The sequence below is a fragment of the Peromyscus californicus genome, unplaced genomic scaffold, assembly GCF_007827085.1.
Source record: "Peromyscus californicus insignis strain IS unplaced genomic scaffold, ASM782708v3 Scaffold_6__1_contigs__length_162567912, whole genome shotgun sequence".
In the NCBI taxonomy this organism is placed as follows: Eukaryota; Metazoa; Chordata; class Mammalia; order Rodentia; family Cricetidae; genus Peromyscus; species Peromyscus californicus.
This window is the reverse complement of record NW_026294584.1, coordinates 27,786,733-27,858,821: the sequence shown is the minus strand read 5'-3', so window position 1 is coordinate 27,858,821 and position 72,089 is coordinate 27,786,733. Positions and strand designations below refer to the sequence as shown.

At 38.5% G+C, this 72,089-nt stretch overlaps 2 protein-coding genes, 1 long non-coding RNA gene and 1 pseudogene across 7 annotated transcripts; 3 read left to right on the top strand and 1 right to left on the bottom strand.

The window, feature by feature from the left end:
• The first annotated feature begins 14,420 nt into the window (after positions 1–14,420).
• On the top strand, positions 14,421–19,813 carry Gpr85 (G protein-coupled receptor 85). Of its 4 annotated transcripts, none has more exons than XM_052719342.1 (3): positions 14,421–14,686; positions 15,119–15,739; positions 17,202–19,813. In XM_052719342.1, the coding sequence occupies exon 3, from the start codon at positions 17,371–17,373 to the stop codon at positions 18,481–18,483; it is 1,113 nt and encodes a 370-aa protein (XP_052575302.1). In that variant the 5' UTR covers positions 14,421–14,686; positions 15,119–15,739; positions 17,202–17,370; the 3' UTR covers positions 18,484–19,813. The 4 variants fall into 4 exon arrangements, with proteins under 4 accessions (XP_052575302.1, XP_052575304.1, XP_052575303.1 ...); XM_052719344.1 differs by lacking the exon at positions 14,421–14,686 and adding an exon at positions 14,747–14,912; XM_052719343.1 differs by lacking the exon at positions 14,421–14,686 and having other exon boundaries at positions 14,921–15,739.
• A 1,178-nt stretch (positions 19,814–20,991) lies between these two features.
• Positions 20,992–46,272, bottom strand: LOC128098348 (uncharacterized). Of its 2 annotated transcripts, none has more exons than XR_008214216.1 (2): positions 46,111–46,272; positions 20,992–25,818 (listed from the first exon to the last, which is right to left on the bottom strand). It is a non-coding gene; the product is annotated as an uncharacterized LOC128098348 (long non-coding RNA). The 2 variants fall into 2 exon arrangements; XR_008214217.1 differs by lacking the exon at positions 46,111–46,272 and adding an exon at positions 37,890–38,378.
• Positions 38,686–40,134, top strand: LOC128098347 (speckle-type POZ protein-like). Its single transcript, XM_052719346.1, has one exon. It carries the CDS (start codon positions 39,367–39,369, stop codon positions 39,991–39,993), a length of 627 nt encoding a protein of 208 aa, XP_052575306.1. The 5' UTR covers positions 38,686–39,366; the 3' UTR covers positions 39,994–40,134.
• A 4,292-nt stretch (positions 46,273–50,564) lies between the features above and the next one.
• LOC128098723 (small nuclear ribonucleoprotein E-like) lies at positions 50,565–50,844 on the top strand (annotated as a pseudogene).
• The last annotated feature ends 21,245 nt before the right edge of the window (positions 50,845–72,089 follow it).

Below are 72,089 nucleotides of genomic sequence, written 5' to 3'. Positions count from 1 at the left end.
TCCTCTCTCCCAGTATTCATGCATTCTGCTCTTCATTAATTTAGCTGCGTTAAAGAACTAATGGTAGAATACCATGATTTTAAACACATCAAAAACCAAGCTTTCCAGGTACTTACTGGAGGTTGACAATGATAGCCACAGCTACTACAAAGCATGGTACATTTATGCCACAAAAAGTACACGAGCACTTTTGAAGTACTGATAAGCAAGTAGTTATAAAAAAAGTGAATAAAATCAGTTTCTTCATTTTTCTATTACAAGGAACAAGTAACCTAAAAGTCATTCAGATGGGCTTTATCTAATTAATTTCTTTATGGGTTTCTCATGTAGTTTACTCTGTTGATTACCTTCTTGGAGCATTATGTTCTTTTTGTCTTTTTTAGAACAACATTCTCTTATTCATTTACATAATGAATATCTACTAAGAAACTGTGCAGTGCCAGATAAGCACACACTTGGGCAAGACTGATATTAAACAAGCAGATAAACACATATTAGTTGGTGATAGTGTTGCTAATAAAACAATATAACTAAACAGAAAGGGATTGGTGAGCAGTGATAGTGTTTTACAGAGAGTGCTCAGGGAGAGCATCTGATTAGGAGATACATAAGCAGACATATAAAGGAAGTAAAGATCTGAGTTACGTGGTCTGCTGAAGGATGAGTATGCACAAGCACCCTAAACTCCTTTTCTTACACTGTCTCCCTTGTAGATAATTTCTCATTATCACCTCTCCGATAGCATGGTCCTAAGGGTCTACTATGAGCAGACAACACATAGCCAACCCTGGCTCTCCAAGTTCAAGTTTTATACTAGCTGCTATTTATAGATTATCTCATGTGACTGGGTGATTGTTAATTCATGCTCAATTGCTAAAATTGAACTCATCTGTCAACACCGAAAGTCTTTTCTGATTTCTTCATGTGGGTGTGTGTGACCATCAATCTCCTAGCTAACCAACCTTGAACTTATTCTAATCCCATATCCAGGCTATGATTCTGACCTGCATTGATCCTTTCTCTCTATAGTTCTTTCCATTGGTTCCTTGTTCTATCATTGTAGTAGAGCTCATCCCTGGACATCTGTTCATAAGCTCCAACATTTTAAAATGATAAAAGCCTCTGGCTTTGATCTAGCAAGGGGGAAAGGGTGAGCCCTAAGTCAGTGCATCGTGACTGCGTCAATCTACACCCAGGCTCTATAGGATGCCTTGTGAGCTGCCAGGTTAAACAAAAGAAGATGAACAGAGAGTGGTGTCAGCCCCTAACTCCAGTCTTACTTCACACACAGCTCCTCTACTCCCACTTGTTTTTTTTATTGGATTTCTAAGCATAATAAGTATAAAAAAAATGTGCAGCCACCTAAAAAAATTCAAAACCATGACAGTGAAGCCTGTCAGGTACTTCTTCCTTCAAAATTAAAGCCTTGTGAACTAAAGAAATACAATTATGAAAATAGTACTAGAGAGAATTACTAGTTTAGGCTTCTGCTTATATGCATCTTTAGTAGATTCTGGCTCTGGCAACCTGAAGGTTTGAAATGAATTTGGCTTAACAATGAAAAGTCAGTTCAGGCTTTAGGTTTTCCAGAAGGTAATAGGAATCTATAAGAGTTCAGTGTCTCAGAAAGGAAATCAAAAATTGTCTCTAAAACAACACCTCCTGAAGTTAGAAGACCTCAGCTTTTTCCCAAACTGAAGCCATCATGTTAATGAGCTTTCCACAGCCCATATATATTTAAAAAGAGAATGTATGAATAGGGGGATTTTCTAGGCTCCTGTATCCCATGAAATTTGATTATTATTATTATTTTTACTTATATTTTATCCAACTTTTCAAAAATAAATAAGTAATGGTGTTTATTTACTTTTGAAAAACAGCCAGTGTGGGCTTCTTGGTGTGGAAAGTGCACTACATCAGACTGAGTTGTGGTTACTCAGGTCTCTCAGCTGCTGAGAAAGTGATACAGGAAGACGGTCTCAGAGCCAGCAGGCTAGCTGAAACCTCACCTATGTCTCAGGTCTTGGCAACTGATTGTTTTTGTCTTTAACTCTGTTCACCTGCTTGACTTTGATGCACCTAATTAACTCTAAGACAATAGAAATTTGTTTCTAGAAGCCTCATTATTCTCATATGTGCACTTGATGGTGTAGAGCTGTCTTGAACATTGGGAATACTGAGATGATCCATGTTAGATGGTTACCAACACCCATGCTGATGAAGCCAATGAAAAGTTTTTAAGAGTGGGTTCATGACTCTGAAAAGTCTCTCGATGGCCAAGATCAGAGGTATGGACTTTTTAAAGGCAAAAATCACAAAGGCCATGATGTACATCAAAGTTAGATAAGGTCAGAGCAACCTTGAGATGTTCTTTCCTAGAAGCTTATAATAATCATTTTAGACATATCATGCCAATCATGTTTTATAGTTATTTTAGTTTACTTTAATTATTTTGGTTAATACATCTGAATCATAGTTGAGTCCATAGAAATCTCAAATGTATTGCCAAGGCTGACATGACCATTGTGGGGAGAAGGGAGTGAACTGTGTAAGCAACACAAAATGCAGTAAGAACAGGACGGCATTAACTTAGTCATTGCAATATGAATTAAGATGAGTTATACATGTTGTAAAAGCCATGCTAACCCGGGAGGTGGTGGCGCACACCTTTAATCCCAGCACTCTGGAGGCAGAGGCTGGTGGACCTCTGTGAGTTTGAGGTCAGCCTGGGCTACAAAGTGAGTTCCAGGAAAGGTGCAAAGCTACACATAGATACCCTGTCAAGAAAAAAAACAGAAAAGAAAAAGAAAAAAAAGCCATGCTAAATTTTGAAGACTTAATAAAAAAAACCTCTAATACTTTTGTATTAATTATAAAGGCATGCTAACACTTTGGATATAATTGTTTAAATAAAATATATTATTAAAATTGGTTTTACCTCTTTATTCTATTTTTTTTATTTTAGCTGTTAGAAAAGTTTAAATTACACATATGCTTCACGTTGAGTATCCAGGGTCATTACTGGTTGACTATCAAGTCAATATGGCATACTTGAAGTACATAAGATGTAGTTGGGGAAAAAAACAAACTCGAATCAAGTTTCTGGTTCTTACCACTTCTCTAGATAAATAATTCATCACAATGGAAACTTTTTCTATTGTCTTTGAAAACTTCTGTGAGCATCAGCTAAAATGGGTTTCCTCATAATAAAATGAAATTATGAAAAGAACAAAACATGTTACATTAAAAACAATCCTTAACTACAGATGTTCCTGAATGCTACTAAGTCCACTATAATCTGAACACATTGTAAGTACAAACGTGCGTACAGTTGACATAGCAAAAGCAACACCGTACATCGCTGAGTGTTTGCCCTTTGCTCTCACGCTCAATGACTGATGCAGCTGTGTCTCTCTGGTGCTTCCCAGTGTGTCCAGAGAGAGATGCCCAGGAAAAGACCACACTTCGAAGTATGATTTCCAGTGAATGCACAGATCTCTCCCACCATTTGCAAATGAATGACAAGTCAAACCAATGAAAGTCAGACTCTTCTGTACTCACTACTCATCCCTCTCAACTTGTTTTTTATTATAATGAATGGAGAATGATAATCATAAGGGTAGAATACAATGAAATGGTGCATTTAAAATTAATTTACAAGTCACAAAATTAGGCAATTAACAAGTGTCAATAACAATGATAAAGTCAGACCAGAATAAACATGAGTTCAATTTTCCCACCTCTTAACCCTGAACATGAGTAGGCATGTCTGTTGGTACATGTTTCTTTTTATCCCATTATAAACTGTGCTCAAAGTGAAGGTTTAGAAAAATGTCAAAGCAGCTCACATTAATGCCAGCCTCACTCTTAAACCTATGTCTGTTCACTCACTAAGCATTTAGCTTGGGTTCTCAACATTCTGGACACCGCATAGTTCTAGTGTTAACTTAGAACACTCTATAATGTACTTTAGAAATATCTGGACATACTATAAGAAAAAGAATTTAGCCATGATATCTAGTATAAGTACTGAGTAAAAATAGGCTATTATTTTTATTTAAAAGTTAGTTTTATTTTAAAATGGCTGAAGATTATGAGAAATGGGTGGAAAAGAAAGTAACTTAATTAGTTTGTATTAATTAATTTTTTGCATTTATTTTACATCCTAACTACAGTTTCCCTTCCCTCCTCTCCTCCTGTTCTCTCTCCCCCACTTCCCTTATTCCCCTTCCCATCCACTCCTCTTCCATCTCTATTCAGAAAGGGCCAGGTCTCCCATGGGCTTGAAGAAAGCATGGCACATCAAGTTGAGGCAGAACCAAGCTCTTTCCTTTGCATCAAGGTTGGGTGAGGCAACATGGGGATTAGGTTCCCAAAAGCCAGTTCAAATGACAGACACAGGCCCTGATCCCACTGCTAGGAGCTCCACAAACAGACTAAGCTACACAACTGTCACACACATGCAGAGGGCCTAGGTCAGTCCTATGCAGTCTCCCTAGTTGTCTGGTCAGTGTCTGTGAGCTCCCATGAGCCCAGTTCAGCTGTCTCTGTGGGTTCTCCTGTCATGACCTTGAGTCCTTGGGCTCATACAATCTCTCCTTCCTCTCTTCAAGCTCAGCTCATTGCCTGGCTGTGGATCTCTGAATCTGCTTCCATCAGTTAATGGATGAAGGCTCTCTGATGACAATTAGGATAGCCATCAATCTGATTACAGGGGATGGCCAGTTCAGGCACCCTCTCCACCCTTGTAAAACACTAATGACATATGTTGGAGAGGTTGTGGAGTAAGGGGAACACTCCTCCACTGCTGGTGAGAGTGCAAACTTGTATAGCCACTTTGGAAATTGAAATGGAGGTTTCTCAGAAAGTTAGGAATCAATCTACCTCAGGACCCAGCTATAAAAATCTTGGTAATATACCCAAAGGATGCTTAATCATACCATGAGGATATTTTCTCAACTTTGTTCATAGCAGCTTATAATCAGAACCTGGAACTAGTCTAGATGCCCCTCAACCAAAGAATGGATAAAGAAAATGTGGTACATTTATTCAATAGAGTATTACTTGGCTGCTGCAAACAATGGCATCATGAAATTCGCAGGCAAATGGATGGAACTAGAAAAAAAAAAATCATCCTCAGTGTGTAGCTGGAGTTTTCCTGCCTGGCCCACAGTCAGGACAAATCTCTCTCACCCACCAGTCCCACAGCCACTCAGACCCGACCAAGCAAACACAGAGACTTATATTGGTTACAAACTGTATGGCCATGGCAGGCTTCTTGCTAACTGTTCTTACAGCTTAAATTAATCCATTTTTATTAATCTATACCTTGCCACATGGCTCGTGGCTTACTGACCAATCAGCAACACATTTGACATACAGACCATCCCACAGCATCAGTGAGGTAACCCAGACCCAGAAAGACAAACATGGTATGCACTCACTTAGAAGTGAATATTAGGTGTAAAGGATAACCAGGCTATAACCCACAGCCCCAGAGAGGCTAGGTAACAAGGAGGACCCAAAGAGGGACACATGGATTTCTCTGGGAAGGGGAAATAGAAGGGATCTCCTGGATAAACTAGGGTCAGGGGCTGGGAGGATATGGAAAGATACGGGATCAGATTGGGTGGTTTGGGGGCAGGACAGAGGGGGAGAGTAATGAAAGAGAGGTCTTGATGTGAGGGGGGGTTGTTTTGGGGCTAGGGAGAAACTTGATTCCAGGGAAATTCCCAGGATTCCATAAGCATGACCCCAACTAAGTAATTTAATTCTTAATTTTGATGAATTTTAAAAAATGGAAACATTGCATCATTTATGGCACTAATCATTTCTTAGTGACTACCTACCATATGGCAGGCACTATTCTAGGCACCAAGGAAATAAAGACAATCAGCACAGAGATCTTACTCTTGGGAACTATACTGTATCAAAATTTTTCAAAAAACAACTTAAATGCCCAGCATATGTATTCTTACATACATTTGAGGGTGATCATGTGATGCATCCTTATAGGTTGATATTTTATAAAACATCATTTTGAATATATCTTTGTGATAGAACACTCAATCCATCTATCCATCAAATGCCAATTTATCCGTGTTCTTTTGTAGTACAGTAATAAGACTCATCATGAAACCCCAGCAAGCACCTCTCACCTATGTGGTGCCAGATGGCAGGAAAACCAAACCATTTATAGAGTGGATTATAAGCAGGCCACACACAAAAGTGCTGTCTCTGCAGGATTCCTGGTCTCTCAACCAAGTGCCAAGGATTTATGTTCTTAATTCCCATTAGAATTTACAGGAATTAACAGTGCATGAATGTGAAGAAACACATCCTTAACTGGAAATTAAAGTCTCATGCTCCAAGGTTTTGCTTGAATTTTACAGGTATTTTTCATAAGAGTGCTATATAATAAAATTTTAGAATTGTTTAAATTGCAAGCATGGAGCAGATTAGGCAATTTGATAATTTGGTTTAAGGGCAACTGAGCGTTGTAAAAGCTTAACAAACAAATGCTTCCTGGACTAAGTCAATATGTGAACAAGTCCCTAAACGAAGCATTAGTCAATGTTTTGAGTGCAAAAGAAGTCACTGTGTTTAGAGGGCTTTATGTAATGCTAAGCAATATATACATGTTGCTTGAATTCTAAATTGCTCTTGTAATAAAAACAGAGAGCCAGAATATTGGGGTAAATGCTGAATGATCAGAGAAACAAAGGGACAAGCCACAGCCACCACCTCTTACCTCATCAACTCCTCAGCCTGAAAAGGCTTTCTAGCTGAAAGGTCTCTAGCCAAAAGAGTTCCTCAGCTGAAAAGCCTTTAATTCCTGTCTCCTCATGCCTTATATACCTTACTCCACCCAGCCATCACTTCCTAGGATTAAAGGCGTGTGTGCTTCCCAGTACTAGGATTAAATGTGTGTGTCACCACTGTGTGGCTCTGTTTTCTCTCCTAGACTGAGTCAATCTCATGTAATCCAGGGTGGCTTTGAACTTGCAGAGACCCAGATGAATCTCTGCCTCCTGAGTGCTAGGATTAAAGATGAGTGCCACCACTGTCTAGCCTCTATGTTTAATCTAGTGACTTGTTCTGTTCTCTGATCTTCAGGTAAATTTTATTAGGGTACACAATATTGCTGTGGGATGGTCTGTATGTCAAATGTGTTGCTCTGGTTGGTCAATAAATAAAACACTGATTGGTCAGTGGCCAGGCAGGAAGTATAGGCAGGACTAACAGAGAGGAGAATTGAGAGAACAGGAAGGCAGAGGGAGACACTGCCAGCCGCTGCCATGACAAGCAGCATGTGAAGATGCCGGTAAGCCACGAGCCACATGGCAAGGTATAGATTTATAGAAATGGATTAATTTAAGATGTAAGAACTAGATAACTAGAAGCCTGAGCCATTAGGCCAAACAGTTTAAATAATATCAGCATCTGTGTGTTTATTTTATAAGTGGGCTGTCGGATTGCCGGGACTTGGCGGGACCCAGAGAGAAAACTCTCCAGCTACACAATATATCACCACACATATACCTACATCTAATGCAGTATATACTTGGATTAGTGAATGCCTACTTGAAAGGGAATTTTATATCCTGGGGTTGTTTTTAGTTCAATAATCTGTTACCTACTATAAATAAAATGGAAAAGCCCAATGTTCCCTCAAAAATAATATGCTGATTACAACAAATTGGTCCTTACAAAGACCCATGTCCGTATACCAGTGGAACAAAATGACAGTGATCCTGGATCTATACTACACAATCCCACAGTTGCTGGAGAAAATACCACCTAACTAGAACAGCCAGAATGTCCACATTCAGAATTCTCACAAGAGTACAAACTGTTTACCTGGATGTCTTACATTGATCCAGTCCTCTGGCTGCCCTAGATAACTGTTCAGACATCTAAATCCAAACTAGTTCTGAAATTGAGACAAGCAGAGCTCTGTTCTACTGTCATAATTGACACTGAAGTATATGAAGTCCATAGTAAAATATATATATATATATATATATATATATATATATATAAATGATATATATGTCATTCCCACCTCCATCTTTTATTATTTTACACCTTTTGTTAAAAATGTTCTTTTACCACATAATATATCCTGATTACAGTTTCCCCTCCCTCAGCACCTTCCATTTCCTCCCTACCTCTCCTTCCATCCAGATCCACTCCCTTTCTGTCCCTATAGAAACAAACATGCTTCTAAGAGATAAAAATGAAATGTAACAAAACAATAAGATAAAACAAAAACCATCACATTGAAGTTGGACAAGGCAAACCCACAGAAGGAAAAGAGCCCAAAAGAAGGCACAAGAATAAGAGATACACTCATCCACACACTTGGAAATTTCATACTAAATATTAAACTGAAAACTATAAAATATATGCAGATGCTCTGCCCACCTCCCTCTTCTAAGCCTGGTTCAGTGACCCACCCCTCTACAGCACAGACATCAAAGAGACAATGACTAACTGTAGAAGTACAGATTCTAGAGTTCATGAACACAACACATAATGCATTTCAAATCTGTACATACAAGGCACATATTTTTTCATAATTTTCATGCATGTAATAAAATTCCTTAAACCCCATGGGAATGATTAACAACCCTTTGGCTACAGCCATGCCAGCAAACAGTTGTTGTAAATCACATACCAGCTGCCAATACAGGATGCTGTGATTCTAGACTAGATAAAGGAAAAAGGCAATCCCAAATAATACTATGCAGGGGAATTTATGTACCACACTTTTAGTCATTAGGGCCTTTACAAAGTGACCTGCTGCCCTGTTTTTAGTTGGGAACACTGCTCTATACTCCCTTGTTACAAAGATTATAATCTATCATTTGCCTTGGCCTTTGTTAGAACTAAGATGACTTAAAGAATGATTTGGCTGGCAGCTTTTTAATACTATATTTAATTAATAAAATGAATCAGCATTATTTTATATAAGAGTTTTGTTTGGCACTAATTTATGCCTGGTAAAGAAAGGAGAATACTTTCAAAAAGGAAAACAAAACACAGAAAATATTATCCTGCCATTTATCTAAGAGTCACATCATCCTTATACAGTCTTTATCCAAGTAGCTAAATAAGCAATTTCTATTTTAACCTCTTTTCCTTCTCATCCTGTGGATAATTATGAGAAATTCACCAACAAAACCATATAAGAAGTTATTATTAAAAGGAAGCCATTACAAAGTTAAGTTAGCAAAGTTTGTCTACAGAGAAAAAGCAAATCATGAACTGGACAGTGCTCAGAACCAGAGGAATTTCAGTAAAATCTACAGTAGGTACGCTATTTTATTTATAGACAGAAAAAAAATAAAAAGAAGCATGGCAAGCACATTTTTTGACTGTCTATGGATTAGGCACTTGCATGGTGTATTGGGGCATTTACCTCTTTGGATGTGGTCTGAGCAGTTGGCAGCCTGCGATTGGCTGAATCTCAGCTTCTGACCTTGGGTGAGACTTGACATCTCCTTAGAATAATATAGGCTTAGGTTTGCTTACATATTAAGGCAGGTTGCAGTTCGCTGTACTACAGAGATAGCATCATGTCACATTTAGTTAAACCGTGATGATCACTTAAATGTTTTATATTATCAAGCTTTTCACTTCTGTGCTGATTTATCAGATTGGATTTTTTATGTGTCCTCATTTGTTTGCTTGCTTTTTTTGATTCACTGTCATTAAAAGATTAATGATCATATATATAAAGGCAGAGAAGACTATAAATATATATATTTTTATAAAGACTATAAATATATTTATTACATATTAATATATATTTATAAGACTATATATATTTCTATATTTGATCACCAGTTTAGTGATTAAGGAACAAAGTATCTGCTCTTGTCTTATAATCTACATGAGACATTAGAAAATGGTATGAAATTACTAAGTTCTAATGCAAATAAGAAATCATGTAGATGCTTATGTAATGCTTATGTTAAGCAAAGTGAACTCCAAATCCAGAGTGAATCCTTGGCGAAGACAACTGTCTATCCAAAATACAAATAAGTATCCCAATTCCATTCAATTAAGAAAAATGTGCAGCCTCCTTGGAGCTTATGTAGATATCCATTTCCTCCTCCCATATCCCTACATACAGGACCTGAAAGCACCTTTTGTGTAGCAGGCTCATAAGCATCCATTCAACAAATGTGTACCACTTGCCTTCCCTGGGCCAGGTTCTTTTTGGGCACTGGGGAAGCAAAATGCCAACACATCAGAGTTTATAATTCCAGTGAAGCCTTGAGTGCTTGATGAATGAATGAAATTGTGTGCCCCTGAGACTTAGTCTCAATGAAGTCATTTTGATGCAAAATTAAGTAGATAATGTTAGTGAAATTAAATACAACCAATATTATAATATTTATAAATGGCTCTCATATATTTTCAATCCAAAAGAGACAACTGACCTTGTGTTATGAAGTTATAATTCTGTAAAGAGAAAACATAAATTTCAAAAATTTAAGAGAAATATAAAAGAAAGGGTAATCAGAAACTCAGAATGCAGGTCTGGGCAGTCAGTATGGAATTCTTAGATCTAAAGACACTATTCTTTACTTTCAGAACATTTTAATTATGCCCATTTGTCAAAAAGCTAAACACCACAGAAGCTTAAGCAATCATCACCTGCTTACATTACACTGAACTGGTACTCATAATAATGTCCTTAATGGACTACAAGATTGAAGTAACCTCTGAAAAATGAAACCAAAAAGTCCTTATACTTCTAGAGATTTTAAATCTATATTTCATTTTTATTCCCTCAGAATTTGTAATCTGTCTAAGATGTGTATGACTCTCTATTAACTTGACTATTAAATTGGCTTCTCATTTCTTAGTCATTTTACCAACAAGTGGGTTCCTCTTCCTGTCTTTCCTCTAGGCACCTGCCTCTCTCTCTCTCTCTCTCTCTCTCTCTCTCTCTCTCTCTCTCTCTCTCTCTCTCTCTCTCTCTCTCTCTCCTCTTTCTTCTTTTCTCTTTCTCCATTTTTGTTTTCCTAGATAAGATTAACTGCATCTAAAAAAGGAGGTGGGGTTGGAATATATAAATTAATGGAACAATTTTGAGTATAATAGTAGAACAAGGGCTTTTTCTTTAAGCTCTGAAGTTGTCCCAGGCATTAGTAAGGAACTTGGAACTTTCATTTGCTCTTCTCAGTCACATAATTTAAATAATGTACAGTTTAAAAGTTTTCAAGACTTCTTGAAGAAGACATGCTATATTCATTTAAATAACCGCCACTTTGTTCATAAAGTATCAGCAGAATTCATTAAAACCGATGTCACCAAGACAGTGCTGTGATTAACAGTACAATCGTTACTGAGTCTAACCTTAGCCACCTTTAAGACTGTGTCCTTGCCTGTCAATACATACAAACTTGTCTCTCATAAGTTGCTAACCTTACTACCAGACCCAATGGTATCTTCTCATTCACCATTGGTCTAAAGTTTTGAGTCACAATTTGTGGGGATGATGGCCACTCCTCATTGAAAGTCTTTATCCCAAGGTACCCCTGACATAAATGCTGCTCCTGTTTTTCCATTTCTCCAGCAATCCCCTTTTATGAACTAAGTGGAATGGGAATAAGAGACTCTCTTGACTGTTTCTAACTGGCAATGCCATCCATCGGTTTATGCTACTCTGCCATCACCCCTGGTACTTCCTAAATTAGGCCTTCACTTTTGACCACATAAAAGACTTCAATATTTGAAATACCCACCAACATTTCACATTCCATATGTCTAAAATAACTCATTATTTTCATTATTGGATGAACTCCTTCTTTCCATTTTTATCTTTGCCTCCCTCCGTGAACAGTTCTTTGGTCTCACAGTTATTCAACATGAGAGTTAACTCTTACTTTTCAAACTCCTTTTGCTTCCCTCTAAGCACTGGACAAGCACTGTGGTTCCTCAGATCTTGCCGACCCACCCCTTTGCTTCTAATCACTTCACCTCCTCTTCTGGTTTTCTTGAGAATGATGCAGCTGCCTGTAAACTTCTCCCACCACCTGATCGTTGGTTTTATTCAAGTTCTATCCATGTATCTCATAGAGAATCAGTCTGACAAAAGGTTTACTGGATGAATTAAATATGAGAATAAATCTTAAAGTTTTTCAGAGATGGAAATTTTCTACATAAAGGTCACAGAAAGTAAATTGCTGAGCTTTCAAAAGCCTGTGTCTTAACTGAGAAAGAAGATGCTAGCTCCACAATTAAAAGTGAGTTATAGTAGTACTTTGGACCCTGTTTTGTGGCAGAACAGAAAGGAAAATCTGACAAATGAACCTCTTAGCGATGTGGAAAGAAATATTCCAGATTCTTAATCTTTTTAAAACCTATTAAAATTCTGAAGAAATCTCATTCCTCATTTAAGATGTTCACAATTATGGTTATTCCAAACTCCTGAGGCACAATTTTAAAATCTGATGGTCATATTTTAGGTCTAAAGTCCACCATTTTACACTTCAAGTATATAAGTACAATACCCTAAAAACTTTTCACTAATTACATCACTCTGGAAAAGTTTGCTTCTTTGAAAAACATTATTAAAATATAAATGTATAAATTCTCTATCTATTAATTACTTATGACAGGTTAGCTCTTATTTCTCAATAGTCTATCAGAAAACATTTCTATGCAAAAACGGTCAATGGGAACCTTTCTTATCAATAAAGTTTTCAGAAATTGCTCGTTCAGAACTCCAAATTTACATGTTTTCTAAAGCTTTAATGACAAGTTATAAGCAGAAAAGGTGACATTTTAAATGAACAACTAGATATCATTTTTAGAATATTTTATTGCAGTCTATTGTTTTGTGAATTCAAATCTTGATAGACTTGCACATAAGCAATGCATAGAACAAAACCACTGCACCCATAATGAAGCTGAGCATCACAGAACAAAAACCTAAAATAGGTTAACTCCAAAAAGAAGTTAGTTTCCTTTTAAAATAAAATTGTCTGTATTGAGTATAATGACCAAATTGAGCAAATCGCCCCAGTCTTCCTAAACACAAATCAATATACGAAATGTAACATGTCAAATGCTGGGAACCTTTAAAGTCCTTCAAACCCAACGGTTAGGGTAGAAAACACTTCGCTGCATGTGCTTTGTCCTTTATTCTTAATCTGAAAATCAATTTTTCTAGGTTTGGTGATACAAGGAATCAGAAAAGAAATTAGCTGAGATCAAGTCACCCTACAGTGCGAACGTAAATCTGCGGCAATAGCCATATGTTTAAGAACTTGTTGATAATGTGAACTTTGTTCGTATTTGTTCAGCTTTTAAACTTTGTTCAGCTGTTAAACATATCTTTAAAATCCTTGTCTGTTGTTCCAAGATGCAAAACCCAGTGTTTTCTCCAGTAGTGTTAATGAACTAAATTGAAAATTATCTCATTAGTTCTTGAGCCCCCTTTCGAGGCAAGACAATGGCGTTCTCGTCTAACAGGCGGGGGTGGGGGGACTGAAGTAAGTGTAACTGTACTCAGTTTCAAAAGAAAAATAGCTCTACTATACCTGGACATCGCTGTGAAAGACTATTGTATATACATATCCTTTTCTATTATCTAGTTCAACCCTTGGGTCGCAGTCCTGAACTTTTGGACAGAGTGGATTATTGCTTTGTGCTCTAGCAGCGTGCCCTTCCCTTTCATTGACTTTTAAACTTTTTAATCTGGACAGCCTAACATCTGGTCAACAGTAGGTGTTCAGCAAACTTACTTGAATCACTTATTCCATTAAGTAATTTTTAATCTTTAAAAGTTCAATAAATCATCATTCTTTGCAAAATGCATTGAGATACAATTTAAGAAGTAGAAAATTATTTTGTAGTTTCATAAAAGCAGTTTGAGATTTCATTTAAAAGTTTTCCCCCATTATATAGTTTCAAGTTCTGCAGAACTGTGTTTTACAAAAACTGGGATGTCTTACTTGGGTGGAAATATCTTCAAGTTACTTCCAGTATTGTTACAGGATTGACTCTCCTAAGTAAAGGAAATGCCTAAAGCAAGTACCTTATGGATATCCAAAAGAGCACACACACACACACACACACACACACACACACACACACACACACACACGGGGGGGGGAGCTAATCATTATTTTTTTAATTGGCTAAGAAAATCTCCAATCAAAACAGGGCAATTTAACATTATTTCAGCATTACTAACATTGGTCTTTGTGTAACGACTGTGACATCATGACAGTGAAGTATTCATTTTTAAGCTTTAAACATTTTACCTCTATGTGTCCAATAGAAATACAATATGTAAATTAACCTATATTATCTGTATGCTGATTGGCTTGACTTCCCCTGAATGTCACAATCTCACCACCCAGCGATGAGGTATTTTACTGCTGTCTCGAGATCAAATTATTACTGTAGAGAGGTTTTTTTTTCTGTTTCATTAACAGATTATTATAAAGCAATAAGCTTGCAGCAAGACAAGCAGACGTTTTACCTTGGGAATTAATGAAAGCGTGCCTGCTAGCTTTTAAGGGGTGGAGAGTGGGTAGTTGTTTAAAATCTTACCCCACCCTCACAAAAACTCTTTGGAAATGGGAGAATCGGGACGTGGATGATTCTAGAGGCGTTCCTAATCACCAGGTGTCAGACAATGTGGTGTTTGTGGACTGGTGTAAGTTTTCGGTATTCATCATATTCCTGGTATTTTTTTTTTTTTATGTCTAATAACAAAGGAGAGGAAAGGGGGAACTCATACACACCACCGCTTTGACATCAGCAACCTATTGGTCAGCCCAGCTTGGAAGAGAACGGAGAGGCTTGTAGCTTGATGGGGTGGGATGTGAGGAACAGCCATGTAAAATCTCTGTTCTCCTGATCGGTTAGTCACGTTCGAGAAGGTAGAATGAGTGTAGATCGTTTTTGCACTTGTCTGAACTTAGCTTCTCCTTCCTTAAACGCAGATCTGCGTGCCTTCGCGAACAGATGACGACTAACAAAGACAGGGCTGCCCTAACCTGCTTTCCTTCTTCCCCCATTGACAAGATTTTTGACTGTGCTTAATTTTTTTTCTTTCTTTTTTCATTCTTTCTTTTTCTTTCCCCAGCTAACGTGCCAAACCAAAGACCAGCAGGGAAAATCATTTGAGAAGAATTCTGCAAGGCGCATCCAATGCTTAGCAGGACCACCCTGACAGAGAAAGGAAGACGATGTTTCGGGAAGGCGAGGGTTCGGGGCAGCTGGGGCGGAGGCGGCCGTCCGCGGCACGGTGGCTTCGTGCGCTGCCCTAGGGGAAGAGGATGGGCCTGAGGTCCGGGAAGAGCCTTCCCGAGCCCCCCACTTCCAATGCGGGGAGGGAAAAGTTCCGAAGCAGCCTCGAGGGAACAAAAGCCTGATTCGGGGCCGGCTGAACTGGACAGGACATTGAAGCAAGCCAGCCTGCTCCGGAGACAGGCAGGGGCTCCCGCTGGCTCGGCGGCGGAGGAGGCCGGAGGAGCAACCCTTGCCGCCGCCCTCGCCACCGCGCCGCCGCCGCGGCCCCTGCGTTACTGGGGGAGACGGTGCCGCTGCGACAGGGGAGGACGCGGCTGGAGCTGAAGGAGGCTCCAACGCGCAGGCGCCGCCGAGCCCTGCCTGGATGCTCAGTCAAGGCACTCAGGAAAAAAAAAAAATCAGCAATTTATAGAAAGAAGAAGCTATAGTCTGTCGGGATATCCAACACCAACAGGTAGGAGGATATACTCTCGGTTAAGTTTGGGGGAGGGGGTTTGCACCGTGTTGATGAAACTGCAGGTTCACCAGGATACAGCCCTCCCAGAGGGTTTTTTTTTTTTTCCTCTGACAAAAAACTGCATAATGGAAGTACATTCAGACAATGCATCTTCTGTAAGGCTTATTGAGAGTTCGGTTTCTGGAAAGCTTTGCAAAACTGAGGAATACCAGACTGCGAATCACCGGGAATCCTTCCCTTGCAGCACAGAAGCAATCTCTCCCCATCTTTGAGTATGTAATGCATCTCTCTCTCTCTCTCTCTCTCTCTCTCTCTCTCTCTCCTCTCTCTCTCTCTCTCTCTCTCTCTCTCTCTCTCTCTCTCTCTCTCTCTCTCCTCCCCCTCCCCCCATCCCCGTTATAAATCCAGGGGTGGTGGATTTCAGGTTTCGTAATGTTGCATGATGTGATCGGTATTTACCCAAGGATGCACCGGTTGGGAAATTAGCATCATCGGATGCAGTTCTGCTTGGGCTTCCATCAGCATATTCCAGGCAAGTGAGAAGTGGCAAAGAAACTCGCTTCGTGGGAATAACAGAGGAAGCTGATTTCCCTGGTGTGGCTCCCAGGCACCCAGGAGACAATGTGCATTTTGTTTGAAAATAAAGCCACTTGTGATTTGCAACAAAGATTATCAGTGTAAATGAGAAAGGCTTAATTGCCTAAGAAATACCGGTTCATGTTATATTCATTTGAATCCAGGCAGCCAAGGTTTACAAAAGGAAGTGCATTATCCCTCTGGGTGTGTTTCCCTGGCCAGTATTTACATTAACCATTTTTAATAATCATGTTGGCTTAAAAGCTACAAGATTTGCCAAAAAGGGGGGTGGGTGGGGTAGGGAGAGAAAGACAAAAGGTTAAACCACATCAAATCCTGGGACAGATTTCTATTCATTTTGAAGTCTGGTGTCGAAATCATGCCTCAAGATGAATCAACAAATACTCTCCTGCAGCATGAGCTGGGGCATTTGACTTAAAAGGTATATTTTGCAGAGGTTCTCTGGATGCAAATGAGCAGAGAAGCTTCCTTTTAAATACTGATGGTACTAAAAGAGCTCTAATAATTGTGGGTAGCCTCCTCTCTGTCTCCTATCGGTAACCTTGCAGATTCCATTGCAAAGCTAGTTACTAATTCTTGGGCTGGTGTATCTTACAACTGTGGGACAATTTATTCCCTTCCCTCATGAAGGTGCCCACATCTAACTAGATGGGGTCTAGAATAAGGACATCGTTAAGTTCACCTAGCTTAGGACACTAAAACAGCCAGTACCCTGACATCTCAAGCAAAGGACTGCTGGAGCAAACTGTAGTGTTTAAAATGGAAACTTTATTTGCTTCCTCATAAAGGGCCAGCTTTCTGCTTGCTTTGACATCATGGCTTGTTAACTTAAGAACTGATAGTTCTCTTTTTTCTCCTTCAGATATTCTGATGGCAAATCACACGGAAGGAAAGAGGAAGCATGAGCACAGATTGGATCAGATCTCTTTGTGGATTACATTTTCAGTAAAATGCATGGATCTAGCTTTTCCCTGTTCTTATATCTAGATCATGAGACTTGACTGAGGCTGTTTTTTATCCTCCATCCATCTATGGCGAACTATAGCCATGCAGCTGACAACATTGTGCAAAATCTTTCGCCTCTAACAGCCTTTCTGAAACTGACTTCCTTGGGTTTCATAATAGGAGTCAGCGTGGTGGGCAACCTCCTGATCTCCATTTTGCTAGTGAAAGATAAGACCTTGCACAGAGCTCCCTACTACTTCCTGCTGGATCTGTGCTGTTCAGACATCCTCAGATCTGCAATTTGTTTTCCATTTGTATTCAACTCTGTCAAAAACGGCTCTACCTGGACTTATGGGACTCTGACTTGCAAAGTGATTGCCTTTCTGGGGGTTTTGTCCTGTTTCCACACAGCTTTCATGCTCTTCTGCATCAGCGTCACCAGATACTTAGCTATCGCCCATCACCGCTTCTATACAAAGAGGTTGACCTTTTGGACGTGTTTGGCTGTGATCTGCATGGTCTGGACTCTGTCTGTGGCCATGGCCTTCCCCCCAGTTTTAGACGTGGGCACCTACTCGTTCATTAGGGAGGAGGATCAGTGCACCTTCCAACACCGCTCGTTCAGGGCTAACGACTCCCTTGGATTTATGCTGCTCCTCGCTCTCATCCTCCTAGCCACACAGCTTGTCTACCTCAAGCTGATATTTTTTGTCCACGATCGAAGGAAAATGAAGCCAGTCCAGTTTGTAGCAGCAGTCAGCCAGAACTGGACCTTTCATGGCCCTGGAGCCAGTGGCCAGGCAGCTGCCAATTGGCTAGCGGGATTTGGAAGGGGTCCCACACCACCCACCTTGCTGGGCATCAGGCAAAATGCAAATACCACAGGCAGAAGACGGCTGTTGGTCTTAGATGAGTTCAAAATGGAGAAACGAATCAGCAGAATGTTCTATATAATGACTTTTCTCTTCCTAACCTTGTGGGGCCCCTACCTGGTGGCCTGCTACTGGAGAGTTTTTGCAAGAGGGCCTGTAGTACCAGGGGGATTTCTAACGGCCGCTGTCTGGATGAGTTTTGCCCAAGCAGGAATCAATCCCTTTGTCTGCATTTTCTCCAACAGGGAGCTGAGGCGCTGTTTCAGCACAACCCTTCTTTACTGCAGAAAATCCAGGTTACCAAGGGAACCTTACTGTGTTATATGAGGGAGCATCTGTAAATCTTTAGCCTTGTGAAACACTAACCCTCTCTGCTAAGCAATTGTGGCCTGTAGCCATGTCTTGAGAAGAAGAGCAAGGATGGAATCAGCAGCTGTAAGGATTTGGGCAACGTTCTGCAGTCTTTGCAATAGTTCACCTATAATCCTATTTTCAGTCTCAGAGTGATCCTGCTGACGGCCGTCGAAGGTTTGTAATTAAGAAAGGACAGAGAACCACTGCCCTACGTTTCTTTCTGTGGTTGAACACTAGATAATGAGAGTAGCAGGTGCTAAGTGTCAGTGCTAAATGCTGTGTATATCATTACATATGAAAAAACTTAAAAAACAACTAGCATTGGACATTTGAATAAATTAAGTTGACATGAGGTAAATGTGTTGATAAAAGCTAATTTTAGAAGTTTGAAGACTTTAAAACATTTCATACTATTTTTGTTTTGCAAAGACTTCACTACTGGGGGACTTAACAGTACTGTAATCCTCTAAAGATGTGCCATGAATTATTGGGGTACAACACTTTAAACACGCCTTGTACGTTTGGGGGAGCATTCCAAAGCAGTATATCAGTTCCAATTAGAGTTTACCTTTTTGTATTAATATATTGCTATTTCTAAATGCCACTTTCCTTCCTTACCAGTGAAATTGCTAGCATTGAACTACTGTATTATGTGTTTTCTGTTCATTCAGTAAAAAAGTTTCCAGTTCATTTCTATTTTACAAATGCTAGATATCTGTCTGGGAGGCAACATGAATGGTATCAACTGACCACAGATGAGCAGTTCTAATGATGCAGAATAAACACGTGTTGCCTTAAAGGGTTATCTAGTATCCTTCATATTCTTTAGCAGTGGAGAAAATAGTCAAGAGGCATTGAATCAGTGACTGGCCCTGGCTGTTCATCAGGAAGTGCATGGAAGAGCATTGAGTACTTTTCCATTTTTCCTCACATGGTTTGGAAATTAAGATGCACATCACTTGGATAAAGAGATTTTCTTCTGAGGTGTGCTGCCCATTCTAGGGTGTTCTAAGAAGCAGACAGTTGCTGTATGTTTATATTGTAAGTCAGCTGTCAAGTGGAACCCACAGCCTTAGGATGACACCCGGCACAATTTGTGAAGTGTTTATTCTGTGGAAGGCACAGTCTTGTTTATACTTTCTGCACATTCAGTGTATTGGTCGTTTAAATTATTTCAGTTTTAACTTGTGAAAGCTTATAATATGATTTCTGGTATTTTAGAAATACATTAGATTCTGTGAGTCTCATTCTTTAAGATACAGATGTGTGAACTTCAATATAAAGTTGCATTTGCCAAAATTTATCTGTGTAGCCTGTTAATTTTCGTGGAATAAATTTTACATTTTTGGCATATAATTTTCTTTAATACTGCAAACAAGCACAAACTAGAAAAATTAGCTTTATTATGGATTTTTTTTATTTTTTTGTAGCTACCATATTCTGAAACTGGAAATATATGACTGACAGCATAAAGCTGACTTAATATTTCTAAAGCATTTTTTGGGTAACTTTTCAAATCCATCCCTTTATTTATTCTTATATGGCAGTAGTATTTATAAACAAATACATGCCTAATTATTTGGTTTGGAATTTTAATATAATTATTACACTTTAGTGTCCAATAGAATTTGAGTTCTAAATCTATTACTTGCCAAATGGTTTGCAGAAATAGTACGACAAAGCCAGAGAAAGCTGTTATTAGTTCTATTGGCTTTCCATTGTTTTGTTTCTGGAAGTATTTTTGTTTGTTTGTTTTGCATTTGTATTTGTATTTGAAAAGTAAGGTTAAGAACTGAGTGAAACAATTTCTTATTGATATAATACTTCTATAAACAGAATTTTTAATGTAAATAGAAAAAACAAAAAACTGAAATTTTTAATGGTCTATGCAACTCTTCAGTTTTGCTCAAGCCATGATTAGTGAGCATTCTAACCTCATTTCTACACCAAAGCTAATTTGATCTGAAACAAAGTTTAATGCACAGGAGTGAGGTGGATCTAGCAATAAAAGCTCCTTGTTCATACTAAAACCATTACCTAAAACACAATAAAGACAGTGTTACCAAAACATGGTCTCCTAACATGTTTCCATCTCAAAATTTACAGGAAAGACATGACGTTGGTTATTTTCATGGAAAACTTTGCTGCAAGTTTCAAATATCAATCAGAAATTTCAGCAATGGTCTTGAGGCCAGAGAACATAGGTTTCACTAATCCATACTTTTATTATTTAGATAAGTAAATAGATGTGGATTAAGAGTGTGTGTGGGGGGGTTAGGAATGAGTTTGCCTGACTCCACCTAGCTACTTGGACTAACAACTCAGTTTGTATAAATGACTGGTCCCACTTAACTCTAGTGACTGTCACTGTTGGTCAGCTTGGCATTTGCAGGTGAAGGAAGCGGTGAATCAGACACAGCCTTGGTTATCAACCGGGTTTGTAAGTGAATACGTTATAGTAGTAATCATACAAAATAAAAGTCATTTCCATTGTCTTTATGAGCAAAACACATTATCTATTTTGGCAACCATTTCAATAGTCAGTAAAGAACAGTTGGTAATTAATTCCACTTGAAATTTTTACTAATCTTCGTTCCATAAAAATACATCCTCAATGGAGAGTCCAGTTTCCCATTGAGAAAGACTCACCATCAATAAATAATGGGTTCCTCTTGGACTAATTACACTATGGAGCTGAACAGTCTTTACATTGTTTTCCATCATAGTGGTAGTGTTTTTCAGTGGATATGCCTGTACTCGTCATCTGGTTCCTTTTATACACAGTGGATTTATATGCTTGTGACTGTGGAATCTCATGCAGATATTAACTAAGGCAGACTGAGGTGAGTAGCTTGCCTGGTTTTCTACATGGGCTTGATTTGAATAACAAAATTGATTACAGTTGAAAAACATTAATTGTAAATAGGAAAATCAATTGACTATCTTCTCCAGATGTTGGCTAATTGAATTTCAACACCATCATGCTCTATAGAATTAACTGATTGTCGTTGTTAACTCTTGGATGTGGCCACTTTCCCAATCATCAACATTTCTATGGATGCTTACCTGAGTAGCTTGCTCATTTATTCATTTGTTCAGTAAATTCATCCTAGGTTCTGGTTTCACGCTGTGGGGACTGAAGAACACATGACAGAAGGAGCTCCTCTTGAGCTTAGTCAAGTGAGAAAGAATCAACAGATATGGAATAACAACGGCGAGTTGTGGGTGCTAAGACAATAAATACTCCTAGGGTGAGGTCGGAATTAATGATTACAAATTAAGTTTGCTTCTACCGTCTCTCTAATGCCTTATCTCCTGGTTTGCCTTGGAATCTTTTATATATCATACACCCTCAACTATGGGGCAGTTTTTGCTACATTCTAAGGAAAGTGTCAGGACCCTCACCATGCTGTGTTTTCAAAATAGTTCCCATGTTATAAACAGTTTGTATAAAGTCACAGAGAAACCTACATGTCAAGTGTCTCCTCACCCCCACTGTGTCCTAATTGTTTACTTCCACAAGAGGTAATTCAATTCCTTCAAGAGACTTAGAGGTGAGTCTCTTCTGCTAGAGTCATGCTTCTCTCAAAGTGTCATGAAAATGTCTTGGTAAAGTACAATCAAATGACAGATTTGTCCCTGTGCATCTTAGTGATTATTGTCAGGGGCTCTTTCCTGGTGCCAACAAAAATAGAAATAATATATGAAATGAGGTGGATCTTTATTATTAAAGTGATCCACCCCTTTAAGATGTCTACTGCTCCTTATTGGGGTAAAAATACAACTCCTGAGTGCTCTATAGTTGAAAAGTATGTTTGACCTCCAGCAGTTGTTTCTATTAAAAGTACAATGAAATATATTCATAATTATGCATATATACACCTTTCAGCTAAGTCATTTAACTGCTGAACTGTGCTGCACCTGGGATTACTGCTGGGAAGTTGTAGATAGAACCCAAACTCCACTCCTTACTTCTCCACACTCAACATTAGACAAATTTGAGTTTTTATTCTATCTTATTCCATGGGTAGCATAGACTATAACTTGTTTACACTCAAAATTCCAACTTACATCAATTCCATACTCAGAAGAAAAATGGGTGCTAAATAATGACATGTTTCAAACACTGGCTAGTGATACTAAAGTCAAGATAAATTCTCTGAGTGTGTGAATTATTTAATATTCCCAAGTTTTGTGATTTTGTTTTTTCATGACAAAAAATACATTATTTTTTTCTTTGGTGATAGAATTTATGAATATTTTGAATAGAAATTATGAGTTATTATCTGTTCACTAATGAAATTTTATTGTCCTATTCAATTATAGACATGCCATTGATTTTGTGCCTTTTCTAGACCTTCAGAAACTTTATTTACCTCGCATTAAAGAATTGCTCAATATTGAGATGAAATTAAGCCTGCATGGTGCTTAAAATGAAGACACCATTTGTAAATGGCAAGTGAGTTAAAAGAATAGTTTTTTTAAAAAAAGAGGAGAAACATAGTGGAGATTTGGGGTTAGCCAGACTGACAAATAGTTTGCCTTATGATGCAATGTGACAGATTCCAAAAATAACTAGTAAAACCGAAAGCCTTTAACTTTATAAAAACGTTACATAAGTAAAGCTTTGTTTTTAAACAAGGGAAGGAGCTTTTGCATCATCTCCTTTTGCCAAGAGGATCTTGTCCATTAGCTGTCCAAACCCTTTGGGTTAAAAGGCTTTTAAAGTCAGTTTCCTCTCCCCAAGTCAGGAAGTTGATTAAGCAGCAGATCCTCTGATGCTCCAGAGGAAACCCGGGAGAATGTGTTTCCCTAAAGTGGCTGTACAAACAGACCTCTAGGAAGCCACAGGTCAGTTGGAGGTTGAAGGGTTCACACCCGGCCTTCACAGCCAGCTGCCAGCTCCTTCTCATGCCTAAGGACACAGTGTGGAAAATATTAGATTCTTGTCACTAATATTAAAGCTGATATTGTCATTCAGGACATGTTTTATGAGATTTTTGGATAGATAGTAAACTATTGAAGCATTTAACTTACATGGGTACTCAAGATCACAAGACGAGGGAGTAAGGTATCCATTATACCTTGGGCAAGGGATTGTACTACCAAAGATGTTAAAGATGGATTAAGAACTGGGCTTGAACTAGCCACAGCTAATCATTTGCTTCTTTTTACAGACTTAAGAAAAGAAAAAACAATTAGATAGATGAAGTAGAGTTTGTTCCTTTGTCTTCCATCAAAAAAAAAAATGCTGAACTTAATGTTGATTTTCTCCCATGAAAATGACTTTCCTATCCTTTTTACTAAACATTTGTTTACTGAAACCTAACTTTAATGTGATAACAATTCATTATGCCTGCATTTAAGGTTAGATTCTGCCTTAACAACAGAAATAGGATTACAGTGGTGTACGAATTCTAGAGCTGTTGAGAAGTTTCAGTGAGCGCATCCCTGTGAGGCCCTGGCAGAGAGTCTAACATTTTCAATAAACTTTACTCTGTGCTGCAAAGAAGCTCATCATCTCGCACTGAAGACATCAACAGGGTATGAGACAATGTGATAAATGCTGTAAGGGAGACAGGTGAGCTAAGTGTTAAAACAACACAGAGGAGCAATTAGCTCCGTGAAGGTGGAGAAGAGGGGTGAGAGAGAAGTGGCAAGTGAGCAGGCCCTGCAGGGTAATTTTGATGTCATTGGCTTGACAAAGCTAATAAAGCTATTCAGATAGAGGCATAACAAGATGGGCAAAAGAAAAAGACATGTGAAAACCCCTGATGGGTTCAACAGAAAACTAATCAAAGGGGTTTACGTGGTGTAGCTGGAGCTGAGGGAGAACCAGCATGGTGGAGTAGCTAAAAAGCAAAACATTTGAAAGTTTAAGCCCTGATTCTGTCTCTTCCTAGCTCTACAGTCTTAAAGACGTTAGCCAATATTTTTGAGTCTCAATATGTTTATCTGTAAATTGGGGGGAAAACTTACAACTACTAGTTTTAAAATTTTGCTTTGAAAATTATATGAAATAATAAGAATTTGTAACAATACGTCCAGGAATATTCTAAACATGTTTCTGGTATTAACTCATTTGACAATCAAAACTAGATGCTATTAATACTTATAATCTGTAAATTTAGAAGCTGCAGCAGAGAATTAAGTCACCTGCACAAGTTAGTAAAGACAAGGGTGGTTGTCAAGCACATCATGGAAAGTCCAGTCCAGCTAAACATTCATTTGTGCAATATCCAGCCTAGCTAAACATTCATTCATTCATGCAATATCTAGCCCAGCTAAACATTCATTCATTCATGCAATATCCAGCCCAGCTAAACATTCATTTGTGCAATATCCAGCCCAGCTAAACATTCATTCATTCGTGCATTATCCAGCCTCACTGAATACTCATAAATGGTGACTGTGGTTGTCATTTCTACTGCTGATGTTGCTGGTGTTAAGAGCATCATTGTCAAAGGTTAGAAACTAAGTAAACAGAAGGAGCACAGCAGAGACAGAGCTCCAGGCCTTTGGAATTCAGCTCCACCTTGCTTGCCTGCCTGCCTTTCCCACAGAGACTCTGAAAGAAACAGAGGACTAGGTTACTAAAACCCATCTCTGCTTTCATGTAGGATCCTGCTACTGCAGAAAGGAGAATCTATCAGGTTATTTTTTTTCAGATGACTTTACAGAAGGACACTGCTCAGATTTGAAAAGTGGGTTACACAATTCACACCAGGTGGACAGTTTTGCCTAGATCTGGCTATTTTTCTGTACTATACAAGTTTTGTGACATTCTCAAAAGGGAAGATTTAATACAGTGGACTGTTGTAGGCTGCATAAAAACTTTTCGTCAGTCTATCCAATCTCTCTTAAAGGTCTACCTTCCAGGAACACCATTCCCAGTCCCCATGTCAACTAAAGATATTTCTTTTTCTACCCTCAAATCTTTCACAGCTTCCATGCCAGTGTTTAGACCTCTATTTAGTAAGGGGATCATTCATAGAGAGTATGGTAGAATTACTTTGTAATATTGTTTATATGGTATTCATGAAGCTAGGTAATTCTCATACATTTTTATCTACTGACTTCATGTGGCCAATGGCTTACATGTCTAGTCGTCCATTACTGACTCTTAATATGTTGATTTGCCAATTTTCCTGGTTTCCATTAACAGTCGTGCTTCATCCTTTCCACTTGTTCTCTTTAGCAGTAATTGTCAAGGTGAGTCCATCCTCCAAAGTGATAGGTGCCATCTTCTCCCTGTTTCCACAAACTGACTTCTGTGGCTTCCGGAAACACTGCTGTTATTTCATCATCCTGTGTATTGGGGAAAAAATTGGTCAGAATGAGTATTAGGAGCTGGTCCACCGGTCAGTTACAAGCTATGATCAATTTTCTTGACCTCTTAGTTCTCTCACTGTATAATGAAATTCCTCTGGCTTGGAAAAATCTATAGTTTATCTATCTGGGTCATGGATATTTCCAGGATATTAATGTCACGGTTATTCCTATCCAACAGAACTTCTCACAACTGGCAGTGGTCCCCTGAGAGTCACTTCCTTTGTACAATATTTGAACTATCCAGGTCCCTACCTAAGCAGCTGAAGGCCCGAGCTGATCCCAGCTTATTGATATCAACACTAGCTAATATCTATATATAGCACATTAATACACTCACTCGGCTTTTGCTTTATTCATGTGCTAACTTCATAACAGCACTTTTAATTTTAATCAGACAGATCTGATGCTCTGCTTCCATTGCAAATGACCAAATTATGGATATTTGTGCCCTGTTATTCCTTTTTATGGTTTGTCTTCAATTATAAATAATTCATGCATTTCTTTTACAGGGAGCCAACCCTGCTTCAATTTCTATTCCAATATATGAGGAATAAAATCTAGGGAGATATTTTAATACTTCCACAGTTTGTGATTTCAGAACCGCCCACCTTTGAACAGACACTTCATTAGCACCTACTGTGTACTGAAAGTTGTGCAAAGTACTTAATAAATCTTTTCATTAAATCTGGTATTGGCTTGGGTTTTAGTCTTCAGATTTGTGAAATGAACATAGATCGACTTGTCTTGTGTATCTGTTTGCTGTGTCAAATGTGCATGAAGACCTTGCCTTTCAAATGTAGCCCAGTACAATGGTGATTTACAATGATTTTTCATCACATTCAAGGAATGGGTCAAAAGTCTAGAAATAATTGTGACTTTTTAAATTTACACTTCTTACTCGGATCAACAAAGTGACTTAATTATTATAAAACATCATTTTCTGTTGTTGAATCTTGTGAATTGTTTTTTACTTTTAAAAGGATGAAGTAGAAATGGTTCTTAGTTATATCATGGTAAGAATTTTAGGTACTGATTCGGTAGATTGAATGAGAAAATGTGTATGCACCCAAAGATTCACAATTCAAGAGAATAAATGTTTCTATTTTTACATGGTCCACATGCATTGGAAATTCTGCACAATTACTGCACCAATGCCTCTAGACATGATGCAACTCAGTTCCCTGATGCAGAAAGAAGCTGTGTTCTTCTCTGTGGTGCTGTTATTTGTTATGCCTGGAAGGTCTTGAGCATTTTCTGCAGTGCGTGAGTTCAAGTGCTTTGTATTTCCATTGTGAGCACAAAAAAACTGTCATTTTCAGAAACTACAAAAATAAGATATTTCCCATTGTAGTGAGTCTTGCTAAGGAAAATTTGCTCTGTGTTATCATCAGTTTCGGAGCTGAAGAGATGGCTCAGTGAGTAAGGCTGCTGGCTATGCAAGCGTGAGGACCTGAGTTCCGATCCCAGCAACCACATCAGCAGCTGGGCACAGCTGCAAAGGAATTTGTCATCCTAGCGCTGTTTGGGGGAGACATAGAAAGATCACTGGGGCTTGCAAACTGCTAGTCTCACCCCAGGCTCACTAAGAGAACCTATCTCAAAGGAATACAGTGGAGAGTGATAGATCCAGGTACTAACATCCTCCTCCATCATCTGCATATGCATGCATACATATGTGCACATATACCACATATACTACACACACCACCACCACTACCACACGAACAACAACAAAAACCTTATAAGATCAGTTTAAATTATATTTACACTACAGAATACTTTCCCAAATATTCAACTAATAATTATTCTACTTTGAACCAACAAAAATTCTATTTCCATTGATAACAATGATCAAGTGTAATGTGTTTATCATAAGATAAGCTAGATATCCAATTTTGTATCTTAGATATGTATCCATGGCAGAAAATAGGAAATATTCACCATTATTATCACAAATCAAGACGTAGTATGTGAGTAGTCACCAAGAAAAGACACAGAAAATGAAAATGTAAAAGAATGGCAGGGCTGGTCTAGTGATGAGAGCTAGTGATGCCATGAAGAAATTAAAATATTCACCAGTAGGGAAGCTTGAAACAGTTTCATGAGTAGTTTAGAATTTGACTTGCTGTTTAAAAGGACCTCCTTGTGTTTCATCTGTGCATGGGATCAAATCCAAAGCACATTTACTAAGAGCTTTTGGGAGATAGATGCCTTCTCATCTACCCAGATTCTTTGCTCATTTGTCATTTTTCCATTCGGTATCGCTCCCTTCCCTTCCTGCAACATACAGCCATATATTTTTCCCACTGAACTGTCCGGCTCAGTCCATAGATCCACTCTGATTTTAGCTGTCACTGATTTGGCCCACAGTTTTCTGAACACCTAGCTTATATGCCATCTGTGTTATATAATCAGATGGTGATCTTCGCCTCATTCAGATTTCCATAGAAATGAAATCTAAATTCATTTAGATGGATAAAAATTTAGAAAAATTGTAAGTTCACTTGCCTCATTTTGTACTTCAGTAATATCCCACCAAAAAACTTTAGCTTAGTATTTGGCAATAAATGATTAACAAGCAGACATCATTTACATATTAGGACAGAAAAGCAAATATATTATAATATTATATATTACTATATATAATAACTATATAATTATAATGATAATATAAATATATATATTAGAAATTGTGTCTACCTATTGTTATCTTAAAGAAGTATTTTATTTTTAATTATTCATGTATTATAATTATGTATGTGTGCATCTGTGCCAGACCTGAGCAGATGAGCACAGGTGGCCACTAAGGCTAGAAATCAGCACAAGCCCACATAGAGTTGGAGTTACAGGTGTTGGTGAGCTGCTGAACGCAGGTGCTGGAAACTGAACTTGAGTCCTCTGGAAAGGCAGCATATGCTCTTAACAGCTGAGCCAACTCGTCAGCACCCCCTATTGTGTTCTGAAAAAATAGCACTCACTTTGTTCTTGTCAAAATTAAGACAGTAACTCAAATATTATCTGCCAAAAAGGTAGACTCTGTGTGTGTGTGTGTGTGTGTGTGTGTGTGTGTGTGTGTGTGTGTGTGTGTGTTATGAATATGTGTGGCTGTATTATACAGGTGTGCTCATCTGGATACACTGACATGAAGACCAAATAACAACTTCAGGTGTCTTACTCTATCTCTCTCCAACATATTTTTGAGACAGGGTCTAGCACTGAACCTGAGCTTGCCATTTTGAGACTAAACTGGTCGGCCAATGAGTCCTCAGCATCCTCTTTTCTCCATCTCTACTCCAGCACTACTGGGTTAGAGATGCATGCTGCCACGACCAGCCTTTATCATGGGGTCCCAGGATCTGACTCAAGTCCATATGCTTTCATGGCAAGCTCTCCACCCACTGAGTCATTTCCCTAGGCCACAGCTGAAAGTTCAAGGGTGATGAAGTTTGAACTATTCCAAGCTTATTTTTCTCCCTTGTGGTTTTGGACAAATGACCTGAGTGGTCATAAAGGCTGTGTGATGATTTATAATAACCACAATTCTCATATAGTTGTGTAGACAGTATTTTAGTGTATTTTGGTTTAGTATATTAACATGGGACAACATTCTTATATGGGTATGTTATATTAATCAAGGATAGCTCTTTTATCTATGCTTCAAAAAGGATCTATATTATATTTTAATCAGTTATTCATCATGTGGTCAAAAATTAAGAATGAGTTAAACTATAGCCAAATTTTCTGAAAATTCACAATGTCATCTATTAGATTTTGGAGAACAAGACCAAAATATGAGTTAAAATTACTAAGCACAGACAAATAATGTCTCAACATCAGTATATTTTCCACAATGACTAAAGTATTATAAAATTAAGCCTACCATAGCCAGAAATTACACAGAGAGTGAAAAACCTTGGACTACTCAGCCCTAAATAGTATGTGTTCATCAAATCTCTCTCCTCAGAGCTCAGGCAACCCTACAGAAGAGGAGGTGGAAAGAGGGTGGGTGTAGAGTGGATCAGGGACACCAAAAAAAAAACCCAAAACCTCCTAAATCAACATGATTGAGGTTCATAAGAGACTGAGCAGGATGCACAGAACCTGCACAGGCCTGCACCAGATCTTCTGTGCACACATTATGGCTTCCAGTTTAAAGTTTTTATGGGATTCCTGAGTGTGCAAACGACTGAGTCTCTGATTCTTGTCCCTTCTCTTGGCTCTTTTTCTTTTGTCGGTTTGTCTTGTCCAACTTTGATGTGATAGTTTTTATTTTATCTTATTATACTTTATTTGCAATATTTTTAAAAACTGAATGAATGAATGAGTGAATGAATGATGAATGAATACTAGCCACTTGGGTAAAGGTTAACAATTGAACTGTCACTTACACCTTCTGATAGAGGATAATCAGTTTTCTCCAATAGAGGGACTGGAGAATAACCACTCTAGGAGAGGTCTCGTGTTCAGGAGTGATTGACCAACATATAATGGACTCCCCAGTTTTTTTTGTGTGTGTGCTTTTATTTGGTTACAGTGTGGTGTTTTGTTTTTCTTTCTGTCTTTCTTTTTATTATTTTTTTGGATGTGGTTTTATCTTGTTTTCTTGTATTGGGTTTTTGCTTCAGTTTTGAGAAAAAACATAAAGTTGGGTAGGTAAGGAGGGGGAGATGATCTGGAGGGGCTTGGAGGAGGGGACGAACATGACCAAAATATATTTAAATTTTGTTTTAAATAATGAAAACTAATTAAAGAAAAACCAATAAAATTGGCTCTAGAGTAACCTAAATTTTAATAGATGTTTCAAATATAGTGATTGGTAATACCTCTAAAATATTAAGAATGTGACCCTCTAATTCTATATTCCAGTTTTGTATGTCAAGAATGTTTATCCAACAATAGCTGAATTTTATATGTTCAAGTGCACTTTAAAATATTAGTTATTTTATTTAAATAGACTATAAGTAATGCTGTTCATACATGAAGGCATTATTATGTTATCATTGTAATGAACATAGTTATTATAAATTTAATTAATGGAGACAATTGGAGTGTCAGTTGAGTAGTCATGAGAAAGACATATAAACTCAGTTTTACAGAAAAATGAATGGGTTTATTGGTGATAAATAAAACTAGATGGCTGTATTTCTTAATCTTATAATTATTTTTTTAAATGGAAAATTTTAAACTGTGGAGATGTAAGCCTAATTTTACAACTGAAATTTATTTTTACACACAAACCAGTCAATGGATCTCTTGAAACTTAAATAATTTCAAGTGTCAGGGACAGTTACTGAATTTTTATTTTATTAATATATTAGTATTGAAAATATTGCCATTCTTTATTCAATGAGCTGAACTTAGCTGAGGTTTGTTTCTGACAGAAAGATCACACATTTTTTAAAAATCTATTTGTAAGTTTGTGTGTGTGCATCTATGTGTGTGTGTGTATGTGTGTGTGTGTGTGTGTGTGTGTGTGTGTGTGTGTGTCTGTCTGTCTGTCTGTCTGTCTGTCTGTCTGTTTCTGTCTGTCTGTGTGTGCATTTGTCTGTCTGTGTATCTATGTGTGGGGGTGTGTTTGCCTGTCTTTCTATGAGTGGATATGTGCACACATATGTAGGTGTAAGCAGAGGTCAAACGAGGGCATTGGATCCTCTGGAGCTGGAACTCCAAATGGTTGTGAGCCATCTGATGTGTGGGCTAGAGACTGAATGCAGGTCCTCTGCAAGAACAGTATAACCTCTTGAGCCATCTTCCCAGGCCCAAGGAGATTGCTTAATGTAAATCTGTTTCTATACATTCATTCATACAAATTTTAAGTAAAACCTACATATACATTACATGGCACTGTTTCACTATGTTCAGAACAAATGATAGATGAAACACAATATCTGATTCATATACAGCGTTTTTCATAAATATGGAAGTGCTTCATTACATAGTTTATTACCATAAAGAGCTAAATATCTCAGCTCCAAAGAGTAATTTTATCATTTAAAAAACATTGTTATTATTAAGGTTCTCACTCACTTTTATATTTTAGTCATTAAAAATTTATGAGGAAGCTGGGTGGTGGTGACACACGCCTTTAATCCCAGCACTTGGGAGACAGAGACAGACAGATCTCTGTGAGTTGAGGCTAGCCTGGTCTACAGAGCAAGTTCAAGGACAGGCTCCAAATCTACACAGAGAAACCCTGACCCGAAAAAAAAAAATTATAAGGAAATCATTCCATAGACTCATATCTGAAACAATTGCTTCCTAAATCAAGAAAACAAGTATTCCAACCTATGAAAAAAAATTTGGCATCTTAGCTTCTGTAAATCAGGTGGGTCATGAAACAATATTCCCAAATAACAAGCATTTCTAGGGGGGATGGGAGCACTCACTCAGAAGCTTGTAGTAGTTTCTGTCAGTATGTGTGTTTAGTTTTCTTCAATGATTCAGTAAAGATGCTGTCCTGGACAGCTCGTCAAATATTCCCATGAATGTCAAGTTGGAACAGCATATATTCCATGTTAGGGCTGCATGATTTGGCCTATTCTCTCTTTAGTTGGAAGCAATTAAATTGTTGTTGACTTGGGTGACAGTGGTTTTTAAACTACAATGAAAGGTGACTGAAATTAAAGTCTGGCGTGAGTTTCCTTTATAACTTACAGACATCTACCCTGAAGCCCCCTTCTCAATGGATATTGGTAGTGTTGGACAAGCATGAAAGAGGGACAGATATGCAACTGGAGAGGATTGCTGGTAAAGTTCCTGAACACTCTTATGGCATCACATTATGGGTCTGCAAAGACTGGAAGAGATCTTATGGTGTCACTCCTAGTCAATTTCCAAATTAGTTTTAATTTTTGAAACTTTAACGAACCAAGATGTACATGGTACTAAAATAAAGCAGAAGATATGTGTAGACACCTGTTTGTTTTCCGTTCTTAGCCTTAGCTCTCCATCCTGTTGTTTACTCGCTGTCTTTCCATATAATGGTTAAAGGCTGTTTAGTCTGGCCCCATCTGGCCAATGCTAAACATATCAGCAATACTAAAATTTTCTTTTACATCAAGGAATATAACAATGTTTTGAACAATCGTGGCAAAAACCATGAGTTCTACACTCATTTTGTTTTCAAAGTGCTCCCATTTTACAAAAATTTATATTGTTTACACTTTGAATTTCTACTATTGCCTTTGAAATTTTACTGCACACTCAGTTTTAAAATTCAGATCCAATCATACTTATTTTCAAAGGAGAAATGCGAAAATACAACTTCCTCTTCCGTCCTCCTCATCACAGAGATGTGAATTCACTAGATACGTCTCACTTGTAAGAGACACACCCTAATATCATGTTTCCAAGACTAATGTTTTCAAGAGAGTTTTGCTATGCATCCCTGCCTATCCTGGTAATCACTGCATAGTTCATGCTGGTCTTGAACTGAAGGTAGTCCTCCTGCTTCAGCCTCCTGATTGCTGAGTTATAGGCATGGCCCACCCCAACTGACTATACTATTTCAGTGTAAGGAATTTAAGTATATCTAAACATTATAGGTGCCTACTGAGGCAACAAATCATGGCAACAAAAGCAAAATTATGCATGCACACTGCCCCAGGAGCTCAATAATAACCAAAGTAATGGGAGAGAAAATAAGACAGAGAACATGATTCCTGTTGATAAAATGAGTGGATGAATAATGTAAGCAGCTGTTTTAAGTCTGTAGAATTTAAGGGCATTTCTAGCGGACAAAGCTCTCCCAGGAATGAGTTCATAGGAAGGAGCAGTGTGAAAGGCTCTGAAGAGAATAGACCTAATCGTGTCTAAGCTTACAAGTCTGATGAATATTCCTACGCAATAATATCAAACAGATTGAATTCTTATTATAGCACATCATATTGTTTCAGGAAAATAAAAGAACTGCAAAGTCATTGATTAGAGTGAAATTTCAAAAGGAGCAAGAAAGATTTTTGGCCACCCTGAATGACTTCTCCAGAAGTATTTGTGTCATCAATTCTCAGACATTACCAATGGATGTAAGTCACTCCACTTTGAATGACTTCTCCAGAAGTATTTGTGTCATCAGTTCTTAGACATTACCAATGGATGTAAGTCACTCCACTTTGAATGACTTCTCCAGAAGTATTTGTGTTGTCAATTCTCAGACATCGCCAATGGATGTAAGTAACTCCAGTTTGCTTAGAGGAAACTTCAAGAACTGAGTCTAATAATAGGCATTGTACGATCCAGCATATGTGTGTATTGCATATGTTTTCACTTTTAAATGGATTAGAATGACATACTTTAAAAACATCTTTCTACATGCCACAGTATTTTAATCGAGATGCTGCTAACCTTAAGTGACCTAGCTAATGTCACCTAGTCATTCTCTGCCTCAGTTTTAACATTAAAGCAAAGGCTCCATTAAAAACTCTTCACAGACTGATACACATTCCACTAAACCATCCTTCCTTCTTTTCTTTCTTTTTCCTTTCTTTCTCTTCTCTCTTCCTTCCTTCCTTCCTTTCTTTCTCTCTTTTCAGGATCTTGCTATAGTTCAGACTGGCCTTGATCTCACAATCCTCCTGCCTCGGCTTTCTAAGTCCTTGTAGTTACAGGTATGTGACACCACATAGTTTTGATTCTGTATTTTAAATCTAAGATTATCAAGGTGAAGTTGTCAATTCTATTTATAACTATTTCTTTTTATTTTTTATTGAAAATATAGATTCTTCTCTCATACAATACATCCCAAACACAGTTTTCCCTTCCTCCACTCCTCCTAGTTCCCACCACCTCCCCTCTTCCCCCAGATTCACTCCCCCTATAACTACTTCATTTAACTATATTAAAAAAAAGATGGACTCATAATTAAAATATGTTCTGTTTTCATAAATGGTACCCAAATGGCTGAAAGAAGTAATGGAGATTTTAAATGCATATAAGGAATCTACCTTTCACAATAAGTCCTCATTTTGTGGAAAGGAACTTGAAAAAGCTTTAATCACTCACAGACACATATACATATGCCTTAAAATTGCACATGCTGGGAAATGACAGAAAAATAGATTTTTGATGATTGAAGAAAGATTGTGAGTCATATCATTTTTCCACTTTTAAGAAGATACTAGAGAGTGACTGAAATAGCACATTAGAAATCATAAAACAGATGTATCTGGATTCAGTTCTTGTGATGATGTGGGGAAAGGAAGCCAGTTACTATTTTACTTATGGTTATAAGAACAAAACAATAGTAGGAACCAACAACGTGCAGTGGAATGCCAAGAGAATTCTACAAAAGACTTAAAGCTCACAATCCCATATCTGCAACAATGCATAGTATTCTCAGTGTGTAGTCCAGCCCATGAGATAGCACCATTGCATGAAAGAGCCTGCTTGCGATGGACAAAAGTTAGCTACAGCTCAATTTACAAAGACCAGGTGACCACTTACAATTAAATGCTTGAAGAGCCGCCAGATTCTTCCCACATATATTTTATTTCCTTTTAATGGGACTGAAATTCCTGCTCTAGTAGAAGCAGTTAAATTGTGAGTTTCCCATACTAAAAATTTAATTCTGAAATCCTATGTCCCAACCAACCTTCTCCCAGACTTTAGAAAGGTATTTTTATCCATTTTCCTCAGCCTACTCCATAAACTTGGTAGCTTTTACTATTTTTTCTTTATTGTAATCAACATTTGAAGTTACTCATTTCTTTATTGCTTTAAATAAAGTGGAAAAATGTTCAATTCTTCATCTCTGTCCAGTTCTCCTGACACCTCACCTCTTCACAATTAAACACCTTCTCTCCTCCATACACAGTGACTCTGTTTCCTCCATCACTCACTTCCCATTTATTTACCTTAGTAAAAACTACTGAAGCTATTCCTTCCTTAACTTCTTCCAGATAACTTTGTGATAAATATGCATATGTCTACAACATCTACAATGATAGTTATGTCAAAGATGTGACACTTTTGTGTACTTTCCACTTACACAATGAATACAAGATTACCAAAAATGCCCCCTTGTTCCAAATGCAACAATAGATAAACTTTCTTAGGAATTTGTTTCTAAGCACTTAATGTGTGTATTAGCTCATCTTATTCTCATAGCAAACCTACAAATATAGATAATATCATCACCTTTACACAGGAGGCAAAACTAAGGTACATGGAGGTAAAATAATTTGTCCCAGCTGAAGATATAGCTCAGTTAATACAGTGATTGCCTAGCATGCATGAAGTCCTGGGTCTGAACCCCAGTACTGCATCATGGCGGTGCATCCTTGTAAACCCAGCATTCAAGACATCTGGGCAGGGAAAACAGATGTTCAAAGCCATCCTGGGCTACATAAATCCTCTTAAAAAATACTATAAAGTGAATCTCTTGTCTAAGAAAAAAAATTGTCTAAAGTAATGGAGTTCATGCATGTAGGGGTCAGTCTTTGACCTTAAGCAATCTCTGTTCAGGGTACAGGAGTGTGTCACAACGTAGTATTAGTCACTGAAGCTTCCTTGCTTGACGTCTTTTAGGATAATACTCTCAGTCTTTATACAACTGAGTTCATCACTTCTTCTGAAGCTTACTTCTCTTCCCAAGTTGTCTGAACACTGGTTTATTTCACATTTTTGTTGTCATCTCTGACCCTAACCTCCTGTTGACTGTCATGAGTCAAGATGAGTAATGAGACTTTCCACTGAATGTAAGCACTGTAAACTGCGGACTTCTCTTTTTCTGTTGCTCCTTGTTCCTTATGTAATGTAGCCCATGAAGACCATGACTGGAAAAAGTACAGAGACAACTAGCCAAGCTAGTGGAAACACATGAACAGTGGACCAATAGCTGAGGAGCCCCCATGGTACTGGACTAGGTCCTCTGGATAGGTGAGACAGTTGTTTAGCTTGAGCTGTTTAGGGGACCCCCAGGCAGTGGGACTGGGACCTGTCCCTAGTGCATGAGCCAGCTTTTTGGAACCTAGTGTCTATGGTGAGGCACTTTGTGCAGCCTTGGTGCAGGGAGGAGGGGATTGGACCTGCCTCAAGTGAATATTCCAGACTCTGCTGACTCCCCACAGGAGACCTTGCATTGGAGAAGGTGGGAATGGGAGGGTGGGTTGTGGGGGGAAGGTTGGGGGGTGGGAGGAGGGAGGATAGGGGAATCTGTGGTTGGTATGTAAAATGAATAGAAAATCTCTTAATAAAAAAATTATTTAAAAAAGATAATTCCATTCAGTTACATTGTGCATTAATGTAAAATCTTATCACTGAAACTTCTGAATTATACTTATTTTCAGGCTGTTAGTACAATGTATTTGGAGGAAAGACCTGATTGGAGCACAGCACTTTATCTGTTATTACATTGATATAATTATATTTTACACTTACAAAAAAAAAAAAAAACCACTAGGTCCCACTTAGCAAAATGAAATTAAGGTGAGACATGTGTTTTAAACAAACCAATAATCCTAGTAAAATAGCATAATCACTAAAAGTCTCCCCATCAAAGTAAGCCCAGGACCAGAGAGTTTGAGGGAAGCAGTATCTGCCACTCTGACCGCAAACCCACATGGAGAAGAGTCCCTGATGTTACTAGTTAGTCACCTGCCAAAGGTTCCTAAGAGGAAACAAAAATGTAGGCATCAAAACCAGTTAGTTGATGTATTCTGTATTGAGGGATGAACAGCCCTGGGGTCAGACTAGCAGGAAAGCTAGGCTGGGAATTGCTGAGTTGATTGAATCACTGAGATATCTTCATGTCTTCTAGGCTTAGTGAGTCTCTCCAGACGTGATGAAGTGGAGAGAGATGATAGATGTGGGGAGCATTTAACAGATCACATTCAAGGGGAACAGTCTCAAAACCCCTCCTTTCGTAACTGTTCAATATTTTCTGCACACTTTGGAAACCAGAATGTGGTCCCCCTTTTTAAAAATGGTTTGCTTATTTATTTAAAGTATTTTTTTTTCATTTTACATACCACCCACTGTCCTCACATCTCTCTTTGAAGGCCTGGCAGAGTAAGCTTGGAAGTTCAAAGTTTAAAGAGGACAGAACTCACCAGTGGAGGATGAAAATTATGAGGTATTAAGAAGTTGAAACTTGGCAGTAAGCATGACGGAATTGAGCAGCACTTAGGATCATCTCATAGCACATCATTCTGGAAATCTGGAAGAGTGTTTCCAAGGAAGATTATCTGAGGGAGGAGGGGAGAGACCTCTAATGAAAGTTGGTGGAGCCATCCTGGAGACTGTGAGTCTGGATGAATTAAAGGCAGGAAAAAAGACTGTCACTTTCAAAGGATCCTGCCTGGCTCTGCTTCTTACCCCCTGACCTCCATGTTGTGAACACTGAGACCCCTGACAGGGTAAGGAAAACACCTCTCCTGGATCATGTTAGTGGCAGGAATCAGCGTAAAACCCCTAGAAGAGTAAATAAAAGCTCTGTAGGAATGTACACAAACCCTTATTTTACAGAAGATAAACAAACCACAGAAAGCAAAATACACTTTTGGTGGTTATTCTTGATTCTCAACTTAACTAGACATGGAATTAACTAAAATCCTAATATGGAGGGCATAACTCTGAGAAATGTTTTGCTTAAGTTTAAGTAGGTAGATACACTTCAAATACAGATTTTGAAAGAAAAGAAAGAAAGAGAGAGAGAGAGAGAGAGAGAGAGAAAGGAAAAAAAAGAAAGAAAGAAAGAAAGAAAGAAAGAAAGAAAGAAAGAAAGAAAGAAAGAAAGAAAGAAAGAAAGAAAGAAAGAAAGAAAGAAAGAAAGATCTAATCCGGATCTCAGTGCCTGAAGACACACACCTTTAATCCAGATCTCAAGGCTGGAAGACACATCCTAAATTGGGCCACACCCTCTGCTGGAAGCCTATAAAAGGACATGGAAGAAGGAAGCTCTTGCTCTTTGCCTACTTGCCCTCACCTGGCGGCAAGTCCATTCTTTCCCTAGCATTAGAGAATTTTTCTTCGGATTTCAGCACATACTGAAGACCGGGGGACACGTCCAACCTCTTGGACTGAAGTGAAAAGAAAACAATTCCTAGTTCTTCCAGTTTAACCTTCAAACTACCCCCAGGAGAAATGTCAGGGGACCAGACAACCCAGAGATGGGACTACACACAAATCAGCGTCCAGAATTCCTTCTACAAGTGGACCATCAGCAACTTCCATTTCATTCTGGAGGGAATTCAGGAAAGCATTAGAAGCCCAACTTTCTCAATAGGAGCCAATGACAAATGGTGTTTGAGAGTACACCTGAATGGAGCTGATGAAGAAAGCATAGATTATCTGTCAGTTTACCTAGTGTTGCTTAGCTGTCCAAAGAGTCATGTTTGGGCAAAGTTCCAGTTCTGGATCCTAAGCGCCGAAGGAGAGACAATCCACGGTGTGTGGTATCCAAGAGTCTTTAGGTTCATGCCAGGTGTCGAACTGGGATTTAAAAAGCTCATTCTTAGAAATTTCCTCTTGTCCTTTGCGCCTTGGCCTCTCCCAAATGACGGGCTCACCCTCCTCTGCTAAGTAAGCATGATCCAGGACTCCTTCAGCATCTCTGATCAGAACAGAAAACAAGGGATCCAGGTTCCCAGGTGTACTTTGGCAGATGAGCTAGGAGAACTGTGGGCAAGTTCCCACTTCACAGACTGCTACCTGGTGGTAGCTGGACAGGAATTCCAGGCTCACAAGGCCATCTTAGCAGCTCGTTCTCCAGTTTTCAGAGCCATGTTTGAACATGACATGGAGGAGAGCAAAACGAATCGCGTTGAGATCCATGACCTGGAGCCGCAAGTCTTCAAGGCAATGATGGACTTCATTTACACCGGAACGGCACCAGACCTGGACAGCATGGCAGCTGCTGTGCTGGCAGCTGCTGACAAGTATGGCCTGGAGCATTTGAAGGTCATGTGTGAGGATGCCCTCTGCAGAGACTTCTCTGTGGAGAATGCTGCCCACACTCTCTTCCTGGCTGACCTCCACAATGCAGGACAACTGAAAACCCAGACACTGGATTTCATTACAGCTCATGCTTCTGAGGTCTCTGAGACCTCAAGCTGGAAGACAGTGGTGGGGTCATATCCCCAGTTGGTAGCTGAAGCATACCATTCCCTGGCTTCTGCTCACTGCCCTTTCCTGGAGGCCCCCTCAAAGGCCTAAATAAACCCTAGTACCTGGTCAGCTGTGACCTACATGTGTCTCCCAGAAACAGCAGCCAATGTTGTTACCAATGACACCTAGGTAGACTATGGGTTTTATGGAGAATTGACAGTGAATCTGGGGAAAGACATCATGGTGGATGAAACTAATACAGCTGTAAAAGGCAAGCTAGGGAGGGGGAGGTCTGGAACTCTACCCAACCCCTACCCTGTTGCTGTATTGGTTTGATTTTTGTCTAATGAGTTGGAAACTGGGATTCAGTTTAGTTGCCAGCCCCAAGCACGTTACAACGGGGTTTCTTTGGAGAAACCTCTCTGGATTGGACTGAGCAGAACATATGGTCAAGAGCTAAGCAAAAGAGAAAACCAACAAACATGTTGCTTACAAGAGAAGGGGAAGAGAATGAACACATTTTTTTCTCCTAACTCAGTGTGTGGGACTGGAGAGATGACTCAGTTGGCAGAAGCAATTGTTGCTCTTGCAGAGGACCCTTGTTCAGTCCTCCTCTTGTCTCCAAGGGCACATCCACCTCTGTAGACAATGCCTACCCAAATAAAAAATAAAATGAATAAAAATTTTAAAATAAAAAAAGAAAAGGTCCACAGCGTAGTGAAACTTACTTTAGGACTTTTCTATCTGAGGGATATTTTTTTTTTTGATATTTGATCTTTATCACATAAGAAATTTGCTTTCATTTTCTGATTTCTTATGTTCTTTATGTATATTTTGAATATTAGACCTTTTTCAGATGATTTTTTTTATTTACATGATTTCTTGTGTTTAATGTGTATATTTGGAATATTCAACCTTTATCAGATGAGAATTTTTGTTTATTTATCTGATTTCTTGTGTTTAATATGTATATTTTGGATATGAGACTTTTATCTGATGAAATAAGTATATTTTTGATATTAGATTTTTATCACATGAGAATTTTTCTTTTGTTTTCCAGATTTCTAGTGTTCAATATGCATATGTTGGATATTAGACAATTATCTGCTAAGAATTTTTGATTTATTTATCTGATTTCTTGTGTTCAATATGTATATTTTGGATCATAGGACAAACATGGTATGTACTCACTCATAGCAGGATACTAGACATGAAACAAGGATGACTTGTCTGCTACTCACATCACCAGGGAGGCTACCTGGAAAACAGGACCCCAAGAAAGACACAGGGATTGCCCAATGACAGAGAAATGGAATGAGATCTACATGAACAGCTTGGACATGAGTGGGGGCAATGAAAGGCGAGGGTTGAGGGAAAGAGAGCTTGGGGGGAGCGGGAGATCCCAGCTGGATCAACAACAGAGAGGGAGAACAAGGAATAGGAGACCATGGTAAATGAAGACCACATGAGAATAGGAAGAAGCAAAGTGCTAGAGAGGCCCACAGAAATCCACAAAGATACCCACACAACAGACTGCTGGCAATGGTCGAGAGACAGCCCGAACTGACCTACTCTGGTGATGGGATGGCCAAACACCCTAATTGTCGTGCTAGAAACCTCATCCAACTACTGAGGGATCTGGATGCAGAGATCCATGACTAGGCCCCGGGTGGATCTCTGGGAGTCCAATTAGCGAGAATGAGGAGGGTTTATATGAGCGAGAATTGTTGAGACCAAGATTGGATAAAGCACAGGGACAAATAGCCAAATGAATGGAAACACATGAACTATGAACCAATGGCTGAGGGGTCCCCACTGGATCAGGCCCTCCGAATGGGTGAGACAGTTGATTGGCTTGATCTGTTTGGGAGGCATCCAGGCAGTGGGACCAGATCTTGTGCTCATTGCATGAGTTGGCTGTTTGAAACCTGGGGCCTATGCAGGATTGTTTGGCTCGGCCTGGGAGGAGGGGACTAGACCTACCTGGACTGAGTCTACCAGGTTGACCTCAGTCTGTGGGGAAGGCTTTGCCCTGGAGGAGATGGGAATGGGGGGGGGAGTTTGGGGGGAAGGTGAGGGGGACGGGAGGGGGGGAGAACAAGGGAATCCGTGGCTGATATGTAGAACTGAATTGTATTGCAAAATAAATTAAAATTTAAAAAAATACATTTAGTTAAACTCTGACCTCGATGGATGCTAACAGATGGAGATGGGTGCATCAGCTCTGTAAACAAGAGTTAGTAGATGTATTTACTGGGAAGTCTTCATTATGGCGATGTATTATAGATTAATTACATTAAAAAAAAATAAAACATACAAACCTGAGGGATATTTTTTAAGAATGGAATAAATTCACACATGAACTGTTTGGGTCATGCTCTTTATTCTTTTGCTCCAGCTCTAATTCTCTTTACAGCTCTAATTCTTCCTAAATTCTAATTCTTTCTAAGTTCTAATTCTTTCTAGTTCTCTTTTGTTCTACACACACACACACACACACACACACACACACACACACACACACACACATATACACACATACATATTTTATAGGAGGCTTTTTCAATCATAAGAAGAGATTCAAAGCTACCTCTGAAGCTCATAGCACATTCCTTGAGTAAACAATAAGGGTAGAGCCATTTATCATGGCAATGCAAGGTTTTAAGTTTCCTGGTATAAGACTGTGACCAGGCCAGTGGCACAGTCCCAATGAGATAAGGTGCAGAGAGATCTGCACAGAAAGTCAGGTCTTTATCAGTCCAATTTAGCAAGTGAAGAATTGGCATAATATCTTAGGTTGTTTTGTGCTAATAACCTTGGTTATACATCTGCAACTCTGTCCTTGTGCATATCTGTAAAGTTTTAGCTTATGATCCAATCACAGAGACACTCAGTCCAGTTTGAACTTGCACTGAGGTAAAAATGAACTAATTATGTGTAGTTTGTCTTAGACTGGGGAGAAATGGTTGTTTTCTTATGTTAGTCTGAGTTAAAGAAATACAGTAGGCTTCTAAGTGTCTAATAGTCTTTGTGGAATAATAGATCTTGTAGATGTATCCAACCTTCCCATCAAACAATAAACACAGAACCAATGCAAAGAAGAAAGCCAAGAGGTCAGAGCCAAGAGCCAAAACCTTACCCTTCCTCCTGCAGTGGTCCTACCTCTCCGAACCAGAGCTACCCCTGTGTTAAAGTCTTTATATAGAGTTCCTGTCCTGCCTTCTCATTGGTTGTAAACCCAACCACATGACCGCCTCCTCACAGCCTGTCTGTATAGGCCTCCAGGTTTTCCATGATTGGTATTAAGATTAAAGGCATGTGTATCCAATAATGGCTGTATCCCTGAACACACAGAGACTTACCCAGCTCTGCCTACTAAGTGCTGGAATTACAAGCATACGCTACCACTGCCCTGCTTTCCTATGGCTTGCTAATAGCTCTGACCCCCGGGCAACTTTATTTATTAACATACAAATAACATTTTAATACAAATAAAATATCACCATAAGATCTAGTTATAAAGCATATTCTAGTGCATTCTATTCATCAAAATTATACAGCTTAAGTAGAAATCATCTTCCTGACCATCCACAGCTATACATGTGCCCAGTAGATAGAACATATTCACTAGATAAACTACAAGCAGTGGGGAGAATACCCATAGCTGTTTTCAGGGAAGAAATATAGTGACACATGAGAAAAATTACAGATAGAAGCAACCAGTCATTTACAGTCAGTGACCCCACGGCCTTGCCAAGTGGGGCTCTCCATCAGAGAGTCATTTGTCTGGTGGGTCAACCTGCTGAACACGATTTGTCACCTGCTGTATACTCCATGACCTCCAACAATACTGTGAGGAGTTTTAGGCACTCAGTAAACGTTGGATAATGGGTTCTCCTCTGAGTTTGCCTTTTATGTATTTCACTTGCCTTTCAGCTGGCTTTTCCATGTCCCAGTCAGATTCCTGCCCTGCAACGCCTTGGCACATTCTGAGCATTACCTTCAAACAGTCAGGAGCTCCCATTGGGAGCTAGAAGCAGCCTTTTCTGTTTCCCAATTAAGCTCCAGCACATAGCACAAGCCTGCACAGCATCAATGTGTATTTACTGCACAAACTCATAAATGGACCCATGAAAGTCATTGCCAACTTCCTCCGTGTTCTGTCTCAAGCCATTTCACTGTTCGCCCAAATCACTGCAAACTCCTTCTAACTGGATGGACTGTGTCCCGTATTGCCCTCCTTCCACCTCATTATTTGTGCTTCGCCAAAATCGGCCTTATAAAACCAAACTTGACAATGTCTCTGTCCTGTCTAAAACCCTTGAACAACTCACTAATGGTCTTTGGATAAAATTGCTTCCCTGTTATAATTTATAAAGCCACTTGTAGTCTGGGTCCTATACACCTAACACCTGGCCTGTTCTCACTGGCTGTCCACTCTCCGACCACCCGCCATATTGCCTGTTACCATGAACAAGGCATGGCCTCTCTCATCAGAGTATGGTGCACTCCCTTCAGACTGGAATGCTGATTTTTCTTCTGTGCCTTTCTCTTGAATAAGACATTGTTCCTTCCCGGGAGCCATGCCTGAATCAGTCAGGTGTGCATCAGGTCCACAGCCTGTATTTTTCCACTGCCACAGAAATTATCACCACATGGCATTTTAATTGTCAATTTACTTTACTCTCTTCCATTCTAGGCTTTAATATTTATGAAGATTACTTATACCTGGTTCACTGATGACATCCATGAAGCCTCCTACAATGCCCAACACTTAGTAAGTTAAGTCCTTGTAATATATAGGTGGTATGAATAATATGCTCTAACTTTTTCATGTCTTTTCATAACAGTTTATCAAAGTAGTTCATTTTTTTATGTTGAATAGCACAAGAACCTGAACCTGAGACATGGAAAATATAACTTTAAGAGACTGTTAGAGTACAAGCAAAATGTTCTAGGTTGAAATTAGAGTGAATTATGTGTAATTGAGGAAGACAAGCTTAGAGAGTCTATGGTCATGAGACATGAGCCCAGTATTCACAGCAGAACAAGGGACCATGAGAGTTGTTAAGCAGGATGCTCCAGAGGTAGGCCTGGCTGTTAGTTCTGAGCGGAAGTCCAACACACAGAGGTCAAAAAAAGGACAGACATAGCTATTAATAGGTATTTGTGGTATGCATGAATAAATAAGTGGGTAGATGAATGAGTGAAGATTTCTTCCAGTTCCCTGGATAACACACTCAGCGTCCGGGAGGTTCATGAGACATCATAGCAAAGTCTCTTGCAGGAAAAGCATGGCACTGAAGAAACGAAGGAGGTGATAAAATACAGTGTGGACAGGTTTGTTGATTCCTCTCCTGAATTAAGACCTGATCTCTTATTTTACTAAGTCCTCCTCAAAACAGGTATTATTACAGATGAGAAAATTAAATCTCTGAAGAAAAATGACTTGATAGTGATGACTCCCACAAGGATCCAAATATTTTCCTTCTTGCCTCCCAAGCCCAAGCTCTTGTTCATATACTCCCCAGCCTCCCAATGTGATCTACATCATGTACCAGAGCTTGCTCTCTGACAGATCCTATGACTCTTAGAAATAGAATCCTTATAAAGAAGAGGTATTTTGGATAGTGTCAAATAGGAAATAAGAATTGAAGCTGAATTTTAAACCTAGGTCTTCTTGTTTTCAAAATTTCTTATCCTCTGTTGCTTATCCTGCTTTGTAAAATTTATCATCATCAGAAGAGAGGTCCAGGAATAGAGCCACATGACCATAACACGGTCCCCCATGTACTGAGCTAGAAAAGAGCTGAAGTCTAGTGTGTGTGTGTGTGTGTGTGTGTGTGTGTGTGTGTGTGTGTGTGTGTGTGTGTGTGTGTGTGTGTATGTGGCCATCTTTGACTAATGACTAATCCTAGAGCCTCATTGTTCTGGGATGAAGGATGTGAAGATAGAAAGGAAGAACAGGTGTAGGCAAACTGGATTTAACCTGTCCAGAGATCCACATGGTTTCAGTGATGTATAACTGAGAGCAAATCAAGTTAAACAGCAAGCTGAGAGAATGAGGGACTCCTACTAGAAGTAATGAGAGAGAAAGAGACAGAAGAAAAGTAGAGAAAGCAACATAAAATCAGCTTAACTACTCATGTCAATCAACTTTCCACAGCTATGAAAAAAATCCCTGAGCTAAACAGTTTAAAGAAGAAAATTGTTATTTTGACTCACAACTTCAGAGACTGGCATCCATGATGTATTGACTCTGAGTTTTCTGGGCCTTTATGAGGCAGAACATCATGTCAGGGAGCACCTGGTAGAGCAAATCTGTGCACCCTATGGCAGTCTGGAAACAGAGAGAAAAGAAATAGGCATGTGACAGATTACATTTCCCAAAGGGGCAACCTGTAGACCCCCTTCCTGGAGACAGGAGGACCTAGGTTCAAAATCCAGCTTCAGTTCTCATTTTCTCTTTGATATCAGGCAAAACATTTTTTCTTCCCAAGTCTAAATTTTCTGCTTCTCAATTTCTATAACTCCCAACAACCAATCAAGTTAGGAACTCATCAGTTGATTAATCCATTGATGAGGGAAGACCTCATGATCTAATAATTTCCTTAATGCTCCATCTATGAACATTGCTCCATTAGGGATAAACCATTAAACAAAGGGGCCACTGAGAAACATTTAAAATGAAAACAAAAACATGACTTAGTTTGTTCAGCAAAACCGCTAGCTATAAAAGCAGACAGTGGTGGTGGCACGTACCTTTAATCCCAGCACTCGGGAGGCAGAGCCAGGTGGATCTTTGTGAGTTCGAGGCCAACCTGGGCTACCAAGTGAGTTCCAGAAAAGGCACAAAGCTACAAAAAAAAAAGGCAGACACATTTCCATGCCTGCGTGTGCTTTCTTGTCTGCTCATCCTATGTCCTGTCATGTGGTCTTTCTGCTTTGTTCTGATGAGGCAAGATTTTCACCCATGTAATATTTAATGGACTTTCTTTACATTGACATGGACATGGCCATAGGCCACACAACTAGATGAAAGGGAGAATTTTTGACTTACAGGAAAAATATGGAATAATCTAGAAGAAATTAGTATGTTGTGATTGTGACAAGTTCTTTCTCAGCATGCTTTAATTGTTTTCTCCAATGTTTGTAATGCAATCAGATTATATTAAAAATAATGACTCTTAATTAAAAGATTTAATTTAGGCTGAAAATAGTTTTCATTTTTGATATGCTATCTGCCAAAGGGAAAAAAAATATACCTGGGAATACAAGTAGAGGATCTTCTAATGTTCGGTTTCAATTCAAAAGTACCAACAACTGGACAATGAAATGGCTCAGTGAGAAAGGCACTTGATTACTTGAGTTGAATCCCCAGAAACCGTGATAGAAAGAAAGAACCAACTCCAAAAAGTTGTCCTCTGATGTCTACACTGTCTGGCAAATATGATCCTGCATATACACACATGCATGCATGCACACACAATAATAATAATAATTAAATACAAATTTTAAATGTTAAAATTCCCTTTGGGAAAAAAGTGCCAGCAGACAGTAAATTGCTTTGCTTGTTTCACAAGTACCTACAATGGAAAAAATAAGTCAAGAGAGTGTTTGGATTTGTTTGTTTTAGGAGAGAAAGAATTTATTTCAACACATAATTTCAGGCTATAAAGTCCATTATTTTGTCAAAGTAACAGGAACTTGGAGCAGCTAATTATGTCCTATATACAGTCAAGAGCAGAGAGAAATAAATGCAGGCATACATAGTATTTAGATCATTTTCTACTATTACACAGTCCCAAAATCTCTGACTAGGGAATGATGCTGCCCATAGTGACAGAATCTTCCCATATCAATTAATGCTATTATTAAGGAAATGCCCAACACACATACCCACAGGCCAGCCTGATCTAAATAATATCTCATTCACCTTTTCTTCCCAGGTATTTCTACATTTTGTCAAGTTGACAGATAAAAGTAACCATCACAATCTGAATAACTTTTTTTTGGTTTCTGTTGTTTGAGAAACTCTTACATGCTTGTAGTACATTTTGATTGAATCTACTCCACATTCCCTCTCATCCATGTTTTCCCTATCACCTCCCACCATTTCTCCCTCACAGCTTTATACATTTTCTTTTAACTCACTGTGTCCACTTAGTATACCAATACAGAATAGTCTTATTGTCCTTTTTATTAAGATTTTTAACAATACAGTGTAATGATGACAGTGACAGTGATGGATTCAAAGTCAAGAATAAAGAGTAAGATTGGGGCCTGGAGTGTAGTCTAGTGTGTGGAGAGCTTGGCAAGAATGCATGAAGCCCAAAGTTCAATTCCCAGCATCACAAACCAGTTTGGTTGCACAAATCTGTAACCACAGAACTCAAAAGGTGAAGGCAAGATCAGAAGTTCAAGGCCATTCTCAGCTATACAGTGAGTTGGAGATCAGGCAGGGCCAAATAAGACCCTGTCTCAAACAATAAAAACAAAATAAATAAATAATATAGAAGTAGATATGAATTGAAGTTATAACCCTAAGTAGCCATGGGATTAGTAGTAACTCTCCCTACCTGTGAAAATAAGGTACTATAGGACAGAGGATTACTAGTATCCCCTTCAGTTCTGAGATGTAATGCTAAGTGAATTGATCCTAATAGATCTAATACGCAAAGCATCTGAGTACTGAAATCTTGATTTTTACCTTTGCTGAGCCTTAGTTACAGTAGCAATTTTTATCTCTGGAATTCTCAATGAGGAAAAGATTTTCACTTTTCCTTCCATCCCTAGTCCTTATCTGTTTTTCAAAACAGAGACTAAATGCTAGATTGCAAATGCAAGTCAAAAATCCCAGCAACACCTGACACAGCTCATGGAGCACCTGCTTCTCTCTTCTGTTCATCAAAATAAAAACCAACATCTCCCATGTCCATCTGGCACCACTCAAAGGTTGCCAACCTGGCGTCGCTCACGAGTACTAAATTCACTGACTCTTATCTAAAACAAATTTCATACTTACTGGTCATAAGCTCAGCATGAATGAAATCAGCAGATTTTACTGTAACTAGTTAGTGACACTTAATTCCAATAAGCAAACTTCAAATTCTGCAGAGCTAATTTTTTTTAATATGCTTTAAAACAAATTATGAAAATAACAATTTAAATTTTTGGACCAAGGTGAAATAATCCTAAGAGTATTCAAAGTTTATTTTTGAATGACTAGTAACTTGGAATATAATATAATGTTAAGTGATTATCAGAAAATAAAGCTTCAAAACGAAAACAGAATTTAGTATTCAATTGATTGCATAAAAATAAATTATGCAATATCAAATATATAAGATAATAGCCAATTACTCTTTGAAAAATATAAAAACTGAATATAGCTAGGTACATAGCCTTGAAAACCTTCATAATTAGAGACAATCAGGAAACAGAAACACTACATATTCATTCAAATACAAATAGTTCAAATGAGAACATACAATCAACCTAACGAGCTGGTGACATTTTTCTAGAACTATTTTAACCCAAAATAAAAATCTGTGCTCATTATTAAAACATTATCAAATTCCCATTTTGATTCTTTCCTTTAATATTTTTTGAAAAGTAACAGAAAAGAAAAGAAAACTCCCTAAATCTCTTGATGTGTCATAACAAATCTATGAAGCTAAAATCTAAACAGTCAACTGGGCAAAATAAATTCTTACCCTTTGCTGTTTCCCTTCTTGGTTCCTATAGGGTTTCATTTCAGGATTAATAGTTATACAAATATTATAAAGCTATATCACATTTCTTGGACAAGAACATGGCATTTTAATGGCAATTTTTATATTGATCCCTCTTAATTGTTAAAACAAAGGCTAAAAGCACCCCTGGACAAGGTATTATTATCTCATCACTCTGTTTGTCCAAGAGTTCATTTTGCTATGTCTGAATTCTTGAAGCACTTTAGGCAATTGAACAATGGTGTTAATGAGAAGCAAGTATGAACAATAAATACCTCTAGAAAAGTGGTAGAAATTTGGAGCAGACAGCAGAAACCTCATGGGATGAGATACCTGCTCAAGGTCTCAGGAGGCTAATCTTGAGCTCTAGATTCTGGCCTCAGCATCATCTCACCTCTAGAAGGTTCAAACTTTCGAAAACCTCTGTACTCTTAATCTTTTGCAGGGTTTGATCTGGCACCCAACCATTCACCTCTGCATGTACAATTCTTCCCTCCTAGACTGTCATTCACAACCTTAGCTTCTCTCTGCTTCTGAACCTACCTCAAGTGTGTTGATAGTTATTCTACCTAGATCGGTCTTTCTCAACACTGGCTGTCTGACTAAACACAAAAGGAAGTAGTCAGCTGAAAAGATGGCTCATTCCTTAAGTGCACTTGGTGCTCTTTTGGAGGACCTGATTTCAATTCCCAGCATCCTTATCAGAGAGCTCACAATAAACTGTAACTACAATTTCATGGGATCTGTCTCCTTCTCCTGACATCCACAGGCACTGCAACACATACACACACACACACACACACACACACACACACACACACACACACACACACACACGCACGCACATACATGCATAAAAAAATAAAATGAAGCTTTAAAATTCCAAATCTGGAAGTCTCTTTCTAAGGCAGCCTTCATGTTTATGTGGTCTTTGTGACGTCCACCATGTTGTACCACAGCCAGGACCAGAAGGTGTAGAAAATGATGGTGCAGCCCATCAACCCCGTCTTCAGATAACTTGCAAAATAGGTCTCAGATTCAGGTGTGGCTATATGAGCAAGTGAATATGTGGGCAGAGGGTTGTATTATTGGTTTTGATGAGTACATAAAACTTGTAGAAGATGGTACAGAGAAGATTCATTCTAAAACAAAGTCAAGGAAACAACTAGGTCAGATCAAGATAAAAGGAGATAATGTTACTCTGCTCCAAAGTGTTTCCAACTAGAAATGATAAAGCACTCAAGAAGTTGAAAAAGTACAGTGCTTTTAACCATGTCTTCTCCCGGGAGCACAGTCTGAAACATTTATTCATATTGTTTTAGTGGCCCTTATGTTATTCTCAGGTAACAATGAATGATGTGAGATTGTATTTTTAAAGAAAAATCCAAATCTGGGGTGAGAGCCAAGAACCTGTGTGTGTGTGTGTGTGTGTGTGTGTGTGTGTGTGTGTGTGTGTTCTAGCTTTTATACAAGGTAGATTTTTATTTTAATTATGAATTTCTAACTTGATTGCAAATTTGTTGTCAGTAACTGGGTTTCTGGTTTCTGACATTTCTGAAGGCTTTGCCTAGATCACTTGAAATGACTAGTTGCAGACTCTAGCCTGTCTTGGCTGAGGAAGTAAAGCAAACTCAAAGAGCAAATGACCTGTAGAAGTGTGTGGAACTCATGAAATAAAGACATGAAGAAAGAAACAGCAGGCACAAGAGAGGAGAAAAAATAGAGGAATAATCAAAAAGGAAGTATGCTTGTGCCAACAGGACAAAAACCATAAGTTCTTGTTTAAAGTGAAAAATAGTAAGAAATACTTGGAGGAGATAGGAAGGCATTTGCAAGTCACAGTGAAATAGATGGATAATGGGTAAGGAGGTGAAGCAACAGGATATGGCAGGTGTGGAAAGATGTGGAATTGAATGATGTTAAATTCTATAAAAAAAAGAAGAGGGAAGAGATACTGTGTGTCACAGACAGAAGGAACATTGTTCCAAGAAGGGAGCTGTGATGTTAGTAACTTTTTCTCAGTAAGTATTTGGAGACTTGACTACTCCTGGTGGGCCAACTGAGGCACTGAAATACAGCCATGGCAGAGGACCACAAACTGAGTGTAGTAGGCAGTAGAAATTTATGGTCTTTCAGTTCTAGAGTCATGGTACTAGTGGGTTAATTCCTCCTGAAGACTATGGAGAACTGGCCCCATGCTTTTGCCTGGTTTCTGAGGATTTACAGGCATCCTTGGAGTACTATGGTCTGTAAACACATCACTTCCCCTTTGCCTTCATTTTCACAGGGTGTTTTCTGGGAGGAGTAGGTGTGGGTGTGATTATGTCTCTGTATGTGTATGTGTGTGTACATATCTCTGTGTGTGCATGTTTCTAAATGTATTCATTTTGTAAGAATACCGGTCACATCAGGCAACCTGGTGTATTCTGTCATGAACTCATTTGAACTACATCCACAATAATGGTTTCTTCAAGTAAGGCTGCATTTTGAGGTACTGAGGCTAAGACTTCAAGACATACATTGAAGAAGGGACAGGATAAAATGCAAACCACAGCAGTTTAGCAAAACAGGAGGGAATTAGAGTTAAGTGGGGCAGTGTCCCTAGGCAGTGAGTTTCATCTTGATACCCTGTCATTTTCATGCATAGGTGGAAAGCAGATGAAGGTGAACATCTGTATGTGCTGCCTCATTCCATCAAAACTTTTGGGTAATTGATTGCAGTTTCTCCATTTTGTCTGGAGGCTTAGACATTCAAAGAGTCATAAATATACTCTATGAGCATATAACTATCTGGTAAAGTAACTGTATGCCCACCACTTACACACAGAATGCAGAAATAGGAATCATGCAAAGGGTGGCAACTTAGCAGTCACAATAATCCACACAACAAGCATTGCCAGTCTATACTAAATTCCTGTGACACTTCACTGTGCAACACTGAGGGAGGAGTCAGCCTGAGAGAACAATTAATATCAGGCTGATGAACCACAATTAAGACATGTCAAGATGCCAAATCTACTGTTGACAAATGGTCCCTCATTGACAGTGTTGCTCAAAGATGAAAAAAAAAATAAGGTCATCCCAGAAGAGCAGAATTCAGTCCCAGAGAAATCTTAGTTGAATAATGGCTTAGAAAATGGCTGACAACATTAAAAATGCCAACGTTGTTAGGAAAATACTCACCTTTATACTTTTGATTTTATGGAATTTCCCAAAATAATACTTAAAAACTTAATGATAGGGAGAATTGCTCTATAGCATTCCAAAAAAAATAATAATAATACTAAAGTGAAAATTACATAAAATGTCATGACCTTTGAAGCTATTGTTGCTGGGATGTGAAATATGGCATATTACTTTGAGTTTTTATTTTCATTGTGGAAATGACTACTCTTTTCTTATCTCTGCAGTAATTCAAGATTCCTATAAGAGAAGGGCTCTAAAATAGTCTCGTTCACCCTCTTCACCTGACTAGCTAGCACAGACCCACTTTCATGTCTGACCTGACTTCTACAAACCCCTTTGCCTTCAATGAAAGGATGTTTTCTTTCGCTTTTCTTTCTAAGTATTGACATTTTTGACTTTCAGGCATGATTGTGAAAATTCTTTAATTCCTGCTCTTTCAGACTGAGTCCTAAACATCTCCCAAGTTAAAAAAAAATCTTTTACATTTACCACTTTATCCTCTGCTCAAATGGGTAAGTCAGATTTTGTTGAATACATGAATGAAAACTTCCAGACTGAAAAACCCAGTGTTACAGAAAGTATACTCTTAATTGCTTGGCTAATATTGATAACCCAGGAAAGATAATAGTAAACATGTTATATTTTTCTAATGACCTACATTTGTCCATTTCTCATCATTCCCAGGCCTTACATTCCCTGAGGGAATGGAAGGTCCACAGTAGTCCTACAGAGGTTCCTTAGCATCTCACCATCCCTCAATCTGAGCCAAGAACTTCATGCAAACAGCCATGGCAGACTTTCCACACACAACCCCCAAAACATTGTGATCTCCCAGGAATGAGCAAAACAGGAGTAAATTTCTAGATCTTGGTGCCTAATAGGTTGCAGACAGGCTGTCCACTAGATCTAGAAAGCACACAATGTTTACTAACAGTTAACCTAATGGGAAACAAGCTTTTGTTCCCCTATTTAGAAGTATAAACTAAACAGATTCATGTCATTCATGTCTGGATAGGTATTGACTGACATGAATTGCCATTTTCTATAATTGAAGTGAATCATAAATTTACTGTGGAAGCATCCTACACTTCAGAATGAATTCACAGTGACTCTCAAAAGGTTAATATCCTATAAGTGCACAGATTTAAAATTCATTTGTAACATGCCCCCCCTCCCCCCGCAAGTCCCCACACAAAGTTTTTCTTATGCAACAAAATTTGGAAATTGAAGAAAATAATATTTTGGTTTGGAGAATATTTTAATTTTGTTTTGTTTTGCAGAACAATTTTTCCCAGTGATTTGTCCCTGAGAAGAAAACCAAATGTTTAAGGAAAATAATTCTTCTAGAATGAGCAGTCTGCATTAAATGGAGGCAAGGCTTCTGTAGTCCAAGCAAATTAATCTATGTGTGTTCATGTATGGGGTGTGCATATGCAGGTAGAATAATCTAATATGTAAAACTAAAATGTGCTAGCAACCCATATTAATGCCTTTGTATAATGAACACATGCTTGTTAAAATCATAAATCAGTTGATAAAGAATTTATAGGCTATGACAAAAATATCATTCATTATGTATAATTTTTTAATTGTCAAATGATGTTAGACATCTTGTAATAAAAATAGATAAAAATCCCACAGGTCATTAAGTATGAAAACAGAGATCATCAATCATGAAAAGAAAGTATATTTGAAAAATTGAGATTAAAAATAAGATAAGTGCTTAAAACAGATACAATTTTGGGGAGTCTGTGGACAATGTAAAAATAGCAATGTAATTGGTTATTTAGCTCTCCTTGTTAAAAACCTCATACCAGTTACATTGGAGAGCATCTTCTTTCTTACATATAGCTCTTGGGAGAGATTTCTCATGCTTTCTTATACAAGAGGGCTATCGAGAATAACAAAATGGTCTTTTCCAAGTGGTTTTGAAAATTACAAACATGGTTTTCACTGACTTTTCTTCAGATTTTACCTCGTATAAACTAAATACTAAACTGCAATTCACTTAAAGCATTTTCTAAGAGCAGATAAGCCAAAGCAGTCCAAATACTTCTGAGGGATCTAAGTTACTCCAAGAGATAGAACTAAAAGGACATGGGAAACTAGCATTTAAACTGTTTCCAACCAAAGGAAAATGTTAAAATGTCCTCAGAACTAGAAATGGAAAGCACTGAAACACAGTCACTCTAAAAAAGAAGGACCTGCAGATGCTCAAGACCCTACATCCCAGTCATGTCTTGTGGGAATTACAGAGGTCCTTTTGTTCATATGTAAGCACTAGGGGAACCAGGAATGTTAAAAAAAATAGGGTTATCCCTTCAAAAGAAGGGATATATAACCTGTTATCAGCCCAGGGACCTGAGAGGTGACATGGTTAATAGCCTGGTAAGCTTTGCACTATCTCTGTGGCTGAGGCCACACTGGATCCTTCCCCAGACCCTTATTGTGAGCTTGTCAATCTATAGAACCTATCTTTTTGGAAGGTGTCACATGTAGTCAATCTACAGAACCCATCTTTATGAAAGATGTCACATGTGCTTTACAAAGAGTTTCAATGTAGTTATGTATTGAGCTTTATTGTGCACACAGGATTGAGTATTTATCACAAGGAAATTTTTCACCAAATTTGCTGTGCTTAAAAACGCCTAAAGTAAACTACTTGGAGCCAGGCTCTCAAAGTTTGAACCAACACCTTCTACTTAGTTGTGTTGAACTGAACTCCGTCTTGCCTCCATGCTGGTCAGGGTGGCTGCAGAGACCCTCCACAGCCCCAGCATTTCTTTGCTTCACTCCACCATCCTGCCTTTCCTCGGCTCCAAGTGGGTGGCAGGGAGTAGACCTCCACAATCACTGCCCTAGAAATTTTGGTTAAGCTATCCTGTGACTATTTCTCAAAAAGAGGACCGCTATCCTTAGGCAAATTTTAAAAATGAAGTGGTCATTTAATCATAAGATCCTTGACAAAAGACTGTAGTCTACATACCCAAGAGAATAAACTCTCATGCATGGTAGGGAGTAGGATGTTCACTGCTTAGAAGTTGTTTTAATCCAGCTGGGATCTCCTGCTCCCCCAAGCTCTCTTTCCCTCAACCCTCGCCTTTCATTACCCCCACTCATGTCCAGGCTGTTCATGTAGATCTCATTCCATTTCTCTGTCATTGGGTGATCCCTGTGTCTTTCTTGGGGTCCTGTTTTCCAGGTAGCCTCCCTGGTGATGTGAGTAGCAGACAAGTCATCCTTGTTTCATGTCTAGTATCCTGCTATGAGTGAGTACATACCATGTTTGTCTTTCTGAGTCTGGGTTACCTCACTCAGGATGATTTTTTCTAGATCCATCCATTTGTCTGCAAACCTCATGATGCCATTGTTTTTCTCTGCTGAGTAGTATTCCATTGTGTATATGTACCACATTTTGTTTATCCATTCTTCAGTTGAAGGGCATCTGGGTTGTTTCCATGTTCTGGCTATTACAAACAATGCTGATATGAACATCACTGAACAAGTGCTCTTATGGTGTGGTTGAGCATTTCTTGGGTATATGCCCAAGAGTGGTATAGCTGGATCTTGGGGGAGATTGATTCCCAATTTTCTAAGAAAGCGCCATATTGATTTCCAAAGTGGTTGTACAAGCGTGCATTCCCACCAGCAGTGGAGGAGAGTTCCCCTAGCTCCACATCCTCTCCAGCATAAGGTGTCTTCAGTGTTTTTGATCTTAGCCATTCTGACAGGCGTAAGGTGGTATCTCAGAGTTGTTTTGATTTGCATTTCCCTGATGATTAGGGATGTTGAGCAGTTCCTTAAATGTCTTTCGGCCATTTGAGTTTCCTCTGTTGAGAATTCTCTGTTTAGTTCTATAGCCCATTTCTTAATTGGACTGTTGGGCATTTTGATGTCTAATTTCTTGAGTTCCCTATATTCAAGGAATAGGAGACCATGGTAAATAAAGACCACATGAGAATAGGAAGAAGCAAAGTGCTAGAGAGGCCCACAGAAATCCACAAAGATACCCACACAACAGACTGCTGGCAGAGGTCGAGAGACAGCCTGAACTGACCTACTCTGGTGATGGGATGGCCAAACACCCTAATTGTTGTGCTAGAAACCCCATCCAACTACTGTGGGATCTGGATGCAGAGATCCATGACTAGGCCCCGGGTGGATCTCTGGGAGTCCAATTAGCGAGAATGAGGAGGGTTTATATGAGCGAGAATTGTTGAGACCAAGGCTGGATAAAGCACAGGGACAAATAGCCAAATGAATGGAAACACATGAACTATGAACCAATGGCTGAGGGGTCCCCACTGGATCAGGCCCTCTGAATGGATGAGACAGTTGATTGGCTTGATCTGTTTGGGAGGCACCCAGGCAGTGGGACCAGATCTTGTGCTCATTGCATGAGTTGGCTGTTTGAAACCTGGGGCCTATGCAGGATTGTTTGGCTCGGCCTGGGAGGAGGGGACTAGACCTAGCTGGACTGAGTCTACCAGGTTGACCTCAGTCTGTGGGGAAGGCTTTGCCCTGGAGGAGATGGGAATGGGGGGGGGGGTGTTGAGGGGAAGGTGAGGGGGACGGGAGGGGGGAGAACAAGGGAATCCGTGGCTGATATGTAGAACTGAATTGTATTGCAAAATAAATTAATAAAAAAAAAAAAAAAAAAGAAAAAAAAAAAAAAAAAAAAAAAAAAAAAAAAAAGAAGTTGTTTTAAATAGGATGCTAAACATAAGTGTGTTTCTGTGGAGTCCCCCTAATGGAGCAAAATAGATCAAAGCAGTGTTCTTGTTAGAGGTCATACTCAAATTTCTTTTCATTCTAGTCTTCAAAGAATAAAAATTAAGCTATTTCTAATGTCATAACACATTTTCAATTATGCTAAATTTTTAGAAAATTCAGAGAACACAAAGAAAAAATGAGAGTGATTTTTAAGTTCAATTCTCAGAGAAAAACAGTAACAAGTAATTAATTTTCCCTTTCTTGTCTGTAATGGTGCATGTATAAAAACAAAATGTAATGCTGAGCACATTTCCTAAAAATCTGTCCTTTTATATGGCATATTATGAATATTTTAAAATTTTACAAAATATCTTGCCACAGTATCATTTTCATGGGTCCATTTGCACAGCCTTTTGCTAACTACACACTTGAAACAGTTTGCCAATACTAACAGATGCCAAATAGGTTATCTACATAGTTTTTGCATCATCAAGGACTTCTGCTAACGATCATTGCTAGAGAAGCATTTTTCTTCTATTCGTGGCTATCTATTTCATTTCTTTATAGAAATTTCTTTATAGAAATGAAATCGCCAAGTGAAATGGCAAGCTATATTTAAGTCTACTGATGCCCATAAGCAATTTTCTCTTGAAAAGTCTAGAAATTAAGACTAGCAGATCTGATTCCTCCTGAGCAGAAAACTCAGAATTCAGGGTTTAATTTACTGAATGTCCAAGGACTGCTCTTGGGATCAGTTTGTACAGAAGGAAAAATTGGGCAGAAGCAGCAATGAATCTCCAATGTGACCCAGCAGTGGTGCTTAGTTTATTCCCAGGGCCTCAGAGGCTAGAATGACTCTTAGTTGTGCTGAAGAGACTAAGTACTTTTACCTCCACATTGGCCAGTTGTTGGATGTGGGCCATACGAGGAACAGATGTGTGCTTGGATAAAGGCTTTCTGCTACTACTTTACTTCTGAATCTCTGTAGGTGGGACAGCCCCAGAACCTGGATCACTAAATGTCCACTAGAGGAAGACTCCACACTCATGTCACCAGTGCTTTATGAGTATGCCTGGCTTCCCTCATCTTGACACCTCTTCTTATCATTAGTTGTTTCACTTTTGCAATTTAAAACATGAATAATGTGTCTTCTTTCTTAGCAATTTGAATTTTTAATAAATTACCTATTCATGATATTGGCCTATTTTCTTATTATGGTGATTTGCCAGAGGGGATGTTGGGCTAGCTATTTTTTTGAGAGCTATTTAGAGAGTAAGATAAAGACTTCTTGTAAACCATGCCAAGGTTCTTAGTCTGAAATATTTTCATTCACATTCTTTATGACATGTAGCAGCAGAAACGTTTAGTTCGTATGCTCAAAACTTTTCATCCTTCCTTTATGGCTTCTGGCTACAAAGGCAGAGGAAACATGCTTAAAACAACCTTCTTCTCCCCAAGATTCTATCAATACTGATTGAACTTTTCTAGTATTTGCATGTACAAAATTTAATTTATTGGTAAATTCGAGGTATAACTAAGATAGGGTGATAACTTTTTTGTAAATAATAAATTTTCCAAAACCATTTATTGAATTCTCTATTTTCCCATGTTTTAGAGTTTGACTTATATTGTGTCATAAATTCTTATTTTACTAATGGCCTAAGGAATTTAATCCATTTTTAGGGTCCCTACTGGAAAATATTTCATTAACAACTTTTTTCTGGTATATCACACTGCATATGCAAAGGATAGTGCTATGTATAAATATCCTAGCCAGTTTCCTGTCCTTTCTGAAAAAGAATGGTTTGACATAAAATAATTAAATTAAATATTAAATATGAACATAATTTCCAGTTTTGAATGATGAGTTTTAATTATGTCCAGGGACCACCCTACCTATTGAATGCTAATAATATTTAGAATCCTTCTACCCCACTCAGGCACATTCTATTGAAATAGCTAAGATGATTCTCTCTATTACTCTAAACTCAGGGGATTTAATCCTATTAAAAGTAATTCACATTAGCATCATTAAGAGGATAATCCTATTTGGCCTACATACAGTTCATTCCTTTCTCTTTTCTTCTTCACAATGGAACTTAGCTGTGTACTTCCTTTGACTAAAAAAAGAAATAAACAGAAGGGCAGAATTCAGTCTGGACAATACAGTTTCTGCCTTTCACCAAGCATTCTGAAGTGGGTTTTCATGGGCACAATAAATCAATAATAAACTAGCAGCGACTTATCACTTAGTAAAACATCTAGCTTCTCAAATTCTACTCAGTGAAGAAGGTACATACTGCCTGCTACATAAATAAGAATGCTTGTTCCTCTTCTACATCTGGGTGCCTCAACTAGGGGAAGGAATGAGTTTGGTTTGACTTCAGGCCTGTGATCAGCTAAAAGTTTCTGGAAGGAGATACCAGTCTTTCAAATGCTTCATGGGTTTCTCAGTAAAACCAGAAATTACTGTGGCCTACTTTACTAAAATGCAATTTCCTAGTAAATTCAATACTAGTGCCCTTGCTCGAAAATAAAATTTTCTTCTCAATGTAATAATGTTTCAAAGTGAAATAAAGATGGTCTGACTATACTTGCCTACAACCTTCCCGTCTGTGCCAGTGCAGATTAACCATGCTTGTGTTCTTCTGTTTATTATGCCGGCTTTCTGACTATCTTCACATGTTAACACCATGAAGCTAAAATCACACGGAAAAACTCTCCAAAATGATATATAGTTATCTTGGGGTGGTTGGGATAAAGAGTAGAAATTGCAATTAATTGTTTTGAAATAAATTGTTTTTATTACCATCATAGGAGATATGATGCACAGATAACATCAACAAAACCAAAAACAAACAAAAATACAAAATGAAATGATTAGCTGTGAATATAGGAATCTTCTCTCTCCAGTCCATCCAACACATATTTGTTTTCATTGTTTCTGTCTCAAAAGGAAGATGCTTTCTCCTATGGATGGTTGCCTTTTCTCCCGTGTTCCCAGAATACTTCAGCATGGGCTTTACTGAACAGTTAGCTTCTGTGGCTGCCTTTCCATGCCTTGGGCTCTCTGTGACTGCCATACAATACCCACACTTTACATTAATAACTTCTCTTCTCTTGTTTACCACACATTTGTCTTTCTCAAACTTCTAGAAAGAGTTGTCTGTATCCCAACTTTACTTCCTGACCAATTTGTTCCTGAGTTCATTGAAACTTTCTCATCTTTAGCATGCCAGTGACACCATCTTGTTAAAGACCTGATACCAAATAGAATAAATTATTTTCAGCCCTCTTATTGCTCCAAATTTCCCTGAAACAATTTGCATTGTTGACTCTACATTTCTTAACATCATCTTCTGCCTAACTCGATTGATCCTCATCAATTAATTCTTTTATTTCATTGACCACTCAGACATTTCAAAGGACTCCACTACAGCAGGCACAATTTCTCATTTTTAATTATAGTTTCTTTCATTTTTATGGATTATTTTATAATTTTTATTTATGATTTGAAATTTTTATATGTGTATACAATGCAGCTTGAAAATTTGCACCCAGAACCTAATAACACATCTATCTCCCAAATTCAGGTCATCTTTTAAAATTGTATTTATTTAGTTTTAACCCACAGATTCCAATTAGTACTACCCATATGTGCAAGGGATGGGGTCTTTCACTGGGGCTTGGGCAGCCTGTCTGTTACTACTACCCTCAAATGTGATTCTATCCCCAAGTAGCCTTCAACTGCCAATAGTTCCTCAGCTAAGGGTGAGATCTCAGCAGCCCTTTTCTGATCCACAGGCTCCACTTTTCTCTCCACACGTTCCCAGAATTTCTTTATGTTCTATGACTTTAAAGGCAACTTTAAATTTACAAATCTCAAATTTCAGTGTCCATTCCAAATTTATCTCCAGGTCTTAGACTTTATAAGGCTATGTTCATATACAGCAAAATTTCCCATCTCATTCTGCAAATACAATTTATTAATCTTAAATTGACAACTCCCAAGTTTTCTTCAGCTTAGTGTACTTCCAATAACTGCCTTTAACTTCAGTTCCTAGAACTAGACAATGGTGTTGATAAGTAAAAGAAATGTTATCACATAAATCTAAATCCTAATTCTAAAGTAGATTTTACATGATTTTTCCTTTTACTTTTGAGATTATAATTACATCATTTCCCCCTTCCCTTTCCTCCCTCTAAACCTTACAGTATATCCCTCATTGCTCACTTTCAAATTCATGGTCTTTTTTATTAATTGTTGTTACATATTATGCATATATATGGATATATTATGTCTTTATATGTAACAGTTATAATTAAAGAATAAGAAGCTATGAATTGGAGGAGCAGAAGAGGCACCAGAGTAATTGAAGAAAGGAGGGGGGTAATTATGTAAATGCAGTACTTACACGTGAAATTCTAAAGATAAATTAGAGAAAAGAAGAGAAAATAGATGAGAGGACATAGTCTTTTTTTCTTATTTCTTACATTTTTTTATTAAGGAATTTTTTATTCATCTTACATGCCAACCACACATCCCCCTCTTCCCTCCTCCCACCCCTCCAGCCTTCCCCTCCCAACCTACCCCTCCTTATCTTGTTGGAGAGGACATAGTCTTAAAAGAGAAAGCAGGATGAATCCTGAAACAAGATTCTGTGTCATGCACCCCATCATCCTAAATGTCATTTGATTCACAAACATTGGATTTCAAGAATCTTCTACTCATGAGGATAATGACAGTGGTTAACATAGCTTTGATTATCCAATATTTCTTTTACTTTCTTCTGTTAAAAAATAGTCTGTTTCTCCTCTGCTGTCAGACTTACCTCTTTGACAAAATAATAAAACTAGATTGGAGGGGGAAAGATCTGTTTTGTCTCATGTCTTCAGAGATTCCAGCCCATGGCCCCATACCCCATGGAACTGTGCAGAAAATTAGACAGAAAATCATGGCAAGAAGCAAAGAACACTTACCTCATAGTAGATGGGAAGGAGAGAGAAATAGGACAAGATGGAGTCTCTAGGACTCACCTCCATGGAATTACTTTCTTCAATTAGATCCCACGCCTGAAGTGTCCATCCCCTCTCAATAACCAATCGAATTAAGAATTCACCAGTGGATTAACCATTGATGAAGTGACAGTGTTCATGATCCAATCACTTAACAAAAATCTCATACCTGAGCACTGCTGCATCAGGGACTAAGGTTTCCAAACATGAGCTTTAGAAAACCCTTTCTGACACTAACCAAACCATCACATGTCCCAGTGGGAACCTTCTTTCTCCCAGTTCCAGATCTGATAGATAATTCCAGAGAGAGCTGCCATATTTTTTTATTTTTTATTAAGAAATTTTTTATTCATTTTACATACCAATCACAGATCACCCTCTTCCCTCCTCCCACCCCTCCAGCCTTCCCCCACAACCCACTCCCATTCCCTCCTACAAGAAGGTAAGTTCTCCCATGGGGAGTCAGCAGAGCCTGGTACATTCAGTAGAGGCAGATCCAAGTCCCTCCCCCTGCCTCAAGGCTGTGCAAGGTGTTCCACTATAGGTAGTAAGCTCATGTACCAGGGATGGATCCTAATCCTATTGCCAGGGCTCTCCTTAAGCAGATCAAGCTGCACAACTGTCTTGCTTATGCAGAGGGCCTAGTCCAGTCCCATGGAGGCTCCACAGGTGTTGATCTAAACTTCATGAGCTGTCATATTTTTTGACAGTCTCTTATCACACCTAACATATAGTAGGTGTGATACTTGACCACAATGAATCAAATATTCCTCTACTACCACTTTAGAACAAGCCACAATAACTTCCCTCTCTGGCCTGTAAAATTGTAGCACCCTGTAAATAGTTCTTCTGTTTGCATCTTTGCTGCCTTTACAATGTAGTCCCTGAAGAGCAGCCAGAGTGTCTTTGAAAAATTTAATTAAGTAATGCCACTTTCTGCCCAGAGTCCTCTCTTAGACTAAACTATAAAGACCTTCAAACAGCCTTAATGGCTCTACACAACCTGTGTCCTTCCCCAACTCCATCAATGCTGCTTCCCAGGCTCTGCCACCTCCCACCCATTTCCTATAATCCTGTTCCAACATTTTTTAGAAAAATCCCTAAATATAGGTAAGTTGTATTCCTGTAACTCTCTTCAAACCATGGATCAAATCCAGCTGATTGCTTATCAGTTCCATGAGTGTCATGGGTACCTATCCATGCTTCTTCCCCAATCTCTTTTTCTATAGAAATGGATATAGGACCACACACTCAGGCTTTTACTCTTGGTGTTTCCTTTGCCCAATTACCACTGCCACATAGCTCTGCTTAGACCTACTTCATTTCTTTCAAGTCTATACTGATGCTATCTCCCTATACCATCCTCAGAATCTCTGTGAACCTATCTCCATAACGTAGAACACATAACACCCACTGTGCTCCCCACTCCCTTTAACCTACATCAATTTTCTTTTGGTAAAAAAAAAATTTACATGTGTATGTGTGTACCTAGGTCTATGCATGTGTAGCATGTGCATTCAGTAGCCCAAAGAGGTCAAAATAAACTAAAGTTACAGATGGCTGTAAGCTATCATGTAGGTGCTAGGAATTGAACACATGTCCTTGGCAAGAGAAGCTATCTCTCTTAACCATGGAGCTATCACTTCAGTGTCTCATTTTATTTAAAACAAACAAACAAACAAACTCTGCAAGTGCTCTTAACTGCTGAGCCATCCTCCAGCCTCTACTTTATTTTTCTAAGTGTATTTTACCATCTACTTTATATTTCATGTTTTTGTTATGACACACATTCATATTTTAGTTATTCCTTTAACCCAGAACCTACAATTATAAAAACTGATCAAAGCTTAGTAAGTATTTACTTGTTAAATAAATTAAAGAACGTGTCTTTTACTCAAGATAAATTTACTTTGAAAATTAATTTTGTTTTGTTTTTCGAGACAGGATTTCTCTGTGTAGCTTTGCCTCGAACTCAGAGATCCTCCTGGCTCTGCCTCCTGAATGCTGGTATTAAAGGCGTGTGCCACCACTGCCCGGTGAATTAGTTTTTTAAAAAATCCCAGCACTCAGGAGGCAGAGCCAGGAGGATCTCTGTGAGTTTGAGGCCAGCCTGGTCTACAGAGCAAGAGCCAGGACAGGCACCGAAAGGTACTTCTGGACTACTATGTGTATTTCAATGTTGTGGTGGTTTTAAGGAGATGTCCCCCCAGTCTCAAACATTTGAGTGCTTGGTCCCCAGTTGAAATATCGTCTAGGTAGTTTAGGAGGTATGGACTTGCTGGAGGGAGTTCGTCTTTAGGGATGAGAGGGGCAGGCTTTGAGGTTAGCCCTCTTCTGCCCCCTGCTTGCAATTTGAGGTGTGAGCTCTTAGCCTTTCCAGTTGCCAAGTCTGCATGACATCGTGCTTCCCTACTTTGATGGTAAGGGATTCTTATCCCTCTAGAACTATAAGCCCAAACAAACCCTACCTTTTGTAAGTTGCTTTGGTTATGGCGATATATCCAAGAAAAAGAAAATAACTAATACAAATAAGAACCAAGCTTTGCCTATTTCACACACTGTATATCTGGAGAATGGCAGCCTTCAGTTTAGCATGATTCCAGTCGTGCGTGCTCACAAGGTAAGCTGAAGACATAATAAAATAAACAGAAACGCAGATAATTGCAGGCTTCTAAGTAATACAGAGCAGTATAGAAATAATAGTGAAATTATCTAGTCACCTTCCCAAAACTCTCTTCCTTTTATGTGTGTGAAGAGTTTGGGGGCGGTAAATTCAAATTGAAGAATATCTGATATGATTAGAATACCCAATCAAGTTTGATGGATCTGAAATTATTAGCCCATAAATCAAATGACCACACTAAGACCAGCTTAATTTCCTATCAGCAAGTCTACCCTTTGTTTTATATGAAGAAGCTGTCCAGAGGTTGCATGGCTATAAGTAACAGATTTATTTTAGTGATGCTTTTCCATATTTAAAATGTCCCTATTATATATCTTTACTACACAGAGTAAATTACACTTAATAATTTCCAAGATTATTTGAAGTTTTTGTGTTGGAGGTACTATGTTATATCAGAAATATCTTTTTTTTTAAACTAGAAGATGAAAACCAAAGACCTCCGTTTCTCTGAAGAACATTTCCTTGGTTAAAACAATATATATTCCCTAGCTGCCTTCTCCAGTAGAAAAATCTATAAAGTTCAAATTCAATCATATAGAAAAAAAACAATTTGATTTGATTGCTAAAATAAGATAATGTAAAAAAGTGTGCTTTTTGAAAAATGCTAAAAGTCCTGTGATGTTCAAAATAAATACATTGGAAATTAGCAAATATATTTACTGTCATATATTCAGTCTTTTAACCTTATGTTTTCTACCCACACATAGCATATAATTATCCAAATAAACTAAATATTTATAAGGCTTTGCAAGATTCTGAAAAGGATTAGCTTGGGGTCTGGAATTTTATGGTAGTTGTAATGTCTAAAAGGAAATACAAGAAAGAAAATGTTTTCCATGTTCATCTAAATGGAGCACATGGCTACTAGTTGCAACTGTATGTGATTAATATGTGCAGTGTTTTCTGACAGCTATGGCTGTGTACGAATTTGGCTTTTTGCAATTTGAGTCCATTGTCAAACAAGTCACTTTCTTGCCAATGATGGCATAGAGAATGAATCAAGTCTAAATGAAATGAAACATACCCCATGCTTTCCCTTCAGGAGTATCAGAGTGTATTTATCTATCCCTTCATCTTAATGCAATTTGTGTTGTAGGCACAGTGCAGGTGAGCGGAGAAGCATGCCCAATTTAATCTGCTCTCGTAAACCTACACAGGCTACCAGAGCACTACTAAAGGCTCAGACATGAGGATCGAGACCCAACTCCTCAGTCAGTTCTGTAGCTTGCTCTTATTTCTTTGTGTGGAAAACACACAGTGTAACCCAGAGGCCTTCTAAGGGTGCTTCCAAGGTAGGTTTTTTGTTGTTGTTCAGGTTTTTTTTGTTTTGGTTTGACTTTTGGTTTTTGTTTTAAGATAAACACAGTTAATAATCAGGATCCACTGAGGGCTGGTTCCCAGACTTGGTCTAGAGATACCAAAGTTGAATATACTCAAACTTCCTTATATAAATGGCATTGTGTTTGCACACAACCTGTGTATGTGTTCCTGTATTGTAGCTGGAGATTTCTCCAGTCCTGCCCAGCCCCACAGACCCTACAACCACTTATAAAATAATCACTCAGAAGCTCATATTAATTAAACTGCTCGGCCATTAGCTCAGGCCTACCACTGTCTACCTCTTACACTTAAACTCAGTCCATTTCTGTTAATCTATATGTTGCCACGTGTTCCGTGGCTTTACCTATTGCCTTTACATGTTGCTCCCTGGACGTCAGGCTGGCGTCTCCTCTAGGCTTCCACCTCCCAGCCTCTCTTCTCTGTTTGTCCCACCTATCCTATACTTGCTGCCTGGCTACTGGCCAATCAGAGTTTTATTTATCAATCAATCATAGCAGCATATATTCACAACATACAGGATATCCCACAGCACTGTATGCTTAAAATTCCACCTAGAACTAATGCTAAAAGTTGCTGGTTTTCTGTGTTTTCAAAGAATAAGGAGAAAAAAATCTGTACATTTTTCTTAGAAGAAAAAATGTTTTTATCTGAAATTTTTTGGATCCATTGATGTAGAACCCTCAGATACCAAATACCAAGAGTTGACCCTTTCTCAAATGCCCAAGAAGAGGCAGTCTGTTTTTTCAACAGTCGCCTGTTCCCACAATTCCCACTACAAAAAAGAATGTTAAAGCCAATGTGATATAGAGATGGTTAAAGCTGAAAATTGACCTTCTTGCCTGCCCTGTTTCTAGAAATTTATTTAAGATTTTATGAAATCTGATCATATTATAGTCTTTTCTCTGGTAAAATATTCAACTTTTGGGAAGCTGAGGAAGAATAACTACAAGTTCAAGGCAAACCTAGGCTGTATGATGAGAACTTATCTCAAAAGAAGAGGAAAGGAAAGAAAAAGAAGGAAAGGGAGGAAGGAAGAAATTAAGGGAAAGCAGAGAAGAAGGGGGAATAAAGGAGAAGCAGCTCAGATCTCATTATCAATTGCTGAGTCATGTTCCAACTGTACTGATATAATAATCTTGACCAGAAAATATCAATATGCTGGTATCTTATGGAAGGTCCTGCTCAAACACCACAAATTGAGACATCGGTGGTCAGAAATATGTCTTTAGGTTACTGATTTATGCTATGATTCCAACTCCTTGATATAGAAGGAAGCATTTTTTTGTGTCCCCAAGGCAAGTAATTTTCTGGGTAGATTCCAGAACTGCATCATTGTTATAAGAAAGCATGGAACAAATTAAAGTAGGCTTAGAAAATCTCAAAGGCCAGGTGTGTTGTTCATACCTATACACTCAGCACTGTGAGGCAGAGGCATGAAGATCTCAACAAGTTCAAGGCACTCAGGGCTACACAGTGAATTCTAGGCCAGTCCAGGGTAACAGTGAGACTTTGTCTGAAAGAAAGAAAAGAAGGGAGGGAGGAAGGGAGGGAAGGGATAAGGCAGGAGAAGAAAGGAAGGAGTGGAGCTTAAAGCTTTTCCTGATTCTTGAAAAGATACATCTGTTTTTTATAAATATCTTGGGGGGAAAAAAGCAACTAATTCTATGACAAAAAGAGGCATTAGACATTCTAAATGCATCATTATCTTTTTCATTTAGATTATGTCTTGTGGCGATATATTGTGTCCTCCAATATATTGTGCATCCTAATAAACTTATCTGGGGTCAGAAGACAGAACAGCCACTAGATAGACATAGAGGCCAGAAAATGGTGGCACACACGCCTTTAATCCTATCACTTGGGAGGCAGAGATCCATCCGGATCTCTGTAAGTTCAAAGCCACACTGGAAAGAGCCAGGCATGGTGACTCATGCCTTGAATCCCAGGAAGTGATGGCAGAAAGCAGAAAAGTCGTAAAAAACAGGAACTAGAGCTGGTTAAGCTTTTAGGCTTCTAGCAGCAGTTCAGCTGAGATCCATTTGGATGAGGACTCAGAGGCTTCCAGTCTGAGGAAACAGGATCAGCTGAGGAATTGGCAAGGTGAGGTGGCTGTGGCTTGTTCTGCTTCTCTGAACTTCCAGTATCCACCCCAATACCTGGCTCTAGGTTTATTTTTATTAATAAGACCTTTTAAGATTCATGCTACAATGTCTAAAAATCATGGAGGAATCCATGAATTTTTCTGCCTTTCATAGACTCATCTTTTATAAAATTCAGCCTCATTCTAGAATGCTACAGGGCAAAAAACACTTGAAATTAAAATAAGAAATCTTAAATTTTAAATAGCTTCATACTTAACATATAATCCATAGTGTAATGTTGATTATAAATTCATAACAGCCAGAACTTATCTTCAACATACCCTGAACAAATATAATAGACATATGCATATATTATATGTATTTTAAAGTACCAAAATAAATATTTACTTACATACTCATCCATTTAGCAATAATGTTGAGGACAATGACTGCCAGGCTGCTAACATTCATTATGTAGGTACAAGATAAAAAGTACATACTCAAAGCAGATTTTATATTATTATCACTGAAGTTAAAATTAGACCACAGATCGGCTTATAATCGGAAATAGATTAAAACTGATAGCGTATAATATGACATCCAGCAAAAGTCTCTCCACTTCCAAACTAAATTAGGATGAAGTCTATATAGGAGTCTAATTAATTCATCCTTCCTTAAAAATGGAATTGTGGAATGCAGCAATAAATCTTATTTCTAGACCCTGTGTTTTAAAAATCAGAGTTCTAGTAGACCCTTTGATTAGTATCAGAGTAGACTGGAAGTCATGTGTGAGGGATTTCAGCTATTAGTCACTATTAGAACTGGTAGAACATGTGGGACAATTTTTGACATACTAAGGAAATCATTCCATGTGATTCTAATTAATACTTTATGATTTATGTAGAATAAACAAACTAAGCTTTATCAACTATAGTGTTGTACAAGAATAATTAATTAGAGAATGTGTTCTGTTTTCACGGAGCCAATCTCTTCACTTTCCTCATCAATCCAGACAGGGAATTCCATTCAATATTTACTCTAAAACACTTAGAGATAAGTATTTTTAGATGTTTCTGCCTTTGCCTTTAAATGTATTATAACCTGGTTCTAAAACATATGGACTCCATATTATTTCTGGCCCTGCTCTGGTTATGTTTTCTGGAGTTCATGTAAAACATTTCTTAATGAATGGATAATGAAAATGTGGTACATACAGAGTTTTATTCAGCTGCAAAGAAAAATGAAACTATTAATGCTTCAAGTTAAATAGGTATAACTGGAGAAAATTATATTGAGTGAGGTGCTTCAGAGACAGAAAACAAATACATCATGTTCCTCTCATGTGTGAACTCTAAAATTTGATTTGTATGTTCAACGTGAAGCACCAGTAGAAGGCAAAAAGACAGAAAAAGACCATTGGGTGGGTGAGTGCCTTGAGGGGAGGGACTAGCAGAACACAAGTAAATGAAAACAGAAAGGGAGAATACCAGAGTGAGGTGTTAAAACAGAAACAGGGCAGTTAGGAGTTAGGATAGAGGACTTATGGGGTAAGTGAAGGCCGGGAGATTAACCTAAGCAAAGAATTAAGAAAAATCCCCATGAACATCTCCTACTTTGTACGCTGTCCCCATAAAAATGAGAGAAGGCTACATGGGAGATATCCTGCATAGATGGACTGTGTTGCTCGTGAAAGGCATGGGTTATTAAACAAAAAGTCCGGTAACATGTGTAAGACATCTCCATATCAGCTGTAACAATAAAAGCCCTTGCCATTCCCCAAGGTGATTCAGCAGAACTAGTTAAGACCCTATTGCTGAAGATACCGCATACCTTGAATACAAATGCAAAGTAGTTCTTGATTTAGGATGACACTAATATGTATGAAAATGTCATGTACTTCTTACAAGAAAATGATTTAAAATATGTGTGATATATATGCTTAAAGTCTTTATCAACTTCCTGTCACATTTATAGTCAAATTAAAACTCATTTTACTCTCGCAAATACTCCATACAATCTGCACTCAGCCTCCCTCTGACTTTGGTTTATCCTTAATGTTCTCTGTGTGTATCAGTCATATTGAGGTACATAATTGGATATTAGAAGATTTTTAAGGGTTATAATTAAATATGGCAGTAAAAGCAGAATTTTATCTGTCAAATGAGAAACAGATTTCATTTTTACAGATGAATGCTTTTACACCAACAAAAATGGCCTCCACTGACATCTATGTCTCTTCAATGAGGTGTCTTCTCCAGATCTCCTTTAATTACCAGTTCAAATGGCCCAGTATTGCTAGTGAAAGTAAAATGGTTTCCTCCTCCCTGGCATCCATTCATTGAGCATCATTACTGAACATCTGTTACCTGTTACATCATTCCCAGAACACTATACTTTGAGAATATAAACACAAGCAGGAGGTGCAAGATCTCTACATTTATTGAGTTTTCATTTTATTTAAGAGGAAAGGAGATAAAAAGCAAGCAACCAACCAAAAGCAATGAAATTGTAGGTAGTGGTCGATGCTGTGAATACTATAAGAGGTCCTCTGTCACTGAAGAAAATTTCTATGATGACAGTTAGGGTATTCACTGGTCTGATCTCTGGGGCAAGCCAGTTCAGTTCAGGCACCATCTGCACTATTACTAGTAGCCCAGGTTGGGGTCATCCTTGGGGATTCCTGGCAACTTCCCTAGCACCAGGTTTCTCTCTATCCCCATGATATCTCCCTCTATCACGGTATCTCTTTCATTGCTTTCCCCTTCCATCCCTGTTCCAGCTCAATCATCCCATTTCCTTATGCTCTCATCCCCTATCCCCCCTACCCTCCATTGCCCACTCCTCATTCTCAGTTTACTCATGGAGATCTTATCTATTTCCCCTTCCCAGGGTGGTCCATGTATCCCTCTTTGGGTCTTCCCTGTTAGTTAGCTTCCCTGGAGTTGTGGGTTGTTGCCTGATTACCCTTTGCTTTATATCTAGTATCTGCTTATAAGTGAGTACATACCATGTTTGTCCTTCTGAGTCTGGGTTACCTCATTCAGGATGATTATTTCACAGAACTTTTCTCCAATGACTGTTGGAAGCAGCTCCAGAGATCCACAGTCAGTCACTAGACAGAGTCAAATAGACAGAAGAGGGATTCTATGAGCAAGTGCATCAGAATTGTGATGGGAAAACATGCAGGGACAACCAAACCAAACTAGAGGAAATTTATGAAAGTTGGATCAATTGCTGTGGAGCCTACATGGGACTGGACTAGGCCCTCTGCATGACGAGACAGTTGTGCAGCTTGATCTGCTTGGGGGGCCTCCTGGCAGTAGAATCAGAATCCATCCCTGGTGCATGAGCCCACTACCTATGATGGGACACCTCGTGCAGCCTTGAGGCAGGGGGAAGGGCTTGGACCTGCTTCTACTGAGTGTGCCTCCCATGGGAGGTCTTGCCTTC

What these genes read in the sequence shown, in the direction of transcription:
- Gpr85 (XM_052719342.1), top strand. Translation starts at nt 17,371, where the DNA reads ATGGCGAACTATAGCCATGCAGCTGACAACATTGTGCAAAATCTTTCG.
- LOC128098347 (XM_052719346.1), top strand. Translation starts at nt 39,367, where the DNA reads ATGATCCAGGACTCCTTCAGCATCTCTGATCAGAACAGAAAACAAGGG.